Here is a 63,426-nt window from a genome sequence, read left to right as displayed (position 1 = left end):
GTTCAAAAATGACATAACCTAGTGTAAATTTTCTAGAGTAGAATTTAATTTTTTTGTTAAAATTAGAATGGGATTTTTACTTGTAAATTTTCTTAATTGAATTAAGGTTAAGGTTAGACATCTAAAAATCAACACGAGTTAAATTAGGGCTTCATTGAAACCCACTTTAACCTAGGGCATTCATTTAGACCTTCACATGAAGCACGCTTAGGACATGCTTGCAATGTGACTCATTTTAGGCGCCTAATTCAAAATGTTTAATTTGAATTTTCCCTATCATTTTTGTGTAAGCTTGGTCGGACCTCTCCACTATAAAAGGAGGTGCTTGGTTAACATTTTAATAAGATCAATTTTATAAATGTTATGCTGCCAAATTGCTAACCTAATCACTCTCTTGTCTAAACCTCTCTAGGATAAACACCTTTGGTCTTCTTCTTCATATCTTCAACTGATATGGCCCAATCAATCACTCTCCATACTCTTCATGCACCTACAAGGAAACCATAGCTTCATTGGATCTCTCCTTGATCCATTACCTCTATTAGCTTTCGCCAAGTTCCTCCAAAAATTCAAGCAAAGATGAAAACTGGATGAAGGCACCTATCGAGAGAACTTATTCTAAATAGGATTGCCACATGGTAAGATAGGAATGAAAAATTTTCTATGCATAAGATTGTCACATGACATGTTAGGAATGAGGAGTATTTTGAGGACTCAATATTCATTTTTAGGAGTCTCTTTAGATTATAAATAAGAGACTCTCATCTTGTAATTTATAGACTTGATTGATGTATGAAATTGTGTTTATGAAATTCTCAACACACTTTATCCAAGTCCCTCTCTATGATGCTCATTCATTCTTAAAAACTCAAGGAAGTTGGCATAACCTCTTTCTTGGCCCGTTCATCTTGTAAAACTCACGTCAAGACCAAGAACATCAATGTCCATTCAGTGCTTCCTCCACAAATTGTACAAGTCCTTTGCTGCCTTCCATCAATTTCATCCAACACTAAAGAAGAACTACATTATAACATATCACTCTTCGTACACCTCACAACTTCTCCAAGGTTCCTAAAGCTCTTAGTAGTTCTTCCTTGCTCCAATCATCCATTTGCTTTCGCCAATCTCCATTCTTGTCTTTCTAGGTTCATAGAATATTTTTTTATTCCTTTACAATATTCTGCAATCTGCTAAAAGACTTACATTTTATTTTTCCTTTTCCCCTCAATTTATTTAAGCACTGTCTTATAAATTTTATTTGAAATTTCTTTTGTATTTATTTTTCTTTGTCATGCTCTTTGTATGTACTATTCATTCTTCTAGTAAATCCTTTCCTTAATTCTAATCACATCAATATGACTTTCCTTATAGTCTCATTCTCTCAAATAGATCATCCAATTTCAGTGAATGATGTCTCTTCTTTAACACTTTTATTTTCAAAAGGATAGATATATTTTTTTTCTTTCCTTTTAAAATCAAAATGGAGATTTTCATAATTTTTCTTCAAGGTTTTAAGCTCTTAGTTTATTTTCATGTTTATTTAACATACTTTTTTTTAAGAGGAATCGTCCACAACAACATACTCATATTTTAAAACTTTAATACATTTTGATAGTTTTTTTTTTCCTTTCGATTTTTTAAAAGTTTGAGAAAGAAGAAATGAGTTAGACATAGGATATGCTTCTATAGCATAAAGCAAGAAAAATCTACCTCATCTCATGAGTGACCAGACAATGTGTTTCTCAATTTTCTATAATCTTATTAGTGACGGATTAAAATCTAGAGACAGTGAAAAAAAAATTAATGTATATGTATTAATTAAATTCATACTAGAATCAATTGTCAAACAAAGTTCATTGTAAGTTGGTACTTATAAATGAAATAATTAATTTACATTGATACTATAGTGTGCTCACAAAAATTAACCTAAGTAGTTAATCAACGACATAATTGCAACTGTAAAAATAATTGAGGATTAATTTGCAATTTTAAGAAACTTTAGGGGTTTCTATGTAATTATTGTAAATGTTTCAAGAGTTAATAGAAAACACTAAATTTCTTATACTAGGATTTAGTTAATTAGTTTATCTCGTCCAATTTGTTGAATCAAGTGTGTTCAAGCTTTGAAGAATCCAAATCCTTTGAGTTTGATGGAAGGGTGGATGTGCTTGCTGTTGCTGAGGTGTTTTAGAATAGGATCTGGGGTAGATTATCTGTGTAAATCCACTTTTGATTGAATCCAAAGCTTAAGTATTCTCAAACCTTTTGAATTGAAAGTGTTTTTCAAACTAAGTGAAAAACAACCTGTTGTTTTGTCGAAACAACCGATTGGTTTACTCTTAGGTGTTTTGAGAAAGGTTGAAAACTGTTTTTGGTGGTTGACTTGCTGTCAAACCAAAACAACCGATTGATTCGCACATTCAACAGATTGTTTGTTTTCAAATCATAACAGAAAACTGTTTTGAGTGTTGACTAAGCTTTAAATGATTTTGTAACTAAATGTACTCCTGTTTTAAATGCTTTGACCAGTCTTTGAAAGCTATAAAGATTTTGTTCAACTTTTGTAACAAACAAGAACTAAGATTTAATCATAGAAAAACAAATTTGAGTTTTTCACTGATTTTGCTTTTCAAGAGTTAAAGATTGCTTTGATCAAGAGAGAGTGGAATAGGATTTTCATTTTGTATTGACTTCAGATCATTTTGTAACAAGTGTAATCCTTATGTACTTTGTGTAAACTCTGGTGTGATAGGCCAAGAAGTGTTGTGCGCTCTTGAGGTTGTCAAGATCAACATTCTTGGTGGTGTATGTGCTGAGTCAAAGGAAGTGTGTGTCTTAAGGGGATCAATGTCACTTCTTTGGTGGTGTGTGTAAGTAATCTAGGTTTGGTTACTTAGTGGATTCCCCAGTGATTTTTGGGAAGACTGTATGTAGCTCTTGGTTTAAGAGTGAACCAGTATAAACTGTGTGGGCAATCTCTCTCTCCCTTAAACTCTTTAATTTCAGTTTGTATATTTTAACTGGTATAAACAACCGATTGTTTCTGCGAAACAACCGATTGTTTTTCTGGTGCTGTGTTAAATTGCTTTGTGTTTTTGGCAAACTGAATTCTGAATCAAGTTTTCTCAAAGGAATTTCATTCTAGACTAAAAAGTTTGTGAAAACCCTCTTTAAACCATTCACCCCCCTCTAGTTTAAAGCCATACATTCTAACACAATTATTAATACACTTTTGTTTTTTTTTATTATTTTAATCATTAATGTAAATAATTATACCTTTAAATACATGATATTACATTTGCTGCTGAATTTTATTATTATTTTTGTTCCTCATGGTGAAAACTTTTTTTATCATCATATTTAGATTTTCTTAATTTTTGTATTTTTCTTCCCTTTTTGTTTCATATATGGTTGCTTCAATCTTGAAAGAAACTCCCTTCTCATCATCATCTTCTTCTTCTTTTAGCCTCTCCAACTCAAACTCATGTTCTCTTAATTTGCCAATAGATATGAAATCTTCTGATTATGAGTTAGTTGTTATCTTAGATTGTCATGTTCCATTCAAATACTTTAGAATCTTACGGTTAAGTTTATTTTGTATCAAACATTATCCCAAGAACTATAAGATGTTTCGCTATATGAATAAATCTTTTCTACATATCACATATGTTTTCACACTGAAACATTTTGAAAATCTCACATTCTTGGGATTGTTCTTTCCTTCTCTTTTAATGTTTTTAGTGCCCTTATGAATAACCTTTTAAGTGTCCAACATCTCTTTGACACTATGACATATTGACACCTAGTAGAACTCATCAAGAGTGAGTGTAGATGATACGATGTTCTTTGCTATCACTTTATTTTATTTTTCTAATTTAATTAGAGATTCCTTTGAAACCTGGATATCTCAATTATCTAAAAAGGGATAAAATGACAATTAACAACAACATATCATGCTCCCTTTTCAATTGATTCAAAAAAATGTGAATTGTTCAAAAAGGATAATTGTCTAAAATAAAGTAAAGGTGGTTTGTTAATTGATGAGCCTTAAAGAAGATCTTATTATAACTAGTCATTTTAAAAAAAAAATTTCTTTTAAAAAACTATCAAAAAAAGCTTTGATGCCAAGTGTAAAATGAAGAGTCGTTCAATACCAAGAAGGTGGTGAATTGAGATTTTTATAAAAGTTTTATCAATTGATAGATTATATGAAAATTTTTGTTGAATTACTTGATTACAAAGTTGAGATTCTTGTTAAAGAAAAACATTAATACGAGAAATGGAGAAAGAAATATTTCTTAAAAGATTTTAGACACTTTTGAATAAACTGATTCTACGTCAAATTTCAATCAACTAAACCTTAAAGTATTGTTTTAACTACCTTGAAAATATTAAAATTACAATTACATTTCACATGTAATTACACTTTAATTGAAGATAATGCACCTACAATTTCCTTAAACAATCATAAAGTGAAAAATATCAAGAAATGAATATATGAAATGCAAAAACTATGCCACCAATCAAATGTATAACAAGCTTTTACAACAAATTAGAAAGATTTCACCTCAATGTGATTAATCTTTCCCTTAAACAATCATAAAGTGAAAAATATCAAGAAATGAATATATGAAATGCAAAAAATATGTCACCAATCAAATGTATAACAAGCTTTTACAACAAATTAGAAAGATTTCACCTCAATGTGATTAATCACAAAGATATAGAGTAATGAGTTATCAAATAAGAAGATCACTACACATGTTTCAAAATGATCTTTTAACAAAAGAGTGTTCACATGTAAAAACTTATTGAAGATATTCTTGAATGTGTGAAAGCAATAACTTACAAAAAAAATAATTCATGCTTTCTAAGATATTAAAAAAATCATTTATAGAAAGAATATGAGAGATAACTTGTTCATTCAAAATTCTTTATGCCCTTCACAACCAAAACATTCGTAACCATGGACTACATTTAAATTGATTTATTTATACCAAAACATATTGAAATCCCACACCAAATGTACATCTTAAGGAAACTACACAATTAAATGTGTAATATCCATTTACCTTAAAAATACATATTCGTGGAGATTTGGAAATAGGACATGGCACGTTGAAAGGTGAAATTTCTTTACATTAACATTGATGAAAGAAGAAAAATCATTGTCCAATTTTTAAGACTTCAAAGAAGTGTGGACCAAATTGTATTTTTCGTGTACCATTTTCTACTATGTGATGAGGTGTGTGCATTACCCTTCTAGATTAGATATTCTAAAACACCTTACAGATTCTTCTAGATTAGATATTCTAAAACACCTTACAGATTCTCCAATATAAAAATTTAAATTATTATTTTGGATTGTACAACTATAATTCTTCTAGTGGCATGTTTTTTTTCCTTATCGTATAATCTAAAAATTAATTTTTTTTCTAACTACAAAAATAGTACACTCTTAAAAGTTACATTTTTTTAATCATATATAGTTGGTAAGAGTGTAAAATCTCAAATTACTATTTTAAATTGTTCAATCTATAAGTATTTTTTAATTCCACAATTTAAAAAAAAAAAAACTCAAAAACCAATGTGAACACTTCCAATGCTAGACAATTCCTTCCTACACTTTATCAAATTTAGACCTGTACAAATAATAAAAATATCCTTAAATAAAAAGAAGGTACAAATAAAAATACATTTCAGATTTTTTTTAAATGTTTTTGAATTTTTTTTAGAACGTATTTTTTTGTATTTTTAAAATTACTTTTTGGAAATAACATTTTGAATTTTTGAATTCTATTCTGGATTTTAATTTTTGTAACATAATAAACTATTTCAGATTTGCTTTTTTTAGAATGTACTTTTTTCAATTTTGGATTTTTATTTTCAGAATAAATTTCTTTTGGAAATTAAAAAATGTATAAGGTGCAGGTTAAAAATGGTTGAGTGTAGAAAGAATTTGTCCCAATATTATTTGAATGCTTTGAAATAAAACATGAAACTTACCCACCACAACTAATTAACTTCAATACCTCCTACAAAGACCTTCACTTCTAACAACAATTTCTTTTAGAAAATCTATCTTCCAAAGCAAAAGATCACAAATAACGACAATAATATAGGTTCATACATATTGAATTTTTTTTTTCTCAACACATATTGAATGTTGTTATGAAATAAAAAGAGTAAGATGAATATTACAAAGTGGACTTTAAGCCTAACTCAACCCCATAAAACCGGCTCATAGGGTTGAGGTTTGCACCCACTTATATACTATGAAAGGCTCTCATCTCTAGTCGATGTGGGATCTCCAACACACCCCTCACACCGAAAGTGATAAATAGAAGCTAGTGCGTGGGACTATATATTTTGGGTGGTCCGATAGCGGCCCGATAGCGGGTGGCACGATAGGCCCAACACAAATACTCGCTAGGATAGGCTCGAAATGGGTCTGATACCATATTACAAAGTGGACTTTAAGTCTAACTCAACCCCATAAAACCGGCTCATAGGGTTGAGGTTTGCACCCACTTATATACAATGAAAGGCTCTCATCTCTAGTCGATGTGGGATCTCCAACAATGAACATTTTGAAAAAAAAAAAAAAGTGCAAGAAGAAATTATGACAGTGTAGGAAGTAAACTCTTTAATTCAATCACTTCATAAAAGAATTTACTATCTATTGCTTTGATTGCAAAATAAAGTTCAATCCAATTTATGTTGATTTAAATTGATTTCATTTCCATTTTTTTTAAAAGAGACTACAAATATTCAAAAAAAGTTATAAACTACATAAATTAATCAAACAATCACATCCCATATATTACTACTCATATAGTATAGTTGAAGATATAAATTTAAATCAAAAGGGGAATATAAATATACGGTATCTAAAAATTAAACACGCACTATACGGTATCTAAAAAATAAAAGCACGTTTAATGAAGATTACACTATATAGCACAGACACTGACACGGACACGAAGATACCTATAATATCTAAAATGTAAGATACGGGGACACAGATCTATATATTATATAATTATGAATTATATAAATTGTTAATAAAGGTTTATGTGCACAAGTATGTTATAGATTATTTTTTTGAGGAGAAAAATGTTCTTCATGACTACTGATTCAAAAAGACTTGTTTCTTATTTTTATAATCATAATAAAAATTTATACAATAAATTTGAATTTTTAAAAAATTAACGTATTTTTTCTTTTTAAAATTGTGTTAGAACTATACTAGAATTGTCAGAAATCTAACAAATACTTTTTGAATTGGACACTTTACAAATACGTGTCCTACAAGTGTCAGTGTCCGATATAAGTATCCGACACCAACACGTCATTTAAGATAAATGTCTGAGTTTCATAGAAATTACATAAGGAAGCACATAAAAGTCGAAATGTGTACGCTTCCGTAAGCCAACATGTTTATACAGAACTATTAATTTTAAAAATTAATTTGTATTATCAACGATTAATATAGAAAGACGAGATAATCTGATCCAACATGAACACTACCCTCAACAGACTTTGTATACAAGCTCCTCAGTTTATAAAAAGTACATTCTTTTAATCTTAATATATATTTATTTTAAATATCGAACACTTTAATTCTAATATATATTTATTTTAAATATCGAACTGAAGGTGGATAACAGTGTATGAATTAAAAATTTTAAGTAATCCCAAAATACCTACATAACACGTTAGAGAAGTTTTCCATTATAGAAAAGGATACATGTTCAAAATATACTATCAATGTAGGTTATTAATTCTGATTTTATTATGCTTAAACTATTTTATCGTTATTATTGCATTAATGGTCAGTTTACAAGCTTGTTATTCCTATTTTTATAGCTTTCATTAATTATAATTTTATTATATATATTATTGAAGTAAATCAAAATGAATAAGATTAACTTAACAGTTTTGCAATCTTATGCAATTGCCTTCAATCAGTTTGTACAACCTTTTGCCTTCTCTTATTTCCTTCGATTAGTTCCTACAACTGGTATCAAGAGCTAGTATGTTATCATGAACTCTACCCAATTATCAGTCCCTATCCTTGATGGAAAAAATTACAATCGATGGTGTGTGCAAATGAGAGTTTTGTTTGATTATCATGAGTTATAGGATGTCATTAAGAGTGAAGTGTCTGCATTAGCTGCTAATGCAACTTAATGCAACTAAGGCGCAACGAGTAGCGCACTATGATTAGAAGAAGAATGACGAGACATTTGAGCAGTTAGAAGGAGCAACAACTGCCAATGAGGCTTGGACAATTTTGTCAACCAATTATAAAGGTGATGATAAGATCAAGAAGGTGCATCTTCAAACCCTAAGACGCCAATATGAATTGTTGCAGATGAAAACCACAAATATTGTCGATGTCTATATAAATAAAGTTCTTGCCTTAACAAATCAGATGAAGACCAATGGTAAAACACATTCAAAGCAGACAAAGGTGGAGAAGATTTTGAGATCTTTAACTCCCAGATTTGAACATGTTATTGCCGCAATTGAAGAGGCCAATGACATTTCAAAAATGACAGTAAGATTATTGTCTGGTTCCCTACGAGTGCATGAGCAGCGGATGAATGACGAGACATTTGAGCAGTTAGAAGGAGCAACAACTGCCAATGAGACTTGGACAATTTTGTCAACCAATTATAAAGGTGATGATAAGATTAAGAAGGTGCATCTTCAAACCCTAAGACGCCAATATGAATTGCTGCAGATGAAAACCACAAATATTGTCTATGTCTATATAAATAAAGTTCTTGCCTTAACAAATCAGATGAAGACCAATGGTGAAACACATTCGGAGCAGACAAAGGTGGAGAAGATTTTGAGATCTTTAACTCCCAAATTTGAACATGTTGTTGTCGCAATTGAAGAGGCCGATGACATTTCAAAAATGACAGTAAGATTATTGTCTACGGGCACATGAGCAGCGGATGAATGACAATAAGATTGAAAAACCAATTGAATAGGCTTTACAAGCACAAACCTCAATTGGTAGCTCCTATATAAACATGGTAGTTCACGAGGCAAAGGACGTGGTGGTAATTAAGGAGCCTTGGCGTGCAAAATTTCCTTTGGAGCTTGTTCATACAAATGTTTGTGGCCCGATGAACATATCATCAGTTGGAGGTAATAAGTATTTTTTAACCTTTATTAATGATTTTTCAAGGAAAACCTTATCTATTGAAAAGCAAGGATGAGGTATTCCACTACTTTAAAATATTTAAAGCATTTGTTGAAAGATAGAGTGGCAAATAAATTAAGATGGTGCGTAGTGATGGAGGGGTGAGTACAAGTGTAATGAGTTCAAGAGGCATTGTGAAGAACTTGGGTTGCAGTATAACATAACCTATCCCTACACACCTCAACACAACGGAGTTGCTGAGAGAAAGAATAGAACAATCATGGACATGGCGAGAAGCATGCTTAAAGCGAAAGGTATGCCAAATGATTTTTGGGCTGAGGTTGTAACATGTGCGGTATATTTGATAAACAAATCACCCACCCGGAGTGTTCGTAACACAACTCCGATTGAGACATGGAGTGGATTCAAATCCAATGTGCAACACTTGAAGGTATTTGAGTCAATTACTTATGCTCATGTCCCCAAGGCAGCAAGATCGAAGTTGGATGATAAGGCAGTGAAGACCATTTTCATTGGATATAAGCATGGGGGATACAAATTGTACAATCCAATGACAAAGAAGGTGATTGTTAGTTGTGATGTTACATTTGCGGAAGATGAGGATTGACAATGGAATGCAACAACTGAAATGGATTCAAAAAAACGATATATTTATGTTTTGAATGATGATATGGAAGATGGAGTCACTCTTGAAGCACCTGTAGTTCAATCTGAAGCACCTGCAGTTCAACCTGAAGCTGTAATTCAACCTGAAGTTGCAACTCCAATTGCAACTATGATGGAGCGACCAAGAAGGCAGCAACGACAACCTGTACACCTTCAAGATTGCAAAGTAAATCTTGATGATGAAGTTGATGACAATGGAGATTTAGTTCACTGTGCTTTTCTTGCAGAATCAGAACCTGTGAGACTTGCAGATGCCATTCTACACCCCAAATAGCAAAAGGCTATGAATGAAAAATTGTTGGCGATTGAGAAAAACAATATCATGACTCAGATTGGTTTTAATCTAAATATTCCAATTAAGATGTATCTTGACAATGTCTCTGCAATTAATCTTGCAGAGAATCCAATTTTTCATCAAAGAAGTAAATACATTGATATTCGATATCACTTCCTGCGAGACCAAGTTGGGAAGAACATGATCAAATTGGAATATTGCAGATTAGAAGATCAGATTGCAGATGATATTGCCATTGAAGATCAATGCTTTCATCATCAAGTTAAGAGATCTGTTGGGACAGGAACTTCCAAATCAGAATTAAGGGAGGATGTATGTTATTAATTCTGATTTTATTATTATTAATTCTGATTTTATTACCTTAAACTATTTTACCGTTATTATTGCATTAATGGTCAGTTTACAGACCTCTTAGTATTCCTATTTTATAGCTTCCAGTTATTGTAATTTTATTATATATATATATATATATATAATATATATATATATAATATATATATATATATATTATTAAAGTAAATCAAGATGAATAAGATCAACTTAACAGTTTTGCAATCTTGTGCAATTACCTTCAATCAGTTTCTATAACATTTTGCCTTCTCTTATTTTCTTCAATTAGTTCCTACATGAATTTCACCTGTAAACCCATTGTTTGAGTTAGTTAAATCATTGTATTCTGGGAGAAGTTGAAGAGACTGGACTACCTTCATCTAATGACACCTTCACTTGGACAGGAAATTGGTACCACAATCTACAAATTTGAAAAAATATATATTTTAGCATATTCTAAACTATAATTTATATATTTTTTTTATTTCTACTCATTATATTGGAGAGATTTTGATATCATATTGATTTTATTTTTTTTAATTGTGTGGTGTAAATGAGTATTCTTACTTATAATGTAGGACATATATAATAATATGAACAAAACCAATATTTAATAATGGAAATTTTTTATAAGATATTTCCCCATCAAATCATATCTTGTCTCTTTATTTATTTAATGTAGTATTCAAATCATGTCTCTAACACAATCAAATCATATCTTTAATATAGATAAACACAAACAAACCATTTGTACATAATATAATTTCTCCCAAAAGTGAGACAATCTAGATTGTGAGTGTTATTTTTCTCAAGCATAGCTGAACTACAAAAGAAAATGCACATACTATGATTCCTTCTAAGAATCTTTCTATGGAAGTTACAAAATAAAGTGCATCATCCATAATTGAACTTCCATTAATTTAAGGAACAAAAATACTCGAACTTGCTCTTTTTAAAATACAGAAAACATATAATACCGTGGTTACCTATAAGTTGTCCATTGACAAATACTTGCAGGATATTACAAACACCATCTATTGTAAGTTTTGGACGAACATCATTTCCGTCCCAAAACAAGATGTCACTGTTTGAAATGAATATTCTGCATTATATACACAAATTTATTTATGAAAATACAATTAGAAAACCATTGAATCAATATTAATAAACACTTTCCATTTTTTTTATTGCAGCATTATGAAATTCAAATCATGTTTTAATCTATCCAATTCCTTTGGCAGATATACAAAGGAAAAATTGTATATAGAAGATATCTTCTCTATAATCTTTCATGTTTCTTTTGTTAGAAATAAAATCATTCTTAAGCCATCACCTAACTTCAACTTTTAGCAAATTTAGTCATTGACATTGTAACATTCTATGACCAAGTAGTTTGTCACTTCTGTAATAAAATAGTTAACCATTGCACAAAATGAAAACATGAATTTTGCAAAAATTAACCCAAAACCTTCTCCTACCTTTGAAACTCCTTCAATGGTCTCCTTCCATTCACACACAAGAAACCCCTTCAATGGTCTCATTTTGTTTGCACAAAACAAGACAATGATCTCCTTCCGTTCTTCAATGCTCTTCTTTCATTCGCACAAGCAGAAGAAACTCTTATGGTTTTTTTCCGTTCGCACGTAGAAAGGAAACCTGCAAAACATTTTCCATATGTTTCTGTTTCAAATAAAAAATCAATTTTTTTACTTAATTTCTGATTTTTCCAACAAATGACAAAAATACCTTTAACGACGTCATCAAACTCTGCCACCTAATTGGTTGGAAATCCATTTGAATTGTCTACTTATCATTTTCCAAAAATAATTACTGTGCCACGTGGTACCACGTCAGCAGTTTGTGAAGTGAGAGAAAATGAGGTGTCAACATAAGAAGGTTCCGTGGAAGTTTTGGAAGTTGGCAGCATCCACATCTGACCTTTGACCCAAACCCAAACCAAAATCATTGTGGGATCGAAATTTGGGGGCAGACGCTGCAGAGAAGCAATTCAATCGATGGAACTTCTGACCTTTGCATTGGGAGGAGTTGGGTTCATTCTGATCGGAGCACACGAAGCCCTTCTTCACGTTTCCCCATCCAAACAATTCCCAATCTCTTCCTCTTCCTCTTCCTCCTCTCCGCCCAATTCCCCAACCAACAAACTCTTATTTCCGATCTCTCTCGCAATCCTCTCCTCATTTTTCATCCTCAACTCTGCACTGTCACTTCTCGACGCACACAACTCAAACGACGCTGTCGGCACCGCGCTTCAGCTGCAGCTCCTCCCCATCGCCTTCCTCTTCCTCTTCTACTCCCTTCTCCTTCTCTTCTCTCTCCCTTCGCCGTTGCTCGGCCTCGTTAGTTTCTTCGCTTTCGCTCAAGAGTTTCTCCTCTTCTACCTTCAGCGTAAGGACCCCACCGGCGTCGAGAACCGTTACTACGACCTCTTGCTTCTTCCCATCGCAATCTGCCTTCTCTGCACGCTTCTCCATGTGGGATCTCCGCTCTCCAGTGTTCCCAAACTGGGCCGCGGTGTGGGCCTCATTCTACACGGAACGTGGCTTCTTCAAATGGGCCTCTCCCTCTTCTCGGGCTGGGTCGCCCAGGGCTGCTCTCTGCACCGAGTAAGCAGGGGGAACTACACGCTGAGGTGCAAGGGCCACCCGGAGTATCATAGGGCCAGGGCCATAGCCACGCTTCAGTTTAATTGCCACCTCGCGCTCATGGTGGTGGTTGTTGTTGGCCTTTTCTCCGTTATTTCCGCCAGAAGTGGAGGACGAACCCACCTTGACTCTCTTTCCACGCGGTACGCGCCGCTCGGTAATGAATTGCAGAATTTGCAGGACTCGCCAAACTTCACTTTGGACTCTGATGAGGACGATGATGATTGCACACAAAAGACTGACAATCTGGGTAGCAAGAAAGGAGTTGCTGTGGAACATTCTGTCAATGGTAATGGGGTAATAGCTCTCACTCCTCAGTGAATCTTGTTAGATGAGTGTTAGGAACATGCTCTCTTCTGAAAGTTGTTATACATTAAAAACTATAAAGCCAGGATAAAGATAAATATTATTTAATATGACATGTGACATAGAAATTTTGCATTTTGAATAAATTCCATCCAACCCAGAGAGTATGTATTGAAAAGAGTATGGATGTGAGTGTCTATTTCTTCTTATAGTGTTGTGTTCTCTTGTTTTCTATGTCAGGAGAACAAAACTTTGTGTAAAGGGGTTGGTTGGTTTTGTATTGATTTGCTGCTGTTTTACATTTCGTTTGTTTGGGTAATTACAACGAGCCCTTGATTAATTACTTCAGATTGAATTATGCAATTCTGTGTAGCTGTGATGCAAATTCTTTAGAGTCTGGATGTTCGCATTTTGATTTTAATTTGTTTGGAAATTGATACTTGGTTGTCATCATTGTGAAACTTGTTTATTTATAATGTAGTACGTTCTTTGTATGTACTGGAGAGATTATAATGAAGTTCTATGAGGGAGACCCGCCATTTTCTGTTTGGTGTTTTCCGTGTTGTATATTTATATAGTAGCCATGGAATTTCTCTGCTGATTGTTGTTTTGAGTAGTTTGATTCATTGTAATTATCTTATGTATCCTTGTTATTTAAAAAATTGCAATGTTAATTAGTTGCATTAGAGAGTGGTAATTTTAAAGGGTGATTGAGCTTATTCACTTTGAAATTTACCTGCTGCGTGCTTCTAATGAGCATGGGAGCATTTGCCATTTCTATAGCAGCCAAGATTTCTGCCTCTGTTGCATTTCGTCCTTTTCATATGCAATATTAGCTCATTAAGTGTCATTGAAAACTCGGGCTCTGGGCACCGGCCCACTGTTACCTTAACCACTTAGCTAGAAATTTTTGGATTTCAATTACATTAAGTGTAATGTGACACAGATCAGGATCATAAAATCTTCGCAATACTGAGATTATTATTGATTTTTCACTTCCAGTTCCAGTTTCTGCTATCTATTCAACTTTCTGATTTTCATCAGTGTAAACATATTATTTTTATCCTTCTGATGGAAATTTTGAAGTTAATCATTTGCTGGAGGATACTATTTGTGCATTGTTAAAACAAATTTCAAAGAAACAACCTTGCACGAGTTAAAGGTCAAGCAAAATATTTTAACATAAAGTCTCGTGGGGTACTTGAAACTCATGATGAACCCCATCATCTTCCCTGATGAATTAGAGGGGAGGTTGTTTGGATATAGAGAAGATGGTAGAAAGTAATTTTCTTGTAGCAAATTTTCTGACTTATGAACACTCTAACGAGAACATATCAACAAAATTGTCATCCTGAGATCCAGACCCAGTCTCGGTATCATCAATAAGGTTAGCAACAACAAATAAATCTTTTTTGACTTTCTGAACAACAACATAACAGATAAATCCTTATTTGTCGACCAAAAGTTATTTTTTTTATAATGCTAGAGGGGTTGATACCCTACTGACTCTTGATGATTACATAATGAATAAATCTAAAGCATTTTTTTCTAGGGTCCTAGTTTATATTGATATGTTATCAAACTTGTCAAATCAAATTTTGGTGAAAAGGTCTAACTTTGCTTTCATTTCAATATTGAATGAGAAGTTGCCTCCATTTTGCTTCTCATGCAAAATAGTTGGTCATGATTTATCTAATATAGGTAAAACTGTTTTGCCTAAACATGTGGTTGTTAATATAAGTTTGTTGTTGTTGTTGTTGCTCAGTCCAAGGAAGCTAACATCTCTAATAGCCATTAGGAAGAAATTTCTCAAAAGAGAGAAATGGGGGACAAGCCAATTTTACAATTTGATGATAATATTCTAAATTTTGATGTATTTGTTAAGGATATTGTTGTAGCTCTTGTTGATGTTGTTGTTTAGAAAGTCGATAAGGATTTATCTGTTGTTGCTAACCCTATTGATGATATAGGGATTGTGTCCAGATCTCAGGATGATATTTTTCTTGATGTCTTCGTTGGAGATGTTCATGAGTCGAAAGATTTGCTACAAGAAAATGACCCCTTGCCTATTACTGACAAAAGAGTTCCAAAATGTCTTTTATAATTTGACCTTACAAAATTGTTTTAATCCCTTTTAGGTTTTGAGAGTGGAAAGTGTAGTGGTAGGGACCAATTGCACTACCCAAGTTGAGTTGACTTTGGACAAAAATATTGCATCTCATGGTCTAATGTTGCTCGAGTGCCTAATGTTGTCGCTTAGAAGTCTACTATTTTGGCTATTGTGCCTGATGTTGTTTTGTTTATAAAAGAATGTAAAATTGTTGCTAAGTATTTGAATGGTGAGGTTAATGAGACAATCTCTCAGTGATAATTGAGATAATGTTGTTAAAACTAATAAAAGGCTTGGACATCCTAAAATGGGTCTTAAGATGACTCTTAATAAGAAATGAGAGTGTTTGCTTTTCTGAGATTTTCATAGTTGTTCTTTTGGTTCTTTTGTTTGCTTCATAGTTTTTCTTTGGGATTCTTACTTGAAAGGTATTAAAAATCTATGTTCTGATTCATCTAGATTTGTAGTTTTTTTTATGTATGATTTTTTACCTAGTCTCTCATGTTTTGTTTAATAATAATTTTTTATGTAATGAGAGAATGTCTAGCATGAAATTTTATTGAAAAAAAAATAAAAGAAAAATTTATGAAAGTTTGTGAGTCGTAAGATGAGTAATCATTCATAAAAAAAGATTAATTAATAAAATTGTAAGATTATAATGTTAAAATTAATTTAAAATATTATTCTTCATGTACTTAATGTACTTAGTTAAAAAAAATATATGAATTATCTGACATTGTAAATACATTAATATTGTTGAAAATGTATTTGGATAAAATTAAAATAAAAATAATTATAAAACATTTAAGCAAAATTATAAATTTCAGAAAATGTAATTAAATAAACTGAAAGAATAAATTGAAAGATGTAAAAATTCAGATTGTGATTAATATTAAATATAAAACGCGATAAAATGGAATGATGGAAGAAAAGAATTCAATTATTAGATAACAAAATAATAACATAGCGTCTATGATACAAAATTAAAATTAAAACTACGAATCAAAACAACAGAAAGCCGAAAAGTTAAATTTGTAAAAGTTCGTATGCATAACCGATTCTCTTCGACTTTTTTCGTATAACAGAAATGCGTCTTTGTTATTAAGGTCAAATTATAAACAAACTTAAAAATCAAGATTCTTCCTTCCACACGAACAATACTTATGTGGAAACAAACACCCTGCCAGTGTTAACCCCAAAGTAATCTCTGGAACCCTTTCTTTGAATTACGATAAATATTACTACTATAGATGCAATAACATTGTTTTTTGCTTCACTTGAATTAGGGGCCTACGAGTTCAAAATATATCTACAAACACCAATCAATATCTTTGAATTATGACTTTTTTTCCTTGACTAGTATGGAAAAGAATAAATTTTCCGGAAGTGGACCTACAAGAAGATTAATTCTCACCCTTTTCATTTTTCTTGACGAAAACCATCATGAAATTTGGTTTATATTTCTTTTAATTCCAGTGCTGGAGCGGAGGAGATGAGGGTTGTTCAGTAACTGATCGGAATTCGGTCTTTAAATACTTAAATTGTCACTTTGGTTTTTTTCAATTTTTCGCGGTGACCGGATTCTGGATTTCTAGGGTTTGTGATTTTTTTTTTCTTTGTAGGGAGTGAGTAGGAAAGAAGAAGAAAAAAAAATATTTTTAAAACTTATTGTAGGTAAAATAAATGTTTTAAAAAATTCAATTAAGAACGGAGAGAATAAATTTTAAATATTTTTTTAGAGAAAAAATATTAAATTATGTAAGGTTGAATATAATTTGATTGTGTGGAGAATTAAAATATTTTTAAATTTATAAAATGATAGGAAATATTAAACTTTTGTAGATGTTTATTATTATTGTAAATTAAAATTTTGAAATTTTGATGTGTTGAAATTCAGGATAAAAGTCTCAGTTGTGATGCCTAATATTATAATTTTTTATTTAAAAAAAATAAATTTTGAAATGGTTTTAAAAAATGCATTTGGAAATTTTAAATAAAAATATAGGTAGTGTAATTTATAAATTTTTTAAAATAGAAAATATTTTAAAAAAATCAGAAATAAAATTTGGGAGGGTTATTTTCAATTTGTACGAGAGAGGGAGGTAAATAAAAAATTATGTAAGGAGAAAAATCATTTGTTTTTCTTAAATTTATATGCAAATAAATTGTGATTATTAGTTGGTTTTAAATTAAATGTTTGAAGGGATAATAAAAATACGAATGAATAGAAATATTTTATAGGTATTTTGAATTAATTATAGTAAGAAAATAAATGATAAATTATTTTATTTTGTAGTTTTATAGTAAATTTGAATTGGGAAGAATAAATTATGATAAATTTTAACTATATTTTTATAATAAAATTGAAATTGGATGAAAAAATTACAATAAATTATAATAGATTATAATATTGGTATTTGAATTAATTTTGTATTTTTAGTTTGTTAAAAATATATTTAAATAAGAAATAGAAAAAACTAAATAAAATTGTTGGATTATTTTCTTAAAATAAAAATTTATTTATTTATTGTTGATACGTATGTAACGATAAAAATAATAAATTTATCATTTGGTTTAATAAAAAAAAAAGTGTATACATTATAATTTTAAAATGTGAAATTAAAAAATTAATATTAAAATGAAAGGTGCTATAAATAAATAAAAAGTTAGTTATAAATATATATAATAATAATAGTAATAATAATAATAATAATAAAGTATAATAAGAAAGATTATGTTATAATATTTGGTTGTAAATTTATATAAAAAAAATATAAAAGAGCATGAAAAAACTAATTAAAATATATTTTTTATATTAGTTAAAGGTGGTTAAAAGATAATTCATAAAATTGATATAACATAAAAATGATAACAATTCAAAACATATTACTATTTTAATTTACTGCTAGGGCTAATGTTCAGTGAATACTTTGTAATCGATGAAATACTTCTCTTAATTACTGTGGGAAAATCAGGTTTAGGGTTACTTAAATTTTTGATGAAAGAAAATGCATGTGCTGATAAGTTGGCTAATTTAGGATTTATTCATATAGAACCATTTCATTGGTATAATAGACTTTCATCTAGTCTCTTCTTATAATTTTTTATGAATAGATATAGTCGACCTATGTATCGTTTTTGTTACCATATGAGTTTTGGTCTAATCTCCCCATATATTTTTTTTAATAACATTTTTTTTCATGTGATGGCAGATGAGTGTTGTTGCTTGAGGTATCAGCCTAACTGAGATGTCAAGTTGCATAGTGATGTCTAACATGAAACTTTTTATAAAATAACATTACTAATTTAGAAAAGTGTGGATCTTGTTTTGTTGAGATGGTTGATGTAGGTACTTTTCTATAAATTCTAAATCAATTATTGAGGTGTTGTATTGTGTAAATTTTGATTTGGACTAATAGTTCAATTTTTGTAGTTGAATGTTCACGTTGAACACTTGGATTAAAAGTTTAGTACTTTTACAACAATTAATCATTTGTTGGATGTCAACATTATTTTGTATTTGTATTGTGTGGTGTAAACTCTAGTTGGAAGATAACAATTTATTTTTGTAACTTGTTTCCAGTCTCCATATTGTAGTATTTCTGATATGTTGTGAAATATATGATTAAAAGAGTAGTTATGTAAGACTGACATTCTTTTATGTTTTGTTTAGATTAGAGGTTGTGGGTGAGTGGAAAGTTGAGCGTGTGAGGGAGTAAAAGTGTGAAGAAAGTTGAAGGTGTTTGGATTTGGGGATATTAGAGTAGATGTGTGAAGAAAATTTATTGGAGAATGTGAATGATGTGATAGTTGTGAGAGTATTTTAATATATTTTGAATAGTGTAAATTGTAATATTACAAATTTATCCTTGTATATAAATAAATAAATAAATAAAATATTAATTAGTTTAAAAGACATTTAAGTTAATTAAAATAATTAGTGTTATATTATTTAATTTCTATTCAATTATGTTATATACAATAAAGTATACTTTTGTCCACGTGTGTAACAATAAAACTTTCTATAACATTATTAATTTCTATCTATGTTAACATTTATTATTTATAACATGTAAAATTTGCATTCATGCATTATGTCAAAATATTAACTATAAATAAATAAATGTATTATTTATAAAGAATTAAATTTTAAAAAAATAAAAAAATAACATTCCAAAATTATATTTTTATTATGTAAAAATAATAATTTAAAATAAATAAATCTATGTTTTATAAACAATTTCATGTAAAAATTCTAATTTATTAGGTAACCTTTTTCTGTTTTTTTTTTAAAATTAATACAATATTTGATTTAATTTTTAAATAATAATGTTAACAATTTATGTAAATTATGAAAAATAAATTATATATATTTTCATAACATTATGGTATGTCTATGTAAAATGAAAAAAATTATAAATATAATATTCAAAATTTGTATTTCCATTCTATAAAAATAATAATTTCAAATAAATAAATATTTTTTTATAAAGCATTAAATGTTAAAAAAAATATTAACTATCAACACATATTATTAAAAAATTGAATTTATTATGTAATTTTTTCTGTTCTTTTTAATTACTACAATATTTGTTTTAATTATTTCATAATAACATTAACAATTTATGTAAACTATAAACTATGACAAATAAATTATATATATTTCATATACATTATTATGGTATGTGTATGTAAAATGTCAAAAAAATATAAAATATAGCATTCAAAATTTCTATTTCCATTATGTAAAAATAATCATTTCAAACAAATAAATATATTTCTTTATAAATAATTAAATGTTCAAAAAATAGTAACTATGTACACATTTATTAAAAATTCTAATTTATTATGTAATTTTTTTTAATTAATACAATATTTGTTTTAAAAAATAACATTAAAAAATTATATTTACATTCTGTAAAAATAAAAATTTTAAAAAAATAATCTATTCTGTAAATTGAAATCAAAAAATTTATTTATTAAAAGCTTCAAAGTTATAAAGAAAATTACGACATTCATAAATTTATTTATTAACATAGTTAAATGTTAAAATAATCTTCTGTATATTTTTTTTTTAAATTACTGAAACAATTTTTATAGTCTTTTTAATAATAATATTTTAAAATAACAGATTTAGATCTCTAAATTCAATCTATAAATTCAATTCAATTGATGTCACAAAAATAACATATTCAAATTTCATGAAATTTTACATTTATAATATACAATTTTAGATAATCAATTTTCATAAATATTCACATCTAAAATTAAAAACTAATTAACAAGTACTTTAAAGTAATTTAAACAAATTAAATTCAAAATAAAAATAAACATCCAAACACAATTCGAAAAAAACACACATACCTCAAGAGAACAAAACAAAACCACAACACAATGCAAGTCTAAGATTTATCAAACTGTGACTGAAAAAAAAATCATTCAAAAATTAGTTCAAAAAACAGAAAATAAAAAATCTGAAAAATTAAGAAACATAACCGATTATCACCTCAGTGTAAAATAGCACATAATCGATTATCCAAATGTTTATACCACATAATCGATTATGCTTCCGGTTCAAAAACCACCATAATCGATTATCTCACGGGAATTTTTACAGGTAATCGATTATGTCATGAGCATAATCGATTATCAACTATTTTTTCCCACATAATCGATTATGGCTTACGTTCATTTTCAGTGATAATCGGTTAAGAATGAAACTAAATTCACACAAAGCTCACCTGAGGTCACAAACGAAGAACCAAGCACACTCTCCTACCACTATGCTTACTCACAACCCTCTCCAAGCTCTCTAGGTCTGTGCTTTGTGAAGAATTGAATTGCCTCTGTTTTGTGAGGTTTCTGAGGTTTGGAACCAGATATATAGTGTTGCACCTCTTTATTACACTCATCCACTCTCTCACCAACTTAGCTATGCATTTATTGAGCTTTGAAGTTGGTCAAAGAGATTCCTGAACAAAGGAATCTCATGTGCTTGCTGAAAAGGTTCTTCACATAACACTGTGCGCATGCATGCTTCACGTCCAGATACATCCAAAAATCTAGTGAGTGCATAAATGACTTTGCACTCATCCTACCTGACACTCACTCCCTCACCCTCTCCTTTCTCTTCACTTCTGAAAGCTCTCTCATTTGGCCTAACTTTTCCCTTATCCTCACCCACACCCTCCACCATCAGCGGATCCAAACACAAGCTTAGGATTGACACATGTGTAAGTTAGGTCGGTTAAATATGTCCGCAGTAATAGATTATTACTTTAGTTGAATTGATTGGATGTTGATTTGTAGAAGAATTGGATGTAGTGGGTGCATTTAATAGGTGCTAAATTTTTTCTATATATCTTCTTAACTTGGAATACATTTCAATCAGTGTAGGAAATGTAAATTGAGACTTTCAATCAGTGTAGGAAATGTAAATTGAGACTTTCAATCAGTGTACTATTAAATCTAAATAAAAATTTAAATGAAAAACAAAAACAAAATTCAACGTGGGCACGATTTCATACTAGTTTTCTAGTTGAAACATAAGCATAAATAAAAATTAAGTTATTTTTATGAAATAAATTGGTTTTGAAATAATTTTAGAAAAAATAAAATGACAGTTGTTTTGCATATATAATTAAACACCTATAAGTAGCCTGATAGACCTCTGTAACCTTTTCTTGTAACGTCACAATTCTATCTCTTCACTTTGTTCAGTGTGCAATGTGTAATCATTTTCTGATAACATCTTATTTTTTAATACAATAAGTGAAAAAATAGAAATAGAAGGATTCTACAAGTCAAAACAATTTGTTAAAAGATACAATAATATATTTTTACAATAACTTTCAGTCCCTATAATATTACTGATAAAATATAATAAAAAAATAAAGACAAGTACATAAAAGTAAAATCATCATAGAGATGCAGAGAGAGAAAAAAATAAATTGAAGAAGTAAATAGAAAAATGTAAGTGAATAGAGGAATAGATAAGGCTACTTACTGGGCAGTTAAGTTAGCAGTGTTTTCCTTATTGTTGTGTTTCAAAAATACATAAAAATATATGTTCTTATATGTTTCTCTGCTCAGCTTAGAGGTTAGGAAAGAACTATACACACCCTTTACATATTTTTCTCTATTTCCAGTCCATGATGTTCCTCTACATATTCTACTTTCCTTCCACTGTGCTGCAAGATACTTAGTTCCCCCATTGAAGTCCCACACCGTATAATGTTATCATAACATTAACGTTTATATTGATGCCAACTACGCTTTTGCTTGTCCCTTCGGGGACATCCGATAAAATTGGAACGATACAGAGAAGATTAGCATGGCCCCTGCGCAAGGATGACACGCACAAATCGAGAAATGGTCCAAATTTTTTTTTATTTTTTTTCATAAGCAGTGGTATTGGTAATGAAAGAGCTTCCATTGGATGCGCACCCACCTCAACCATCCTGCTGGGTTGGTTTTATGGAGGTTGAGGTGAGTTTGTGTGTAATGTTTGAATGTTTTATATTTTGAGTTTGAAGTTTATTATTGTTGGTAACGCATGATAATTGTAGCATTCAGAGACAGTGTTCCACACATGTCATATTTGCCATCATGGAACTTCAAGAAGCTCTACCAGGAACAATGATGTGCTGGCTTTCTTTACTAGTCTATATTTCTGTTTTCTTTCAAAGCTTTTCTGTTGATTTCAGTCTTTTTAAACTCATCCCTCCTAATGATCACCGTAGTTTACTGAGAATAGCATAGCAGATGTTTTTCTGGAAAAAAAGTGTTCACCATAGATAACGTAGTCCCACATTGAAAACGTTTGAAGCAGAAAACAAGTTTATTAAGGGACACCTATTGTAACTGGTCACGACCTTACTTGAACAGGATCTGTTCTATAGGCTCGTACCTCTGTATCCTTGAGTTCTAAGGAGACAGGAACTGAAGTCTGGTGGATGAACGTGACCCTGTGATCAGAGCGTGATTAACGGTCAGGTGTGCCTTCTCCCTGGATTAGATACATCTTAGCTGTAGAGGATCGTTCCCAGTCTTCATGATTTGAGATGGTCACAGGGTTGTCTGACAGACTCCCTTTCAATATTTTTATTTTTTACCCTTTTCATTATTAATTTTTATTTTACTCTCATAATAAGAATGCTCATTGCTCATTATTGGTGATTATGTAACAACAATACCTTTTTTTATACCAATTACTTTATTCTTCATACAACAACCAATTTTATAAAAGGCGTACCCATAATACATCTCCTCCATTTAGAATTTTTATGTTTTTCTAAGGTTTTATTTAATAATTTGATTAATAAATTCATATTAAAAATTTCTAATATGTTTACTTTTTAAAGTGTTTTTTTGCTTTTTTTTTTTTTTACTTTTTAAAGAAATATTTTTATTTTTATTTATTTTTTATTAAAATTAATATGTGATTCTTATTTATTACATATATATGAATATTTTAAAGTAAAAAAGGATGTTTATCTGAAATAGAGAAAAGATAATTGTAAAAATTTGATAAAAACTGAAATGATAGGTCTTTATATGCTTGATTAAAAAATTGGTTTGTACGAGATGGTTCTCTTTAGAATTTAGGATTTACTCTTTGTTTTTTAAAATACCACTTTTTCATTGTAGTAGGGCTTTGAACGTACTTCCTATTTATTTGTATAATATGTTAAAAATTTACTCATTTTCATAAATTTTAAAAATTATATCCATTTTGATAAAATAAACCACATAAATCCTTTTAAGTTTTGTAAAATTATTTTTATGTATATGTTTTAATATAACTATTAGAAAGCAATATTAACTTAATTTAATAGGGTTAGGTGACTTCCTTTGTTGCGCTAATGGACTTACTGATATAAACATAAAATGGGTCAATCTGTCTGACGTATTCTCGTTTGAGGGAGAATATCTTGCTTGAGTTAAAAATTTCGCTTGAGCGAGAAAGACGTTGATTTTCGAAAAAAATTCATTAGAGTATTCTCGTTCAAGTGAGAATATCTTGGCCTTTGCAAGCTCAGCAGGAAGTAATCCATCGACAAGATAATGCTTATAAGGTGTTATCGAAGTATCTATGATGTTGATCTGCAAGACCTCAAAAGATTCAGGTTTATTGAATCATTGATTGATACTTTCTTCCCTTTCTCTGGGCCGATCTTTAAGACCTCCAGATGATCAACCTCGAACAATCATTCCATTTAGAAATACTTGAAATATTGGGCTTTTGAAGGATCTTACGACAACTTCTATAATATCAACTCTTTGGTGTTACATACTTTATCATTGCATTAGACAAACTACGATAGAATTTTTTCAATTTGATTGATAAATGACATCTATCACAAATTATAACCAAAACAATGTTAGCGTTAAATAGACTTAGAGTAGAGAGAAGTAGACACATATTTATACTGGTTCACTCCACAATTAGGACTACTTCCAGTCCCTTTAAGCAACTCGTTTAAGAGCCTTCATTAAGACAAGTATTTTTACATCCCTTTAGATACACGAGTATTCTACACCTCTCCATGTAAAAGTATTCTACACCTATTCAGGTACAAGTATTCTACATTTCTTCAGGTAGCCAATCTTAATCTCCTTTTGAGACCATGACCTATGAACAAGTGAGAAACACTCTCAATTTGAGAGCAACAATGGAAGCACACTAGGATATCTTCACACAATGAAGAATTTAATTATATAGCTTATTGATAAGTGCCTAATTTCAGTAATATTTCATATTAAAATACAGGCACTTATGAGTATTAATTGCTAAACTACATATAAATAATTCCTAAGTTATGAATTTATATCTTTTTACATTTTTTATGATCTTTATTTGAATAAGAGCATTTTATTTCTAAATTTGGTGTTAATTTCAGGTTTATAAGGAAGAATGAAGATTTGGACCAAAGATGAATGATATAAGCTAAAAGGAGAAAGTTGGAAGGTTCGAAACGCACAAAAAATCCAACTCAACAGCGGAGTATCTCGCTCAAGCGAGATATTCTAGCTTGAGCGAGAATGCTCCAATGAATTTTTTCGGAAATCAACGCCTTTCTCACTTAAGCGAGAATGCGTTAGACAAATTGAGTTTTTTTTTATGTTTTTATTAATAAGTTCATCAGCGCGACGCAAGAAGTCACCTAATCCTAACAAATTAGGTGAAATAGAGGGCTAAAGGCACAACTCTAGTGTGCTAGATTTAGAGGAAAAGACCATTGGGTGATTTGTAACCAATTGGGAGAATGGAAGGTGCTAGAAGTATGCGTGGCTAATTCTACCATTTGTAATTGAGAGTAATTTGTTCAAACTCTTATGTATTGAGGTGATATTTAAATATGATATAATATTATGTTCTTGATTGATTATTAGTATTGTTGTTTTGTTTCTAAATAATTGAGACATGTTTGAGAATTTTAAATTTGTCTAGAAAGTATTTTTAGGGTTTTGACCCAAACAACAATACTTAACATATTTGAGTGTTATGAATAGACTTGAAATGTAATTTTGTTATGAACGCCTAAGCTTGATTATAATTTGTTCTTATAAATATGCGAAAGATCGATATTTAGGAAACATTCTTAATAATTTTATATGCGAAAAATCGATATAAATGACTTTTATACGAACATCAATTTCAATCAAAGAACATAATGTTAACATGTTAATCGAAATACATAAGAATGAGACAGATGAAACCTAATCCTTATTTTTCCAACTTGAAGCAACCAATTCTTTGTCTGTTTTCTTATTGATCATCGCCAACACATCCATTCTCAACACACTTTTTATTGTTCTGTTTTATATTTAGCGAGTATTGTACTTGATAATTCAATTGTTCCTTGTGGGATGGATATCCGTCCTTAGCGACAAATTATTACTTCTGACAACGCGATGCACTTGCCGTAAAAAGTCATCAAATTTTTGATACCGTTACCGGGGAACAAGTTTGATTTGTTGAGTATATGTTCCTAAATATTGTGAATATTTTTATTGTTTTGATTTATTTTTATTGTGTTTTTTTTTTCAGATTGGTTATTTTGTTTTTATTGATTTAACTCTTATTTTTTTTCTTTATTTTCTTTTATTTATATCTATTTATTTTCTTATTTAATTTGAATTTTCTTTTATTTTTTTTATTTAATTAGAATTTAATTTTTAGTTAATTGTTCTATTTTAAAAAATATATATATAAAATACAAATTTTTGGTTACTGTTTCTGAAGTTTCTTGCTAATCCTTGCATTAGTTGTTTTTTTATAAGATATTGAGAGGTCGGATTCCAAAAGACCAATTGTTATTTGAAGCAGAAATTGAGAAGTTAGTTAGAAGAAACCGAAAATTAAAGACAAAAGAGAAGCAAGAAGATACTAGAGAGGACTCTTCAACAACTTCTTCTTTTTCCATTCATATTTTCATGAAGAGAACAACATAGCAGAGGATGAAGTACCACCTAATAGGAGGACTCTTAGAGACTACGCCATACACTAAGGACCTAGACACTTTTCTAGCATTGCAATACCTGCTACTAACAGTGCCTTGGAGATGAAGTCTGCATTTCTCACCCTAATAAGTACCAATCAATTCACGACGATGGATCATGAGGATCCTCATACACATTTTATGAATTGGTGGGAACTATGGGGTTTCAGTTAGGTGATCTGGAAAGTGTGTATATGTGTTTATTTCCCTTTTCTTTGGCAGGGAGAGTGAAGGAATGACTTAAATCACATTCTAATCAGAGCCTAGCTAAATGGAAGGATGTACAAGAAAAGTTTCTACCGATATTTTTTCCAATTTCTCGTTACATTAAAGTTATGTCTGAAATCTCTATGTTCAGACAAGGAACATTGTAATAAAATCACTATTGAGAGTGATAAAAAAATACGAGAGGGGGATGGTGAGATGGAGAAGGTTGAGGAAGAAAAAAGAGAAGATAGAAAAGAGGGAGAAAAATATGAAGTTGTAAAGAGTAGAGTTCCAAAAGAATTATCCCATTCCCATATGCCTGTAAAAAAAAAGAACTTTTTTCTGATAAATTGCTTCCAAAAAATTATTTTGCAGGATGGTCGGAGAAAAAAACATTATTTGAAGGAATTAGAAGGAAGATGTGTTGCTTTGAAGAAAAGGATATAGAGCTGGAAGCAGTTCTTTGAAGCTGAAAGACTTTCCCAAGAAATTCAAGGATCCAGGGACTGTGTCAATAAATGATTTATTTGTTGATAATGACTTATTGGATTTAGGGTTAAGTATAAGCCATTAACCATGTTAGCACAAATAGGTGACTTGGAGGTTAAACCCACCATGAATTGGCTGACACAACTGTGAAACATCCTTATGGTGCGGTAGAAGATGTTCTAATGAAGGTAGACAAGTTCATATTTTCGATAGACTTTGTTATCTTGGACATGAAGGAAGACAAGGAGGTCCCTTTGATTCTCGACAGACCTTTTATGAAGAGTGTTAAAGTCATAGTGGATGTGGATAAAAGAGAACTTAGAGTAAGGTCTCAAGATGATGAGGTAAAATTTAATCTTTTTGATGATGTAAATAACTGTATTGAAGATAAGGATGGGAGACAATAGGAAATTTCAAAAAATGGTGAGCAGATGGAGGGTTCAAAGCCAAAGGAGAAAGTTCCACCTCAGGAAATGGTAAAGACAAAAGAAGATCAGGACAATCAAGGGAAGCCAATGAAAGAAAAGGAGTATTGGCCAGGACTATCATGCTTAACGCAGGTAGGGGGAAACGAATGAAGAAGACGAAGAAATTGTGAGTCATTAAGGAATTAAATCTGAATGGAACAATTGAAGTGGAAGAGTCGTATTCAAGGAAAATGAAAGTGATAACAAGAGTATTGGCCAAGAAGAATAATTATCCCCCTTGATAAAATCTTTCGTCAAGTTATATGACGTTAAATATGACGCTTACTCGAAGGCAACCCAATCCAGTTTTTCTTTTTTTTTGTTTTGCTACCTTTGTTGATTTTTATTTTCAAAATCATGTTTTCTTGCAGGAAGTCTCGCCCAAGTGAGTTTGACGACGAAATTCTCACTTAAGCGAGCAAATTCTCGCTCAAGCGAGTTTTACATCGAAAAATGGTGTTTTTACGCAAGGATTCTCGCTAAAGCAAAATATTTTTGCAAAAAAAAAAAAATCTTAAAGGCACCCTAATTCCAATATTTCTCCTAATCATTTTGCAGGTTATGTATTTTGGGTTGTGGACAGGTACTATTATTTTGGGGGGGGGGGGGGGGAGGGGGGGGGGGGGTAGATCCAGCAAATGAAGCAAGACTATAGATGAAGATTTTAACAAAGAGCTGGATGACTTCTTAGAAAGAGAGGATTGAGCAAAAATATAGTTTTATCTTTCTAATTCTCTTTTCTTTTTAGTTATTTAAATTTTGCTTTATTTTTTTGTTTATGTTTTCATTTTTTATTTTTTAGTTATTTCGTTTATTTGCTTAGTTTGTTTTATTTACTTATTTTGTAGTTTGAATAAATTTGTTGTTTTGTTAGTTTTTATGTCTTGAATTATTTTCTTGGATACATTTCAGTTTAATTTGTTTGTTTTCTAGTTAATTTTTCTCAAATAAAAAAGCACTAGAATATTCATTTTGAATTGTGGAAAAATGAATTTGTGTGTAAACATTAAATAGTGAGATAAATTAGACACATGTTAGAAAAGAAAATATGATTGAATATTTATTCAAATGTAGTTGAAATTGTGATACATGAAAATTTAACAGGATGATTGATTAGGACAGAGAAGGACAAAAGAAAAAAGAATGAGACCATTTAAACCAAGTGAGTATGTGAACCTTAAACAGTTTTGAGAGTTTTACTCGTGAATTGACAATTTTGGTTACTTAATTGAGGGAGCTGGGAATCGCCAGGGCGGTGATCGCCAGGGCGGTGATCGCCAGGGCGGTGATCGCCAGGGAAGCTAGACCCAAACCCGTCGAGGAATGGCTCGAAAGGGAGATCGGGGGAAAGGTCTTCAAGTTGGGAAGATCCTTGGAGGCTGAGCTCCAAGACCAGATTGCCAAGGTGATAGAGCGGCATCTGGACGCTTTCGCATGGTCTGCTTCAGACATGTCGGGAATTGACCCCGACTTCTTTTGCCATCATCTAGCAATGGACAACCAGGTCAGGCCAGTGCGGCAGAGAAGAAGGAAATTCAACGAGGAGAGAAGGCAGGCGATCAGGGATGAAACACAGAAGCTCCTCGCTGCAGGCCATATCAGGGAAGTCCAGTACCCTGAGTGGCTAGCTAATGTCGTGCTGGTGAAGAAGAGCAATGGAAATGGCGCATGTGCGTCGATTTCACCGATCTGAACAAGGCTTGCCCAAAGGATTCGTATCCTTTGCCAAGCATAGACGCCCTGGTGGACAGTGCTGCAGGGTGTAAGTTGTTGAGTTTCCTGGATGCCTTCTCGGGGTATAACCAGATCAAGATGCATCCCATTGATGAAGAGAAGACTGCCTTCATGACCGAGAGATCGTGCTACTGCTACAAGGTGATGCCATTTGGGCTGAAGAACGCAGGGGCCACGTACCAGAGGTTGATGGATCGGGTACTTGCACCAATGTTGGGAAGAAATGTGCAAGCGTACGTGGATGACATGGTCGTGACCTCGCCGGAGAAGAGCAAGCATGTTGCGGACTTAGAAGAGTTGTTCACTACGATCGCCAAGTTCAGGTTAAAGCTGAATCCCGAGAAGTGCATCTTTGGCGTGGAGGCGGGAAAATTCTTGGGTTTCCTCTTGACTGAAAGAGGAATAGAAGCCAATCCTGATAAGTGTGCTGCCATCTTGGCGATGAGGAGCCCGGCTACCGTGAAGGAAGTGCAACAACTTCCAGGTCGGATGGCCGCCCTGTCTCATTTCGTGTCAGCTAGCAGAGAGAAGGGCCACCCGTATTTTCAGTGTTTAAGGCGAAACAACAAATTTGCCTGGACGAAGGAGTGTGAAGAGGCCTTCGTCAAGCTTAAAGAATACCTGGCGAGCCCGTCGGTTTTGTGCAAACCGCTGGTGGGAACCCCCGTCAGGTTGTATTTTGCTGTGACTGAGAGGGCGGTGAGTGCGGTGCTCGCCCAAGACCAAGATCAGGCTCAAAAGCCTATTTATTTTGTCAGCAAGGTGCTGCAGGGCCCCGAAGTGAGATATCAGGCCTTGGAGAAAGCTGCGCTGGCAGTGGTTTTTTCGGCGAGAAGGTTACGCCACTATTTCCACAGCTTCACGATACTGGTGATGACCGACTTGCCCATCCAGAAGGTCCTTAAGAAGCCCGATGTGGCTGGGAGGATGGTGAAGTGGGCGGTGGAGCTGTTGGAGTTCGATATTAAGTATGAGCCCCGAGGTCCGATCAAGGGGCAGATTTTCGCAGATTTCGTGGTCGAGCTCTCGTCAGAAGCGACACGAGTTGAGGGGGACGACTTTCGTTGGGTGCTTTCGGTGGACGGATCGTCGAACCAGCAGGGTAGCGGTGCTGGAGTCATCTTGGAAGGGCCCAACGGCGTGCTGATTGAACAGTCCCTAAGGTTTGCCTTCAAAGCCAGCAACAACCAAGCAGAGTATGAAGCACTGATCGCCGGAATCTTGCTGGCCAAGGAAATGGGAGTTAGGGTGCTAATGGCTAAGAGTGACTCGCTGTTAGTCACGGGGCAAGTAACAGGCGAGTTCCAGGCTAAAGATCCACAAATGGCGGCTTACCTATAGTATGTCCAGGAGTTGAAGAGTTCCTTTGTCTCCTTTGAAGTGGTGCATGTGCCCAGAGAGCAGAATGCCCGAGCTGACTTGCTAGCTAAGCTCGCCAGTTCAGGCAAGGGGGGAAGGCAGAGGACGGTGATCCAAGAAACTCTGAAGACACCCAGAGCATTTGTGGCAGATCACCTGGTTCTTCAGATAAGCAGGTCGACAGAGAAAGCAGCGAGGAGTCACAGGTCTTTGACTCAGGAGACCTTGAGGTCGCCAAGAATAAGAGCATGTCGGGGAGAGAAGGTGAACATGACGCAGGTCTGCACGACCCATGAGCCAGACACCTGGGTAACACAGTACAAGCGATGCCTGGCGGATGGCCTTCTCCCGCTGGATCCGACGGAGGCCAGGAAGATAAAGAAGAACTCCAGCAAGTTCACGATGATTGACGGCGAGTTGTATAGGTTTGGGTTCACACACCCACTCCTGGAATGTGTGCACGGAGAGAAATGTACAAGAATCATGGCCGAGCTCCATGAAGGGATCTGTGGAAGCCACGTCGGTGGTCGAGCTCTGGCCGCAAGGACTCTCCGTGCAGGTTACTATTGGCCAACAATGAGAGAAGATTGCAAGAAGTATGCACAGTGTTGCAAGCAATGTCAGCAGCACGCCGATTGGCACAAGGCGCCTCCCAAGGAGTTGAAGTCGATTTACAGCCCTTGGCCGTTCCATACATGGGGGATCGACATTCTGGGACCCTTTCCATTGGCGATCAGGCAGATGAAGTACTTGGTGGTGGCGATTGAATATTTCACCAAGTGGATTGAAGCAGAACCAGTGGCCCAGATCACCGCGCACAAGATCAAGAGCTTTGTGTGGAAGAACATCGTGTGCCGGTTTGGTGTGCCCAAGCGCCTGGTGTCAGATAACAGAACTCAGTTTGCAAGTCACCTATTGAAGAAGTTGTGCGAAGGGGTGGGAATTCAACAAGTATTTGCATCTGTCGAGCACCCTCAGACAAATGGCCAAGTAGAGTCAGCCAATCGGGTATTGCTAAGAGGTTTGAAGAGAAGGCTAGAGAAAGCCAAAGGAAGTTGGGCTGAGGAGGTACCCCGTATAGTTTGGGCGTACCACACCACCGAGTAGTCAGGAACCCATGAGACCCCGTTTAGCCTGGTCTATGGATGCGACGCAATGATTCCAGTAGAAATCCAAGAGAGCTCGCCGAGATTCCAGAACTTTGTAGCGGAAGACTCGAATGAGGAAAGAAGGTTGAATCTGGATTTGCTGGATGAGGTCAGGGAGGAGGCAAGAGTGAAGGCTGAGGCAGTGAAAAGAAGGATTGAACGAAGGTATAACTCGAAGGTGATGCCAAGGCAGTTCAGAGAAGGCGATCTGGTGATGAGGAAGGCCCATCAGTACGAGATGGAGAATAGGCTATTGCCTAAGTGGACGGGATCGTTCAGGATAACCGAGGCGCTCGGGAACGGCGCCTACCGCTTGGAAACGTTGGAAGGAGGGGCGATCCCTCGCACCTGGAACGCCACGCACCTCAAGTTATATTACAGTTAAAAGCTTTGTAAGTAAAAACAAACACAAAGGGTTTGCAAGCTTTCTGTTAAAACAGTTGGAAGGGGGCACTCTTTTTTCCCTAAGGAGGGTTTTTAATGAGGCCACCCAATAAAGAAGAGTTTTCAAAGTTTGAAGTATTTTAGATTGCATGCTTGCTGTTTTTTCGAAAGTTTTGAAGAAAGACCTTGTCGCTTATATGTGATTTAAGGCGAGTTTTGAAGTTATGTCGCATGCTTTCTAAAAAAGTTTCTAAGTCCCCATCGTTTTTCGGCGATTGGCGGCATCAGTTAAAGTTTAAAGTCCTCGTCGTCTTTCGGCGATCGGAGGCACCAGTTAAAAGACCTCAACGCCCTCGCGCGTCCTGAGGCGAGAAAGAGATAAAGACCTCCTCGCTGTCGAGCGAGTGCAGGCGAGAAAGAGTAAAAAGTCCTCAGTGCTTCCAGAGGAGAGAAGATGTAGCCTCTGGAGCAATGTAGAGGCACCGGTAAAAAGTCCTCAGTGCTTCCAGGGGAGAAAAGATGTAGCCTCTGGGGCAATGTAGAGGCACCAGTAAAAAGTCCTCAGTGTTTCCAGGGGAGAGGAGATGTAGCCCCTGGGGCAACGTAGAGGCACGAGTTAAAGACCTTCTCGCCAATGAGCGAGTTCAGGCGAGTTAAAGACCTTCTCGCCGTCGAGCGAGTTCAGGCAAGATAAAATCCTTCTCGTCTCGAACGAGTTCAGGTACGGTGTGGAGGGTGGAAGAAGTTTAAAGGATAGCTAAGGTAGGTTCGAAGAGAACACTTAGCTATCCAGCTTACTGTTCTGAAAGTCAGGGAGGGTAGAGAAGGATCCGAAAGGCACCTCTACCCCCCAGATGAGGGAACAATGGCCAAACTACGAAGGCAAGAGGAAGCTGGTATCGCCAAGGATCTTTGGCGATCAGAAGAAATTTAAGCGATGGCAAGAGTTAAGGCCCGTTTTGATAAGGCAGATCGGGTGAGCTATGTTTTAAACTATTAGTTGGGTTGAAGCTCGTTGTTTGGAAAGTGGTTTCGCGCTGAGGTTCATTATCTTAAGAGTTCACAAGTTGTTAGAAGACTATCGTTCGAAAGTTGGTAGTTTGAAGCAGTTACTGAACAGTCGCGCTCGCAGAATTGCTAAGTCAATTTCGTTTAAGAGATTTATACAAGAAGAAATAAAGCTAACAGGGAGATTATATAAAGAAGCAGGAAATGTCATAACACAGTGGCATCAGTTCAAATTACATGTACCAAAGGGGAAAAAATTATTACAAGTAAGCTGTGTAAGAGAAAGATAGATGAATAAGTGATGGAGGGAAGCAGCTAGTCTTCAGAAGGAACGATCTTCCCATCCACCACTTCATTGTTTAGCGACACCATGGAGAGATCTAAATCGGGGTACTGGCAGGCAAATTGTTCCAGAGCGGCGTCAAACCCAGCAGCGAGGATTTGGGCGGAGCTCAGCTCGAGTTCTTCAGTTTGCTTCTTGAGCCCCTCGATCTGCTGTTCCAACTCATTAGCTCGTTTCTTTAGTTCTTCAGTTGTTTCACGAGCTTGAAGGAGGTCTTCAGTAACCTTCTTGTTTTCCGCCTGCGCCTGGACCAGCCCTGCGGCGATCCCTTCATTCTCCTTTTCGGCCTCAGCAAGCTTAGCCATGGTGTCATCTCTCTCATTTTCAACTTTTCCCAAGAAGACTTCCCGATCTACTGACCTCTTCTCAAGGTTTTCTACCTTGGCTGCATCTGCTTTGATCGATGCCTCCAGGTCAGCCACCTTGAGACGGTAGGGGACCAGTTTGCTCTCCAGTTCAATCTTCTCTTGAGCTAAGAGGTGCACCCTATGGCGTAGATCGGTGGCCTCCTTGCGCGCCACCCTCAGCTCGGTGCTCATAGCGTCCTCCACTCTTGAATGGTCGATCTCTGCCAGCATAAGGTTGCAGGACAACTTCTCCGCCTTGATCCTTATTAGGCGATTCTCCTGTTGGAGCACGGAGATGTCGTCCTGAAGTTTCTTGCTGGAACTCTCCACAGCTTTTGATATGATGGAGGGGAGGTCCTCTGCCATCATTTTGAGTTTTGCTGAGAAGGGTTCCCACATCCCTTTAACCGCAAGGGGAAGGTTGGCAACTGCTGGTGGTGGAGGCGCTGAAGGAGCTGGGTGCTGGCTCTCGCCACCACCCTCTTGGACTGGTTGTTGAATTGGAGCTTCTTGGCGTGGTGGTGACGAGGGGGACTCAGTGATGATGATGGGTGAGTTGTGAGCACCTTCATCCCCGCCTGGTGCAGCTTTCGCGGTTGAGGCTGTTGAAGGAGGACCCCCTCCAGCAGACACAAATGGCGTAGAGGCGCTCGGAGGGTTCTCCATGAAGTTGGGCTCAGTAGCCTCAACCGCCGGAAATGCAGCCGCCAAAGGCACTGCTTGGACTGGCGGTGTTGGAGCCGGGGGAGAAGGTGGTGTTGGAGTTGGAGCTGGCGGAGAAGGCGGTGCTGGTGTTGGAAGAGGAGGTGGAGCAGGTGGTGAAGAAGGTGCCACCCTCTTCCTTTTAGTGATGAGGCCATCCTTAGTTGCCTCGTCGTCTTCTTCTTCATCACTCACCACCTGAGGAGTTTTCCTCTTTGACTTCCTGAGGATGAGTTTTTTGCGTTGTTGGGCGGGTAGGGTTTCTGAAGGGGCTGGGCCTTGAGGGGGCGATCTGCCCTGAGCAGCGGCGATCTCCACCACTGAGTTGGGCACAGTCTGGGAGCCCGACGCCAGCCTATGAGCTCGGGCGAGCGCCCTCAATTCAACTAGTTTGCCCTTACCCAGCATGAGATCTGCATAATGCGAAGGTATACAGGTCAGCTCAAAGGCAAAGATAAACACATGGGTAGGTATGCAAATGGGACAAACAAGTGGTGCAGAAAATAAAGACCAAGTCTAGTGCGCAACAGACAAGACGCCCAGTAACAGATAACAGAGGTGCAGCACAGAGCAATAACTTAGATGTTAAGGTGAGCACTAACCTATGCGAGCCTCGAGTTGGCCCTCGAAGAACTCAAAGGAGATGATTGCAGAAGTGAGAAAGGTAATGTTCGCGGCTGCCACACTCTTCCAGAAGAGGCACAGGTCCTTGTCCAAAGCGCCCATGTTATCGGGGCTTCTTGGCTTTCTAAAGCTTCCGTTGGAGTCTTTATTTCCCTTGTTTACCCAGTACAAGGGAAAGCCGTCGAGCAGCGAAGTGTCCCGATCATTCTGGCACACTTGGACGAATTTACCTTTCTAATCCTTGTAAGATTGCTGGAAGATAGAGAGGATCGACCTCCCAGCAATCCCGTTCAGGCTCACCCAAAGGCGATCTCCAGGGTTCTTGGCCTCGAACAGGAAGAGGAACACGTCTACCGAGGCCGGTAGTCCCAAATGTGCGCATATAATTTGAAACGCCCGCACGAATGCCCAGCTGTTGGGATGGAGCTGGGCGGCGGCGATGTCGAGCTCGGTTAGTAGTTCTCGCTCGAAACGGGTAAGGGGGAATTTAAGTTTCACCTTCTTGAATAAGGTGGTGTACACAAAGCAGAACAACTCGCCGTTGTTCCCTTTGTCGTCTGCGCAGACTGGCACATCGGGGGGGCAAGGCAGCACCGTCAGTTTGTCATCGTGCTCCTTGTGGAATGAAAGGTTGGGCTCATCCCCCTTCTTCAATCGAAGCACTGCCTCAGCAGAGTTTACTGAGGAAGTCTCCTTCAGTAACGTTGAAGTGGCCCATGGGTATAACTTCTTATAATCTGGGGAAGGAATGGAGGCACCTCCGGCGACGGGTGGAGTTGCCTGAGCAAGGTTGGGGTGAGAGGTTGCAGGCCTCTCAGCCTGGGAGGAGGAAGCACCAGGTGCTCGCGGTGGGTTATGAGCTTGAGATGGAGGGTTTCGTGACGAGGGAGGAGGATTCGCGGTGGTCTTTGTTCGAGCCATCGCAGGAACTGCAAAGGAAAAAAGAAAAGAAAGGTGAGCGAAGGTTGCAAAGGTCGACTTGATTGTGAACGAAGGATGAAAAAGACGAACGAACGAAAGTTCGTTATTGATGGGAGAAATGGAAGACGAAGCCCTAAGTGCGGAAAGGGAGAAGAAGAAGGAACAACCCACAGCGTATGCACCAGGCAGTTAATGGATGATGCGAATCGGTTAAAATGCAGCAAATATCAACAGAAGAAGTAAAGGGAGTACCTTTCGATGATCAGACGAACGCTGAAGGAAGTTGGGGATTCAGAGAGTTGAAGAGCGTCGTGGGTTTTGCAGAAGAAACTCGGAGCGTTTGAGAAGGCAAAGAGATAATGAAACAGTAGAAATGAAATGGGTTTAAGGGTTTTTCAAATAATTTTTGGAAGTGCAAACGACAGCTAAAGATGACCGTTGATGAAGCCACGTGTCGGGCGATTCGGAGAGTGTTTGGTGGAGCGTCAGGAAAGCAGAAAGTACAAACGTTTGGAATTCTGCGCCAGCGCCACGTAGATCGGTAGTGACGTGACTCCTTTAGTCTTTTCGCTGGACAAGTCTTCGCTTAAGACTGGGGGGCTTGTGTACCACCCTGGTAGTCGGAAGTGATGACGTGGCATCGAGCTATTATATAGGTGTGTTGGACGGGACACCTGGCTGGCAGAAGGGAAGGAAGTCGGGGGGCTCGTGTAGTCGCCGGTTGTTAAAGTTGGCGTGCTCCGATCTCCAGCATACCTAAACCGGCGGCCACCGGTTTGAAGATGAAGTCGCCAGAGGTGAACCCAGGCGACCAAGTGATTAGAGATCGCCGAAACGAGGACATCGCCGAAGATGAAGTCAGATAGTCATTTCCCAGCTGGCCAGAGGATGAGCTCGGGAGACAGCTTACCTGAACATACACGGTGAAGCAAGTAAAGTAGATCATGAAGGCGGCCGGCGAGACCACAGGGAAGGTGTGTACGAAGGCACCCGAACTCGCCACCCAGAAGAGATCACGCTCCAAGGCAGCTATGCACTGAGTTGTATCATGCATAAGTAACTTAGCCAAAAAACCTGAAGAGTATGAAGTGGCGCCCAAGTCAAGGATGCTCCAGATGGTGACACGTGTACAGCTGGATGCGAGCCACGTGTCCAGAAGTGTAACTGTCTGGAGAGAGAAAGTGCGCAGGTATATAAGAGTTTCTAACGAACTTCTGAGGTACGCACGTTCAGATTACTTCTTTACGCTTGCAAGTTTTGAGTACGCTGAAAGATAACTTTGCACGGTTCCTTAGAGTTCTTGAGTTTCTCTTAGTAATTGGTGGTTCAGTCGCTGACTTGGGCGTCGGAGCGTGATCGGCCGCAGCGGCGCCGTTCTGTCTTTTGCAGGTTCTCGAGGTGAATCACGGTGAAAGACGGAGGCTAACACGGTGCAGAAGTCGATCCAGGTTTGACGAGGCAAGGCTCCAGCGTTCTGGTCAACAGGCAGGATCAGACTTGAAATGTAATTTTGTTCACAGGGTTGTCTGACAGACTCCCTTTCAATATTTTTATTTTTTACCCTTTTCATTATTAATTTTTATTTTACTCATAATAAGAATGGTCATTGCTCATTATTGGTGATTATGTAACAACAATACCTTTCAATCATTTTTTTTATACCAATTACTTTATTCTTCATACAACAACCAATTTTATAAAAGGCGTACCCATAATACATCACCTCCATTTTAAATTTTTATGTTTTTCTAAGGTTTTATTTAATAATTTGATTAATAAATTCATATTAAAAAATTCTAATATGTTTACTTTTTAAAGTGTTTTTTTGCTTTTTTTTAACTTTTTAAACAAATATTTTTATTTTTATTTATTTTTTATTAAAATTAATATGTGATTCTTATTTATTACATATATATGAATATTTTGGAAAATATATGATAATATTTTAATATTTTGATTTATTAATAAAATAATTAAAAAATATTTTAAAGTAAAAAAGGATGTTTATCTGAAATAGAGAAAAGATAATTGTAAAAATTTGATAAAAACTGAAATGATAGGTCTTTATATGCTTGATTAAAAAATTGGTCTGTACGAGATGGATTCTCTTTAGAATTTAGGATTTACTCTTTGTTTTTGAAAATATCACTTTTTCATTGTAGTAGGGCTTTGAACGTACTTCCTATTTATTTGTATAATATGTTAAAAATGTACTCATTTTCATAAATTTTAAAAATTATATCCATTTTTTAAAATAAACCACATAAATCCTTTTAAGTTTTGTAAAATTATTTTTATGTATCTGTTTTAATATAACTATTAGAGAGCAATATTTCAAATTTTGGAAGAAGCAAATAAAAGAAAATATTTTAAAAGTATTATTACTAAAATTTATTATTTGAGCAAATAAATAGTGATGAGTATCTCATATGCGAAAAACAAGTTATCAATAATTAACACATACCACTAATTTTAAATGGAATTTTGGAAGGAAAAATCAAGAACAAAATGATTTGTAGTTGGAGAGAGTGAAATAAATGTTTGGTTTTAGAAAGAAGTTTGAATAGAACTCACTCGAGAAATGTATTGGAAAAGTTTTTTCAACATGATGTATATTATAGGATGATCAAATTTGTCTAATAGTTTTAAAAATAAATTCAGAAATGCTTGAAAAAAAATCCATCTAAGACATAAGTAATAAAAAATAACAGTAAATATTTTGTTTAATATTAGGTCATCCTAACTTATATTACACACAATTCTTCTTTTCTAACTACGAAGGATTACTAATCAAATATTAGGAAGTATTGTTTAGTATCAATTCTAGTTTCTAGATGAATATGTGATATCGTGTTGTCAAAAGTAATAATTTGTCTCTAAAGGCGGATGTTGATCTTATAAGGAGCAGTTGTATTATCAAGTACAATACTCACTAAATATAAAAATAGAACAAAAAGTTTATTTTATTAGGTTTTTCTACATGACTTTTGCTTCTTTATCTTATATGTTTTTCTTTGTCTTTTGTTTTTCTAAATATGTTTGACTTTTTATTGACAACTTTTACACTCAACATGTATGGTGAAGGAAATCTTTTGTTAAGTTAATAGGTGGTCTAGTCAATGCTAGACAATCTTATACGCTCTAGAGGATCTCATGATATGAAACTATATATTTTGATATAACAAAAATTATAAAATGTGTTAAAACATATAATAAAACTACTAAGTGTGTAGATTCATTAGACGTTCTAGATTGTTTGAACCTATTAGACGATGATGTAAGACCAACATGTGATATGATTCAATAGGCATTCACAAAAACATGTGAGATGTTGTCAATACAACATATTAGATGATGACTTTCATAATGAATGTATCAAAAGATCCAAAGTGAAGAATGAACTTGGTAGATTATGCGAAAAGTGCTAAGATGTTATTCACACACTCACATTAGAAGTTAAAAGGAAAGAATTAAAATTGTTTCACACACTCATAAATGTGCAGAATTCAATCAAAGCAAAAATTGCCATATTGAGTGTTTTAAGAGAAGAAGATGATGAACAATACACAACAATGAAGGATATGATAAAGATATTCAAGATTACAATTTTGAAGTATCAACATTCACATTTGGACAAAGAAAAGAAACAATTCAAATCACATTTAAAGTCTAAGACTCAGAAGAATCAATCAAATTGAAGAATTCAAAGCTTTAACTGTCACAATTTGAAAGCTATGTAAAGACCTTGAAGATGAAAAAGACACACACAAGAGATCACTAATAAAGAACACGATTAAAGTCTTTAGTGTGCATAGTCTTACTCTGTTTGCATTTTGTGTTTGCTATTTAGAGCATTTATACTTTGGAGAGTGAGCCATATAATTAAATCCTTCACTGTGTGAAGATAACCTAGTGTGTTTCCATTGTTGCTCTCAAATTGAGAGTGTTTCTCACTTATTGATAGGTTTCAGTCTCAGAAGGAGATTAAGATTGGCTACTTGAAGAGATGTAGAATACTTGTGTACCTAGAGAGGTGTAGAATACTTGTACCTGAAGATGTGTAGTATACTCGTACCTAAAGAGGTGGAAAATACTTTTACCTGGAGAGGTGTAGAATACTTGTGTATCTGAAGGGGTGTAAGAATACTTATCTTAATGAAGGCTCTTAAGGGACTAGAAGTAGCCCTGGTTGTGGGGTGAACAAGTACAAATATGTGTCTACTTCACTCTCCTCTAACTTTATTAAACACCAACATTGTTTTGGTTATAATTTGTGATAAATGTCGTTTAACAGTCAAATTAAAAAGATTCCAACGTAGTCTGACTAATGTAGTGATAATCTATCTAACACACCAGAGAGATGATATTATAGAAGTGGTCAGATGACCCAAGTCGTCTCCCAACGAATCCAATAACGAGTCCAGTGAATAAAACTCAAAATCTTTCTGCAAGCTATGAAAGGGGGTTGTGATTTTTAAGAAGGAAAATATAAAAGATAAATTTAAAATAGTAGAGAACGCAGGTTGACTCCCATGTTTCTCCACCAATGATTTCCTCACAGGTTCTCTAAAGATTATCACCCTTCAATTCTCACACAAGGTTAAAATAAATCAAACATGCGTTAATCCAATTCAACTGATTCTTGTCGACAAAACATGAGTCTACTGATGTATTCAATACCACACTTGTATCCATGCATGTACTTATGTAATGTTTCTCTCCTCTCTCTTGAATCATGTATCTAAGAAATTAGTCAGAATAATGCAAACTGATTAAGAAACCAAAATTTAAACAAAGGAAGACTCTCAATCATGCATTCAAATACAACCTCTCACAAAAACCAATTTTGTAGTAGATCAGAAGATTTTAACAACTGCTATAGAGAATTGAAAAATGAATCTTTTATTGATTAGAACCTTAGAACTCAATGAGAAATTACAAAGGAATCAGTGAAAAATGGTTTAGCCTTCCATACAGAGACAAAACAAGAATAATACAAAATAAATAAATAAATAAGACTAGATTTAGAGTGTGTTGTGCGACTGTAAGATACAATCCAAAAGCTCCCTTCTTTCTTCCTCTTAAGTCTCTTTTATAATCTTATTTTCCTTGCACAAAATTGGATTCAAAATCTCTCTCATTATATTATTTTACAATTATCAGATGTCTCCTTTTCCATTTTATATTATTAAATAAATATCCTCATTCCTAATCAGTCTTAGATTTTATTCTTACTTCTCTTCCAGATATATTGTTTCCATTTTTTTTTCATATTTGCACATTGATTGTAATTTATTCCAACACTTTTATGAGAGATATTGCAGAATATTTTTTTGAATAATATCTTAAAAGTATATTTGCTCATTGTTTAAGATTTTGGTAAGGAGTTTTAATTGTAGGATTTTGAGAGAGTACTCCTACAAAAGATTTCCGTTTAATTCTTTTTATGTATTTTTTTTTGCAGATTTAGTCCTCTAATTCTTTATCTCAGATTGTGTTTCCCATTTTGATTCAAAAGAAGCAACTTGAGTTTAAAACATAAAATTAGAAATAACAATTAGTGCCCAAATAAACCCAAGTAAAAGAATATTAGTTAAAAAATGAATTTATCCACGATTATAGTCCAATAATCTATGATTAAAGTTATTAAGTGTGAATAGACTTATGCTCATCAAATACCCCACACTTGTCCTTTTGCACTCCTGGGCCAAACACTCTATGGAATTAAAAAGAAAAGAAAAAAAGAAAAATAGTGCAAACAAATAACAAAAGGAGTATAACAAGTTCTAAGAACGGATAATGAGAAGCATGACATAAATTCAAGAAATAAAAGAATCAAGACAATGTGAATGAAAATTTCTATATTTTAATACACAAACATGTAATTGAAACAAAACATTGAATCAAGAATGAAAAAAATTTCAGTAGACACTCTCCAACTCTCAAGTGTTTAAGATTTGTATTTACACTCAACACTTATGTAGACAAATATTACCATATGCTTAACAAGACTCTAATATTCACGAAAAATGAAAAACATGCAATCAGAGATCAAGAGACCTAATAAAGGATGTAATGGGTCAAGGCAAAGGTAGGTAAAATGGAGAAAAAAGGCTTAAAAACCATAGAAAATGTAGGAGAAATGAGGGTTATTGTTTGATCTTGTAAAGACTTTATCAAACATAAATATAGAATGCACAATGTTGTATCAAACATAAATATAAACTATAATCTTATAGACGAAGCATGACCATGCTTAAATTTAGTTGTTTTTAGTACTTTATAAAAATCATAGGGTGTTGGACTTTTGCTTTAACAATGTGCTTATTTTTAAATTTGTCTTTAATTCTAACTTATCATTATTGGATTCTTTAAGTATTGTAATAAACATATTTCTCTTTGAAGTTGTCAATTTCTAATTGATTTTTTCTTGATTTTATCTCTTCATACTCTTAATTGGAAATGTTTTACTTAACCATTGTTTCTTGAGAGCTCACCTCTTTCTTAGGTAACATCTTAAGTATTGTTGCAGCCTAGGTGGAAAAACTATTTGGGTGAATTCAAGATTAAAAAGAATATCCAAAAAGAGTGTAATCAGTTAAGAGAAGAGACTAAAAAGAGAGCTGGAACAAAATTACAAGAATCACAAAATAACAGTAGGAAACAATTTTGGATATAAGTTTGTGATGAATATTTCCATCACTAAGCTTAAATTTCCCTCTAAAGAGAATTTTTATTTTGTTTGTTGTTTTAGCTTATGGTTTAGTCACAAAACTATAATTTTTATTTTTTAATTTTCTTGGTTTTGTTTAGGTGTCTAATCTTTAGTATTCTCTCATCTCCCTAAAGGTAATTGTGTAATAACTAAACATTTAGATTTGTGAAACTGTGCTAAGGGTCTTATAACTCACATTTAAAGTTCACATTAGAACATTGTCTAGTTTGCATTCTTGTCAAGTTTTACTTTCTTTAATGTTGCGCATCTAGTTGATACAATAATACAAGATCCTCATTAAGGAGTAAGAACAAGGTTTAGACTATAGGACCAGACCGTTATGATCTTAGAAATTGAGCCTAAGAATGTTAGCAAGGCACTAGAAGACGAGAGCTGGATGCTTTTCAATAAACCCATGCAAGAGGAGTTATACCAGTTTAAAAATAAGGTTAGGCTTGTATCCAAAGGTTACTCACAACAGGAAGGTATTGATTATAGTGAAACTTATGCTTCTATTGCTCCCCTAGAGGTTATACATAATTTACTTTAATTTTCTTCCCTTGGTTAAATGAAGTTGTATTAAGTGGATGCAAAAATTTCATTCTTGGATTCGTTAAGGAAGAAGTCTATGTAGAACAATCACTACAAAAAAAATTAATTTTAGAAGGGTTTTATTTCCAAAAGTTATTATAACCTGTCCTAAGACCACAAGTACTAGAGGTTTATGAAACCCCGATAAGTGTGATATGTATTTTTATTAAAGTTGAACAAAGTATTTTTATTATTTTAATTTTAGTATTATATTGGTTAATCTTTTCCCTCTCGCACTCTTAAACACATAACACTCACTCTCCTCCAATGGCTTCTCAAAACCCTAATAAAATAAATTCCCCCTCTCCTTAATCCCAATCGTTCATCCACTTCGCAAACCACATTTTACCCTTCATTGATTACAACAACCTCGTTCAGAACCTCTTTCTGAAGATGCCTCTATTGCTGGCTCCCCTTCTCGCATTTTTTACACACTATGCTCTACTCACGCCCTAGAAAATCAGTCTCGGAGGCACACAATTTTTCTCATGGTGGATATTCAACTTTTCTGATGTTCATCTCTGAATTGATTCTCTTCTTACTCTTCTTTTTTCCTATTTGGAATTCGTTTTCGTTTTGCCCTATTTATTTTTTCAAATTGATTTTCATTTTCTTCATTTCTCATTTCATAATTGCAGTGCGATTTGGGGATTCGGTGCTTCGTTTCTCTACTCAAGTTGGATATGATAAGTTCAAATATGGAATGCCTTTCTTCTCAACCAGTTTATCCACGCAGCTACGTGTCTTCAATTCATGGCGATTACACTCGATAAAGTTGAATTTGCAGTGCCAAAGTCTTCCCCTACTTTGAACGCGATTGCGTCCTCTTCTTCAGCGTGCCTTAAGGTTTCCTTCTAATGCTTATAGGATATGATCCAACTTTGCACACACTATTCTCTTTAGAATTTTCTCTGCTCTATTTTTAAATTAAATTTGCTTGTTTGACGTAGCGATTACGAAATCTTGGCTCGAAGAAGGAAACATCCTTGAGCAATGCTAATGAAGACCTGAGAGATAGAGCATCCACTGACCAAGCCCAACCCTCCAGAAGGATGACCTGGAGCATGACATTGGATCCACGGCTAGGTCAGGACCCATCACTAGCCAGTGCTTCAGAGCCCATCATTCCTCAGAGGATTACCAGGAGTAGAGCCCAAGCCATGAAAGCTGAGCATCAACTAGTTTCTTTGTTTTTAATTTCACTAGAGCAGGGTCCATTTAGCATAATAGGAGGTGTATTTATCAGTTTAGCTTGTGTCTAGGCCATTAGGGTTAGAATGTAGCCCTAACTTTTAGAAGCTAGGACTAAAGGGCGACATTGACCTAGGTCAAACCCCTAGGCCGCCACTCTCATGTGCCTTTTATGCCCCTTATCTTGTCCACGAAGGCACCCATTCCTATAAATAGGGTGCCTTGCCTCATGTATTTTCACATAGATTTTGAATAGTAAAGAAAATCTGCTTGAGTGATTAGTGAGATTTGTCTCCTAAATGTTTTGGGTCTTATCTTGAGTGTGTCAGTATTTCAAGTGGCGGCTCTTGCTTAACTTGTCTTGGAGTTTCCCACCCTTCACGTGGCGTGATCATCTTCACCATTCTTCACCATAAGCTTCCTTCATCTCATCTCTTTTTCCATCCTCATTTATGTTACTTGTTTATGTTCTTGTTTATGTCATTTCCTTTTGGTCATTTTCATTCATCCTTTACTTCCATTGTTCTTAATTTCCGCCCCTTGCATCATAATCACCTTATTCTTGTGTTTTTCTCTTTGACCTTCTGAAGTGAACCTTCACACTTACTTAACCACTTGCTTAAGTTCGTGTCCAGTGGGAATATTCTTAGGGTTCTTGATGGAGGAGGGTCAAGCACACCTCACCATGGAAGCCAAGACCCAAGGCTAGACCGTGATGAGCGTCTAGACTCAAGAAAGGAGCGTCTAGGACGTGATGAGGGAAGGCTACACATGGAGCGTCTAGGAGGAGACCTAGACCGTCTAGGCCCTATTACAAGGTCAATGGCTAAGCACATTCACGCCCAATTGGATGAAGCCACGGATGGAAGAGAGAAAGCCTTGTACATGTTACATGGAGGCCCATTAGGGGTGCTTAGTAATTAGAGTAGTGCTAGAAAGCATAAATGAGTGAACATTCTAGAAACTTGTTTACTTGGTCGGTCATGAGCACATGTGCCATGTGCCTTGTCATTTTGCATTTCATTTGGCTCTCATTTCATTTGGAATTAGCTTAGCTTTCACGGCCCTATAGCCTATAAAAAGGAAGGCCATCTCTTGTATTTTCCAAGATTATTGTGAGTAAAGTTATGCTGCCAACATTGTGCCATGCTTTGCTTCTACCTAGTTTCTAGGCTCTAATCTTCATCTTCCTCACTTACCATAGGGCTGGCCGAACCTCCCTAATCCCATACATATCATGCACTTTCAAGATCACCATAGCTCCTAGGAGGATCTTGCACATACACATCCATGGCTTCCGCACCATCTTTCACATGATTCTAAGAAGAGCTTCATGAATTTGCCATCATTTGGTATCATGAGCATAGGTTCTTCAAAGATGAGTTGTTCTTGGTCTTTTCATTTTTAGTTCTTCTTTATTTCATGTTGTTCATCTTGTTTCCATAATTGTCTTGCTGTTTTTTAAATTTTAATTTGTTTTGGTGTGCTTTTTGGAAGATCCAACCGGTGCACTTTGTTCAATTGATCTTGAACAATTCTTGTGCAAATTGTGATAGGATTCCATACACCTTTGAGTTGCTGTTTTCTTTTAGGTTTTTGAGTCTTTATTGCACTTTTAATTTGGTTCATATTATGCTCTTTGAGTCTTTAATTTCTGAATCCATATATGTTTTGTCAAGTCATGTTCATCCACAATGTCATCAATTCATAGTAGTCCTTTGTTTGGCTTGATTGTTTCTTGATTTTGGGTATTTTTGCTTACTTTGAAACTGCTGTGATATTGATCTTTTGGTGCCTTTTACTTTTAGTTTGAGTTCATATTTGTGTTTAGTTCCTACACAAATTCTATTTCACAAATTCCATTGTGTTTAAAGTTTGGTCTCTTGCTGTTTTTGTTTCCAGTTTTATTTTCCAGAATCCCCTGTTTTACATTCTCTGTGCTGGCTGTTTCGTTCCAGAAAATTATTTGCACTCATAGAAATTTTTTGATTCTCTGGAATATGCAAGATTAGGCTGTTATAGAAAAGACAAAAAAAGAATCAGCTCAAAAGAATCAATAGAAAAAAAATGATAAATATTTTAAAATCAGTGTGCAAATCTGGGTGCTACAATTGGCGTAACTGAACACTGAAATTGAAAAATTTATTAAAAAAAAATGGCTCATGCTTTTGGAGTGATTCCAAAGCCAGATTTTAGTTAAGATCTTGAATATCTTGCATATCAATTTTCAGAGGCAAATTCTAAAAGGCCAGCTCAGAATAAATTGGGGAAAAACACGTTCTCTGGCCCACAACAATTTTCCAGTGGTGCTGTTTTTTATTTTGTAATCTAATTCTAGTGCTATTCTTAGGATTCTTTTGTGTGCCTACCTTTATTTGAGTACCTTTATTTGCTTGTCTAATATTCTTGGAACTCTTTCTAGTTGTCACAATCTAACTCCATTTGTGTGGTACTGTTTTCTTCAATTAAATTGTTTCTTGCTTTTATTCTTTGACCTCTAAATTTGGTGCTGGAATTAATTCTCTTTTGGTGCTTGATTGAGTGGAAATTTGACTTGGGTAAGGTCTAGTATTCTTGATAGGTGCTGGAATTGGAGAATTAAGACCTTCATTCTAAGGGGAACAAAGACAAAGGCAGAATCAAACACTTCTCAAAACACCACAAACACTTGGAGGGCCCAACAAGCAAAGACAACCAAGGAAGTGCCAATAGCAAAAAGAGGATCAACAAAGGGAGTTTTCTTAATTTCTTTGCAACTTAGTTTGTGTTAATTACTTCTTAATTACGTGCTTAGACGGCGAGTGTGTCTTCAAGGGCTCAAAGTGTCCAAGAAGCCTCACCTAGGGCCGACTAGTGTAGAGTTTTTAATTAGCAACTGTTAATTGTTTTTAATTACATAACTTGCTTCTTTAGTTACACTTTACATGTGTGGTTGGTTTGTTTAAGCCTTGTTAAATCATCTAGCTTTATTAATTAGTTAGCTTGGATTGTTTTCTTGCATTGAAAATCTGATTTCTCAACTTCATTGTGTTCTAAGTAGTTTACTAAGAGAAAGTTTTGTGTGAAGACATTGAGGGATAGTTTTTGGCTAAGGCAAAGGCTTGGTACTTAAGTAGTCCTTTGAGACTCACCTCCCTTACCTGGAAAACTACCTTCTTTGACTTTCCTAAATTTTCTCAAGGTAAAATACTTGTATACACAAAACTTTAGCCATGTCTTCTCCTCCTCACTCTCCAAAGTCTATTGAAAGTGAAGTAAAATCTATAAAATCTCTTTTGAAAGAAGTTTCACAAGCCGTGCAAATGATTTCTTTTAGACAATTGGAGAATGAGACAAAAATTAATGAATTGGCTAAAGCCCAAGAAGAGAAATCACAAAAATCACAAAAATCAAAGAAAACTCATACTCATGCATCTAGGAGTAATGAGTCTCTAGGGGAGGGGAGCCTTAGAATTAATGATTATTACCAACCACCCCCTAGAAGAAATAGGCAAAGGGAACAAGAGGGGCCAAGGGAAGTTAGAGTAGATCTACCTCACTTCCATGGAAAAGAAAATGTAGAAATCTACCTAGATTGGGAGATGAAAGTAGAACAACTTTTTGCTTGCCATAGGGTGAGTGAGGAACGAAAGGTACCCCTAGCCGCCCTTAGTTTCCAAGGGAACGCCATGTATTGGTGGACCTCTCTCGAAAGAGAAAGACGTCTTCATAGGGAACCTCCCATTACATATTGGAATGACCTTAGGGGAGCCCTAAGACGTCGCCACATACCTTCCTATTACCATAGGGAGTTGATGGACAAGCTCCAAAGACTCCAACAAAAAAACATGAGTGTGGAAGAGTATAGGCAAAAAATGGAACTCTATATGATGAGAGCATCCATTAGAGAAGAGGAGGACACCACCATTGCTAGGTTCCTTAGTGGCCTATCACTTGAGATAAGAGATAGGGTAGAACTCCTACCTTACCAAGACTTGAATGACTTGGTTCAACTTTGCATTAAAGTTGAACAACAAATCTTGCGCAAAACTTCAAGTCAAAAGGTGAGTTCTTACTCTAGCTTTTACCCCAAGAAAGAGTTTAGAAGGGAGGGTAGTACATCAAAAGAAAAACCAAAAGAACTTACCAAACCCTTCACCAAAGAAACCTCAACCCCACCCATCCGAGCTAGAGATGTTAAGTGTTTCAAGTGCTATGGTAGAGGGCATGTGCAAGCACAATGCCCAAACCAAAGGACTTTGTTTCTTAAGGGTGTAGATGAATACACTAGTGGCGAGGATGAGCCTAGTGAGAGAGAGGAAGGGGGAGAGGATGAGAGGGTAGCTCCACTAGAGGGAGAATTGCTTATGATTAGGAGAACCCTCAACAATCACCCTAGCACATCCATGGAAACACAAAGAGAGAACATATTTCATACAAGATGCAATGTTTTAGAAAACATATGTTCCCTCATTGTGGATAGTGGATCTAGTTGTAATTGTTGTAGTGCTAGAATGGTGGAAAAGCTTAATCGACAAATAGTTCCTCACCTAAAACCTTACAAACTTCAATGGCTTAATGAAAATGGGGAACTAAGTGTAGACAAGCAAGGGGAAATCAAGTTTTCCATAGGGAACTACAAAGATAAAGTTTTATGTGATGTAGTGCCTATGGAAGCTTGCCACATCTTATTAGGGAGACCATGACAATTTGACAAGAAAACCTTGCATGATGGTCTCACTAACGAGATTTCCTTCACCCACAAACATAAGAAATTTGTACTTAGCCCTTTACCACATTCTAAAGTGGTAAAAGACCAAATACAAATGAAACATAAGAGGGATGAGGAAAATAATAAAAAAAAAGAGCGCTAGAAAAAGAGAAAATCCTTAGGGATAGAAAGGCGTGGGAGAAGAGTGTTCATTCCCACAAGGTTGCTCAACAAGAGAAGCCTTTTGAAAACGTTTTAGAAAATTTGCTTCTTGTTGAAAAACCAAGCCTTGTCCTTTGTAAAGGAACACTTACATGCACTACCACGAGTAGTGAACTCATGAATCTACCTCCTCAAATAGAAAACCTTTTAAGTGAATTTGAAGATCTATTCTCTAATGAGGGTCCCATTGGGCTCCCTCCCCTTAGAGGTATAGAACATCAAATTGACTTCATTCCGGGGGCAAGCCTACCAAATAGGCATGCTTATAGAACAAACCCCGAGGAAACAAAGGAGATAGAATCACAAGTTCAAGACTTGTTGGAAAAGGGATGGGTTCAAAAGAGCCTAAGCCCTTGTGCTGTACCTGTCTTGTTGGTGCCCAAAAAGGATGGAAAATGGCGCATGTGTTGTGATTGTCGAGCAATCAACAACATCACCATCAAGTATAGGCATCCAATCCCAAGGCTTGATGATATGCTTGATGAATTACATGGGTAAACTCTATTCTCCAAAATTGACCTTAAAAGTGGATATCACCAAATTCGAATCAAAGAGGGTGATGAGTGGAAAACCGCTTTTAAGACCAAATTTGGATTATATGAGTGGTTGGTGATGCCCTTTGGACTCACTAATGCCCCAAGTAAATTCATGAGGCTCATGAATCACACTTTGCGGGATTGCATAGGTAAATACGTAGTAGTTTATTTTGATGATATCCTAGTATATAGTAAAACCCTAGAAGACCATCTGATCTGATCGGTCATCGGTAGTCGATGACGTCAGCAGCAGAGAACCACGTGGACCACTCGCAGGGTGACACGTGCACCAGGTGACAGAGAGATCAGGGAGGCGATCGCCAAGAGCGGTGATCGGGGGTCAGTAATTAAGTGACCACCGACAGATCAGGCGGCAGAGAGGTCAGGGGACAGATCACCCAGAACGGTGATCGGTGGTCAGTAACCAAGTGGTCACCAACAGACCAGTTCCCAGATGAACGCCTGGGGGCAGAACGCGAGAAGCAATAGAGCACTGATCAGTCATCGGCTGCATGGTCATCGGGGTCTCGTGTTACACGCAGTTAAACTGGGACTGAGGTTCCCAGCGAGAGCGTTACGCATGGACCTCGCATGAGCACATCTCAGGGAATCGCGCACGAGAGTGGCCTGAGGGAGCTAGTAAACCGATCAGTGATTGGTGATTCCCTCAACCCATTACGTGCGTGAAGGGTAAGCCGTCTACGCAGAGAGCAACGCTTGGTGAGTGTGCCTAGACCAGCCACACCTGGCGTTCTCCTGAGAGTATGCGATTTACCCAGATGGAAGAAACATGCTAAGTTACTCCGCAAGGGAATAACTTAGCACACAAAGAGAAGCGCTAGAGCCCTTCAAGTAGTGACACGTGTAGGGTCAGATGTGAGTCGCATGCCTCCACGTGTCATCATCTGAGAAGGGCGCGGTCCAGATAAAGGTTCACTCCGTACCGCTAAAGGTACAGACAAGCGCAGTCAAGCGCAGAGACGCGCGGACACGCACAGACACTCACACTTTACTGATTCTGGAGGTACGTTGTCTCAGAAAAGCATAACAGGGTTCTGACACATGCCAGAGGGGCATAACAGAATTCTGTTAGGCCCAGATACAGAGGGAGGCATAAAAGAGAATCAGGGGGAGATTCAGGGGGAGAGAAAAAAAAAAGAAAGAAGAGTTTTCACACACACTACTAGTTTTTCTTATTGGTGGTTCTGTGATCTAACTTGATCGTCGGAGTGCAAACGGCCGCTAGAGGCGCCGTCTGTGTGTTTTGCAGGTCGCGTTTGGAGATCCTAGAGAAGGTTCTGAGGGTGATTTCGCAGATAACATAGTCGCGTAGACGGGGCAGAGAGTGCTACGAAGCGATTCCTCCACGTTCTAGTTGTCGGCAGGATCATTTGGTGCCCACCGTGGGGCTCGAGTGAATCGTGGTCCCATATACATCACAGTTTTTGAAGCTACCAAAGTTCTGCCAAGCTCTTTGCTAGGGAAAGATGCCAAGAAACAGACAACCATCACCTGCGCCATCTGCTGACGAAGGAGCTGTGACAATGGCGCAGGTCCTGGAGATGCTGCGCACGCTGCAAGACAACGCCGCGGCGTCGAGAGTTGAACAAGAGAGGATGCAGACGGAGTTGGCTGCGTCGCAGAGTAGGAACGACGAGCTGAATCGCGTCAATGAAGAGCTAAGGAGGACGTTGCAGGCACAGAAGGAACGCGCGGTTGAAGAAAGGGTGTCGAGGCCACCGTCGCCTCCAAGAGCGTTTCCCATGCCATTCTCCCCTGAAGTCATGGGAACCATGGTGCCTCCCAACCTGGTGGGAGTGAAGGCGTCGTTCACAGGGGTAGAAGATCCGGAGGTGCATCTGACGGCGTTCCACACCCAGATGATGATTGGGGGCTCAGACGCTGTGTATTGCAAGATGTTCATGAGCACACTAAGCGGAATCGCCATGGAATGGTTCGTGAGCCTACCAGAAGGACATATCACGTCCTTCCCTCAGTTTTCAAAGCTTTTCACTGAGCAGTACATCGTCAACAAAGCACCCGCAGTGGTGTCATACGATTTGTTCGATGTACGACAGTACCAAGGCGAGTCGCTGAAGGACTACCTCAACCGCTTTGGAGCACAAGTGGTTAGACTGCCCAGCAAGGATGAGGATATGCTGGTGCACGCGTTTAAGAAGGGAGTGTTGCCTTCAGTGAGTCTCTCATCAGGAGCCATCCCAGCACCTTTGCAGAGATCCGACGACACGCGGTGGCGCACATAGTGGCAGAAACAGAGGTTTCTGAGAAAAGAGGAAGTGCTGCACCACCAAGACCGCGTGGAGGGCAAGGGAAGCCGCAGCAGCAAGCAAGGGTGCATGAGGCCAAGGAGGGGAAGAAGGTGCAGGGAAAACCTCGTCCCTACCCACCAGGCAAGGACTAGGGCAGGGGGCGTGCAAGGGAGAATAATGCACCCCCAAGATACAATTTCATGGTGGGATTGGCGGATCTCATCGCCCTTCCTGCTGTGGCAGCGAGACTACGAGTACCGGAGAAGACCGATAAGGTACTTGGAAGGAAGAAGAATGAGTGGTGTGAGTTTCACCAGGCCTTTGGCCACACACTCCACTCATGTTTGGCGTTGGGACACCAACTGGCAGAGTTGGTGAAATCCGGATTCCTGGCAGATTACCTGCGCGAGCCGCAGGGTGATCGCGCGTCGGTATCCCAGGCTGGAGAACAGCAACATGAAATCCCTGTGCACGGGGAAGTGCAAACAATCGCGGGAGGCTTCTCTGGCGGGGGATGCACCGCATCACAGAGAAGGAGGTACGCTCGATCGGTTATGGCGGTAGACTCGGTAGACGAGAGCCATTACCCTGAAGTAGATATTGTCTTCAGGAAAGCTGACCTACGGGACGTTGTCCCGCACGATAACGACCCTGTGGTCATTTCCCTCATCACGACAGGAAGACGAGTACACAGAGTGCTCGTAGATCAAGGAAGTTCGGCAGACGTCATGTTCTGGCCGACGTTTAACAAATTGCAGTTGTCCCCCGATCAACTGAGGCCGTATACCGGGTGTCTTTACGGCTTTGCAGGGGATCAGGTAGAGGTGCGGGGGTACATTGAGCTGAGGACAACGTTCACTGATGGAACGACAGCCCGCACCGAAAGGATAAAATACTTGGTGGTGAATGCCCCTTCTGCGTACAACATTTTGTTGGGAAGGCCAACACTCAATAGGTTGGGCGCAATACCATCAACAAGGCACATGAAGCTGAAGCTGCCGTCAATGGAGGGGACCGTAATAACCATCAAGTCAGATCAGGCTGAGGCTAGACGCTGTTATGAGAACAGCCTAAAGCAGAAGAGAAGCGTATGTCACGTCACCACGACACCACCACCAGGTGTGCGTGAAGAGCGATCGGTGGTTAGGGAAACACAGGGTGCTCAGAGGATGGAGAACGCTACGGTGGGGGGCTCCCAGGTAGCTCAGGTTGAAGAAGAAGAGGAAGGCGCGATCGCTCCTCGCTAGTCAGGGATCGCGAGGGCGGTCATCGCCAGTGAGAGAAGGCCCCACCCAGCTGAAAGATGGGTCGAAGTGGACGTAAGGGGGAAAAAGTTCAAGTTGGGGGGATCCCTCGTTGAAGAAGAGCGAAAGCTGATTGTCGGTGTTATCGAGAAGCACATGGGTGCCTTTGCATGGTCTGCGTCCGACATGCCAGGAATCGACCTCGACTTCCTTTGCCATCGTCTGTCGGTGGATCCTAAGGTTCGACCTGTGCGACAAAGGCGAAGGAAATTCAACGAGAAAAAGAGGAAGGTGATCCACGACGAAGCGCAAAAGCTCCTTGCTGCAGGGCACATCAGGGAGATCCAGTACCCAGAGTGGCTAGCGAACGTGGTGCTGGTGCAGAAGTCAAATGGCAAGTGGAGGATGTGTGTGGAAGCTACTCAGCTTCCTGGATGCGTTCTCAGGATACAACCAAATCAAAATGCACCCGATGGATGAATGCAAGACCGCGTTCATGACTGAACGGTCTTGCTATTGCTATAAGGTCATGCCATTCGGACTAAAGAACGCGGGGGCTACCTACCAGCGACTCATGGATAGGGTGATCTCGCCCATGCTGGGAAGGAACGTACATGCGTATGTAGATGACATGGTGGTCACGTCCCAAGAGAAGAAGCATCATGCAGCCGATCTGGAAGAACTATTTACCACCATCGCCAAGTACAGGCTGAAGCTTAACCCTGAGAAGTGTATTTTTGGCGTGGAGGCTGGGAGGTTCTTGGGTTTCCTCTTAACAGAGCGGGGAATTGAAGCTAACCCAGAGAAATGCGCAGCGATCGTGGCAATGAGGAGCCCGACGACGGTGAAGGAGGTGCAGCAACTCACCGGTCGCTTGGCAGCCTTATCCCGATTTATGTCCGCCGGAGGGGAGAAAGGTCATCCGTACTTCCAGTGTCTTAAACGCAACAACAGATTCCTTTGGACACAGGAGTGCGAGGAGGCCTTCATCAAGCTGAAGGAGTATCTGGCAAGCCCTCCAGTCTTGCGTAAACCTCAGGTAGGCACCCCTCTTCGTCTATACTTCGCTGTGACGGAGAGAGCAGTCAGCTCAGTCCTGGTGCAAGAGCAAGATCAGGCCCAGAGGCCTGTGTACTTCGTGAGTAAGGTGCTGCAAGGCCCTGAAACAAGGTACCAGGCCCTCGAGAAGGCTGCCCTGGCGGTGGTATTTTCAGCAAGAAGACTCAGGCATTACTTCCACAGCTTCACAGTGGTGGTAATGACGAATCTGCCCATCCAAAACGTGTTGAAGAAACCTGACGTAGCAGGAAGGATGGTCAAGTGGGCAGTGGAATTGTCAGAGTTTGACATTCAGTACGAGCCCCGAGGACCGATCAAGGGGCAGGTGTTCGCGGACTTCGTGGTTGAGCTGTCGTCGATCGCGACACCTGCAGAAGGTTTAGATTTCCGATGGGTGTTATCGGTGGATGGCTCCTCTAATCAGCAGGGGAGCGGCGCCGGAGTCATCTTGGAAGGCCCAAAGGGGGTACTGATTGAGCAGTCCCTCCGCTTTGCCTTCAAAGCTAGCAACAATCAGGCGGAGTATGAAGCCCTGATCGCAGGAATGTTGCTAGCAAGAGAAATGGGAGCAAGAAACCTGCTGGCCAAAAGCGACTCTTTGCTAGTCACCGGGCAGCTTACTGGGGAGTTCCAGGCAAAAGATCCCCAGATGGCAGCCTACCTGGAATATGTACAGCTCCTGAAGACGTCCTTCACCGAGTTTGAATTGGTGCACGTACCAAGAGAGTAAAATGCCAGAGCAGACCTGCTTGCCAAGCTGGCCAGCTCAGGCAAGGGGGGGAAGTAGAGGACCGTCATTCAGGAGACCTTGAAGGTACCACGAGCGTTCGTGTCAGACAACCAGGTACTTCATGTGTACAAATCAATGGAGCGTCTGACGATCGGTCATCGGTCGTTGACTCAAGAAACGTTGAAGGCGTCGAGGGTGAGAGCGCGACCGTCGAAGATCGATGAGTCGTTGGAGGTCTGCGCGGTGAAGGAACCCGACACGTGGATAACACCATACCAGTTGTACTTAGCAGATGGTGTACTCCCACCTGACGTGACAAAGGCAAAAAGGATAAAGAAGAGCTCGAGTAAGTTTACTCTAATTGATGGGAACCTTTTTAGATTTGGATTTTCTCACCCTATGCAGATCTGCGCGCACGGCGAGCAATGCACCAGACTCATGTCTGAGCTGCACGAGGGGGTGTGCGGAAGCCATGTAGGTGGTCGCGCTTTGGCAAGTAGGATACTCCGCGCGGGGTACTACTGGCCAAAGCTGAAGGAAGACTGCGTGAGGTTTGCTCAGCGTTGCAAACAGTGTCAACTTCACGCAGACTGGCACAAGGCACCTCCTGAGGAGTTGAGGTCCATCCATAGCCCGTGGCCATTTCACACACGGGGGATCGACATCCTAGGACCTTTCCCCCTGGCGATAAGGCAGATGAAGTTTCTCATCGTGGCCATCGAGTACTTCACCAAGTGGGTGGAGGCAGAACCAGTCGCACACATCACCGCACAGAAAGTCGAGCACTTTGTCTGGAAGAACATGGTCTGTCGCTTCGGAATACCCAAGAGGTTGGTCTCCGACAATGGCACCCAGTTCACGAGTCATCAGCTGAGGAAGATGTGTGAGGAGTTAAAGATACAACAGGTTTTCGCCTCAGTAGAACACCCACAAACCAATGGGCAGGTGGAGTCGACCAACCGAGTACTGCTCAGGGGGCTGAAGCGAAGACTAGACAAGGCTAAAGGAAGCTGGGCAGAGGAGGTCCCCAGAATCGTATGGTCTTACCATACCACCCCACAGTCCAGCACCCATGAGACACCCTTCAGCCTTGTCTACGGGATAGACGCCATGATTCCTGTGGAGATACAGGAGAGCTCCCCCAGATTCTTGAATTTCATTGCTGAAGAGTCCAATGAAGAGCGAAAGGTGAATCTCGACCTACTGGACGAAGTGCGAGAAGAAGCCAGGGTCAGTGCTGAAGCCGTAAAGAGAAGAGTAGAACGGAGGCACAACTCTAAGGTGAGGCTCAGGCGCTTCCAGGAAGGTGATCTGGTGATGAGAAAGGCGCATCAAAATGAGATGGAGAACAAATTGTCTCCAAAGTGGACAGGCCCGTACAGAGTGGTTGAGACGTTGGAGAACGGAGCTTATCGGCTAGAAACTCTGGAGGGAGGAGCAATCCCCAGAACGTGGAACGCCACCCACTTAAAATTTTACTTCAGTTAAGTTGTAAAGTAGTTGCGTTCTCGCGCTAAAGATACATGCTCTGTATATAGTGGAAACAGTCGAACAGACAAGGGGGCACTCTTGTCTAAGGAGGGTTTTTGACGAGGCCACCCAATGAAAAGATTTCCAGCATATCAAGTGTGCGCAAGTATTAAAGTTAAAATCCTCCTTGCCCCAGGCGCAAGTGCAGGTGATCGGTTAGGCCTTACTCGCCCTAGGCGCGAGTACTGGCACTGATCTAAGTCTTCCTCACCCCAGGTGTGAGTGCAGGCGACCAGGGTTTTGAAAAGCCAGGGGTGCTAGTAAGACCAAGAGAGGGAAAGGAAAGATTTTGACAAATGTCCTTACCCACTTGGCATACACCAATATTGGCCCAGCAAGGCTCTTAGTTCGAAACCCCTCTCACCCCAGGAGGGAGGCAGGGAATGAACGACCCAATCCGCCAAAAGGTGATGACCTTGGGGAAGGTAAGAGGGGTTAGCGAGAAACACTTTTCTTTCCCCAAAACAAGGCATCACCTCGAGCGATCGATGCCAAAGTCCTCTATGCACTTAGCGCTAGAGCGACAGAGAAGCAAAGTGAAACCCGAAGAACGACGACTGATTAGTTGTTGGTGGGTACGCTGCCCGATGAGTAGTTGGTGGGTACGCTGCAAGAGCGATGACTGATCAATTGTCTGGGGATGCGCTAGTGGATAATGCCTTGTCGGAGGAGGCCTTTTCAAACAAGCTCTTGCACGACAAGCTGTGGCAGACAGACTGTGCCTGGTCATGTAGTATAAAGCTGTGCCCAAGAACTGTTGAAGATTAAGCTAACGAAATTGTTAGTCGTGATCAAAGTGAAGGCCAAAGTTAAAGAGGGCAGATCACGCTAAACCTAAGCTAGTTAACAGTTAGTTGTGCGCTAAAGGAAAGATCACATAGATGGAGCAAGCATGTATTCACACCAAAGTTTATACAGATTCAAATACAAAGATCGTGCAGAAATGTAAAATTACAAAGAAGGAAAAGAGAAAGGGCTCAAGAAGGAGGGACGAGCTTTCCATCTACCACTTCGTGGTAAATGCTGAACTGGGAGAGGTCCAGATCTGGGAGAATGCACTTGATCTGCTCGAGGGCCAGCTCGAACCCATCAGCAAGGGCCTCGGCGCCCACGCCCATAAGGTCAGCCTTCTCCACTTCGAGTTTTTGCTTGGAGGCTTCCACAGCATTCTTCTCGGCGGTAAGGGAAGCGATGGAAGAAGCAGCTTCTTCCAATTGGCCCCTCGCCACGGATAGCTCGCTCACCACCTCCTCGAGCTTCTTTTCCCTGGTAGCGGCTGCTTCTTTGATGGACTCGAGCTCCCCCGCTAGGTGTAAGTTCTGTTGGTGTAGGGAGGAGGTCTCGGCCCCCAGGTGGGTCACCTTGCCCCGCAGCTCCACTACCTCGCAGTCCAAGGCAGTAATGGCTTGTCCCATCAAGATCTCAGTCTTGATGGTCTCTTGGACCTGCGCCAGGTACTCACCCCTGGATTTCTCCACCATACCCCTCAGCAGGGCTGTGGACTCTTGGGCAGCTTCGAAGTCACTTTGCAGCGACTCCTTATCATGCTCAAGTTCCTTTACCCTCTTCTCCAGGGCTAGTTGTTTGCGGTGTTGGGTGGAGAACTCCAAGGAGAGCACTATCTGCTTTGCCAGGTGCATGTCCACCTCGTCCCCATTCCACTCAACAAGCTCCCGGCTGCGAAGGAGCTGTCGAACCAAGGCTATGACTCGGCTGAAGTTTTCGTTGCTGGCTCCAGAGCCGCTTGGTCGCGAGCTGCCCCCACCTTTGGCGGTAGCAGCGGAGGTTGGCGGTGGCGGTGGTGGTGGTGATGCAAGGGGCCCTGGGAGACCCCCCGAGGGAGCAGAATCACCCCCAGCAGGTGAGGTAGATTGGCCAAGAGCTTGGCCTGCTGGGGGAGGTGATGGAAGTGGAGTTGGAGAGGGAAGTCGGGGGGTTGGAGAGGGCAGTTGTTGAGCAGAGGGAGGCGAGGCTGAGCCTTCCTCTATCTCCACCATCTCGACTTCCCCAGGTTGAAGAGATGAAGCCCCCCCAACCGCTGGAAGTTTCCTCTTGCGGTGTACGAGAGGAGAGCCAGAGCTCTCCTCTTCGGTTGAGGGAGCAGCAGCAGCAGCGGCAAGTGAAGCAGAGGCCTTCACCAATCTCTTTCTTTTCCTTCCTAGCTCGGGGCCTTCAGCTGGCGCAACCGAGAGAGGAGGAGCAGCAATGGGATTGGTGGTGGAAGAAGAGGAGCCAGTCCCCTGGGCCCCTCTGAGCCTGGCAAGCTCCAGCAAAGCTTTTTTCCTATCTTTCCCTGACATCGTATCTGCATTGAAGAGAAAGGAAGAGTTAGATGGGGTAGTTGTGCAAATGAGTCGGAATATATGCAAGCATGCATGAAAATGTGCAAGTATCCTAAGAGGTGAAAGAAGAAGAACCTACCTATGTATCTCTTCAGGGCCAGCACATCAAACTCGTGTTTGATGAGGAGAGCTGAGTTATACTTGGCCCCCAGGAACAACCCACATAGCTCGCGCTCGTAGGGGGCCATGGCTTCGAGACCTCGGGGCTTCTTGAACTCAACCCCAGGAACCCAGTAGAGGGGGTACCCCTCGAGCAAGGTTGGACTTTGTGGGGTGACAGATATCATGTAGAACCTGCCTTTCCAGTCTTTGAAGGATTGCTGGTACAGGCCCAACAGCACCTGTCCAGCAACCCCATTCAGACTCACCCAGGACCTGTCCCCGGGGTTCTTCGCCTCGAAGAAGTAAAGGAACACGTCCACGGAGGCATTGAGTCCGAAGTAATTGCAGAGAATTTCAAATGCCCGGATGAAAGCCCAGGCATTTGGATGTAGTTGACAGGGCGCGACGTTCAGCTCCATCATCAGCTCCTTCTTGAAAAAGGTGAAGGGCAGGCGTAGCTTCAACCTTTTGAAAATCGCAGAGTAGACGAAGGTAAAGGGCACCCCATTGGTGGCCCTGTCATCTGCGCAGATGGGCATCCCACGAGGAGGAATGCGTACGCAGATGTTGAAGTCGTTCTCCCTGTCTATGGCGCACGAAGGCTCATCCGGGTCATGGCTCAGAAGAGAGATGAGATGACCCTGCGGTAGTGATGGCATTTTCATGAAGTTCTTCTTGAATCAATGTAGAGTATGGGGCGGAAGCAATGAATGAGAGTGAGCAAGATCCTCCTAAGAGTGGTGTTGATCTTGTAGGTGCATGATAAGTATGGGTATTGAGTGGTTCGGCCAGCTCAAGGGAAAAGATGAAGGAATTGAAGTTTAGAGCCTAGGATTCTAGGGAGAAGCAAAGTTGAGCACAAATTGGCAGCATAACTTTACTCACAATAAACTTGAAAATACAAGGTGTAGGCTCCTCCTTTTATAGGCTTAGGAGGACCATAATGCAACCCTAATGCTAGCCAAATGAAATGTAAATGTGAAGCACATGGGTGCACATGGCACATAGGTGCACAAATGAGCACATGGGGAGGGGTGTGTCTAGTTTTTATGCTCACCCCCCCCTCCATGGTCTTTCTAGAATGTTCACACAAATATGCTTTCTACACTACTCTAATTACTAAGCACCCCTAATGGGCCTTTATGTAACAATTACAAAGGTCTTCTCTTCCCAAAACCATAGCTTTGACCCATGTGTATGTGAAGCTAGACGGTCTAGAAGGAATCCTCATCATGGCCTAGACGCTCCTTATGTAGCCGCTCCTCATCATGGCCTAGACGCTCCTCTTCATGGGCTAGACGCTCCTTTTTGAGTCTAGACGCTCCTCATCATAGGCTAGACCGTCTAGTCTTGGAGGCTTGGCTTTCATCGTGTGGTGAGCTTGGGCCCTCCTCCATCATCCCCTCCCTCTTGAAAAGGATTTGTCCTCAAATCCAAAGCTTTTTCTTCAACTAGGGGGATGGTTGTGGCTGGATGGTGTCCATCATCTCCTCCTTCGGGAAAAGATCTATCCTCAGATCTACAGACTTGATCTCGGATAGCAACCTTTTGCTTCGCCAAAGCTTGTCCTCCTGGATCAAAAGTCCACCTATAGAAATAATCAAATAAGGCATAGGTGTTAGTTTGCAAATTAATTTTACTAGGTTGCCATTTTTGCTTTTCTTTTGGTTTTGGCAACCTTGGACAAAGTTTCTCTTTTAATGGTTGTGTGTGGTCTCTAATCATCTTATGTATTTTAAAAGGTTCATTTGTGGTTACTTTCTCTTTAGGCATAAATCCTATAGAAGATGGTAACAACTTAAAAGGAGAAAGATGATTGAACCCACACATAACTTTAAAAGTAGAAATATAAGTAGTTTTGTGAACTACTTTATGGTATGTTTGCTCACCTCTAGAGTTGTGTGTGCACTTCATGATTATTCTAGGCATAGTAGAAAGAGCTAGATTTTCAAATATATTTTGACCATGCGTTTGAGGATGATAAGAATTTAAAGTGTGCAATTTAGTTGGAAGTTTTCCAAAGGAAATCCTCAAATCATGGTTTGCGAAATTTGGAACTCTATTCAACACTATGGTTGAAGATAAACCATGAAGATGTATCACTTCTCTAGAGAAGAGTTTATCCATAACCATGAAGATTGAATCACAACCTTTTGTTGTCCTAGGGAGTTTTAATATGAAATTTATATCTTCCCAAGGATCATTTGCAAAAGGTGAAGGAGTATAGAGTTTATGAGACATTGCCTTGGGCGTAGTTTGAAAACAAGAATTGTACCTAAGGTAATGTCTTTGAACTTCTTTTCTCATGGGGGACAAAAGTTTTCCTTTTAAAAGCTCTAGAGTTTTATCAACTCTAATTTGTCCCATGAGTTCTCCTTCATGAAGACTCTTTCTCTTATGTGTAAGGATAGTCTCGTTGTGACAACCATTGTTTATAAGGATTTGTACACTTTGCAATGGTTGTCTCAATAAGACATGACAAGTTTCTTTAGGCCCTACTTCACATAAAAATTTGTTTTTGTAGATGCTTATAAAAAACTTGACATTCACTTGGTGATATCCGAGCACATATGAGAAATAATCTATTTCATTTTTATCTATGCAAGCTTCTTTTAAAGACTCTTCTTTTTCACTTAGGCTTGCAAGTGTTCCTTTACAAAAGGTAAGGCTTTGAGGTTGTTCAGCAAGACACATATTTTCAAAGGTATTTTTAAATCTTTGGTCTTGTTGAATGACCTTGTGGGAAGGAACACTCTTCTCCCACGCCTTTTGTTCTTCAAGGGTCTTCTCATGCTTTTCTTTTTCTTCTTTTTCTTTAGCTTCCCTTTCGACTTCCCCTCTCTTCTTTTGTATTTTTCTTTCCTTTCTTTCTTTATGGGAAGCAAACAATTTTTCTACCCTCATTTCCCAATCTAGGCAAGCTTCTATATTTTCTTTTCCATGGAAATGGGGTTGTTCTACCCTAACCTCTCTTGGGTTTTCTTGTTCTTTTCTATCTCCTCTATGTCTTCTAGGGGGTGCTTGATAATAATCATTTACTCTAATGCTTCCCTCCCCAAAAGGATCATGATCTTTAGAGATATATGCATGAAAAGGTAATTTTTTTAGAATGTGAGACTTCTCATCCTTTGCTTTAGTCAAAACATTAAGTTTAGTCTCACTCTCCAATTGTCTATATGCAATTGATTGCACAGTTTGTGAAACTTCTTTCAAAAGAGTTTTTAAAGATTTTAATTCACTTCCAATAGACTTTGTAGAATGAGAAGAAGAAGACATGGCTAGAGCTTTGTGTATACAAGTATTTTACCTTGAGAAAACTTAGGAAAGTCAAAGAAGGTAGTTTTCCAGGTAAGGGAGGTGAGTCACAAAGGACTACTTAAATACCAAGCCTTTGCCTTAGCCAAAAACTATCCCTC

General features: G+C 37.8%; 1 protein-coding gene, 1 long non-coding RNA gene and 2 other non-coding genes across 4 annotated transcripts; all 4 read left to right on the top strand.

Annotated features, from left to right (window-relative positions):
* Positions 1-12,382: 12,382 nt before the first annotated feature.
* Positions 12,383-13,804, top strand: LOC137813604 (plant viral-response family protein (DUF716)). Its single transcript, XM_068615952.2, has one exon. The coding sequence runs from the start codon at positions 12,488-12,490 to the stop codon at positions 13,454-13,456; it is 969 nt and encodes a 322-aa protein (XP_068472053.1). The 5' UTR covers positions 12,383-12,487; the 3' UTR covers positions 13,457-13,804.
* Positions 13,805-22,564: 8,760 nt separating this feature from the next.
* LOC137815450 (uncharacterized) lies at positions 22,565-23,655 on the top strand. The gene is made up of 2 exons (XR_011081747.2): positions 22,565-23,039; positions 23,120-23,655. It is a non-coding gene; the product is annotated as an uncharacterized LOC137815450 (long non-coding RNA).
* Positions 22,835-22,937, top strand: LOC137816775 (U6 spliceosomal RNA). Its single transcript, XR_011081887.1, has one exon. It is a non-coding gene; the product is annotated as a U6 spliceosomal RNA (small nuclear RNA).
* On the top strand, positions 23,421-23,640 carry LOC137816768 (small nucleolar RNA U3). The gene has a single exon (XR_011081880.1). It is a non-coding gene; the product is annotated as a small nucleolar RNA U3 (small nucleolar RNA).
* Positions 23,656-63,426: the final 39,771 nt, after the last annotated feature.

The sequence above is a fragment of the Phaseolus vulgaris genome, chromosome 1 (genome assembly GCF_051622355.1).
Source record: "Phaseolus vulgaris cultivar YP4 chromosome 1, ASM5162235v1, whole genome shotgun sequence".
Taxonomy (NCBI): Eukaryota; Viridiplantae; Streptophyta; class Magnoliopsida; order Fabales; family Fabaceae; genus Phaseolus; species Phaseolus vulgaris.
Note: the sequence above shows the minus strand (reverse complement) of the source record. Positions and strands in the feature narration are given on the sequence as shown.

Coding starts and splice junctions, on each gene's coding strand:
- LOC137813604 (XM_068615952.2), top strand. CDS start 12,488: ATGGAACTTCTGACCTTTGCATTGGGAGGAGTTGGGTTCATTCTGATC.